We start from the raw sequence: 72,089 nt of genomic DNA on the forward strand, positions 1-72,089 counted from the left end.
GTTATCTATAGGGGGTGAGGTGTTACCCCCCGTAGATAGGGCTCGCAACTTGGGTGTCCTCCTTGATTCACAGCTCAATTTTGAAGATCATATAGGAGCTGTGACTAGGGGGGGGGTTTCCCCAGGTTCGCCTGGTGCGCCAGCTGCGGCCCTATTTGGACCGGGACGCCCTACGCATGCGCTCGTGACCTCTCGGATAGACTACTGCAATGCTCTCTACATGGGGCTGCCCTTGAATGCCACTCGGAGGCTCCAGCTGGTGCAGAATGCAGCCGCACGAGTTGTGATGGGGGTCTCCCGATACTCCCATGTAACACCTCTGCTCTGCGAGCTGCATTGGCTTCCAGTTGTCTTCCGAGTGAGATTCAAGGTGCTGGTGATGACCTATAAAGCCCTAAATGGCATGGGTCCGGGTTATTTACGGGAGCACCTCTTGCCGGCGTTAACTTCCCATCGCCCTGTGCGCTCCCACAGAGAGGGCCTCCTCAGGGTGCCGTCGGTCAGGGAATGTCGACTGGCGGCTCCCAGGGGGAGAGCATTCTCTGTGGGCGCGCCTGCCCTGTGGAATCAGCTTCCAGTTGAGCTTCGGATGGCTCCCGACCTTCGCTCGTTTCACCGTGACCTGAAGACTTGGTTGTTTGAACAGGCCGGCCTGGACTGAGGGATTGGATTTTAGAGTTATATTTTAAAAATTTTAAATTTTAGAATGTATTTATTACTTAGGGCTATTGATTTAATCTTATTTTAATTTTTATATCTTGTGTGTTGTTAGTGTTTTTTGCCCTGTACACCACCCCGAGTCCTTGGAGAGGGGCAGTATATAAATCTAATAAAATAAAATAAATAAATAAATCATAAGATGGTTTTGAATTTTATTTCTGTTTTCTAGAAGATTGGTTATACTATTTGATGTTATGACATTTACATATTTGCCCTCTCTGCCTGAAAGCCATTATTATTTTTAATAAGAACCCAGGATTCAACCTTATGGCACCCTACAAGGTATCTCAGGCCAATTTGATAGGAACTATTGATGATCACCTTCAATTAAAAGTTAGTAAGACTCCTTATTGACAAATCCATACTGGCATCCAATAATTAACCTTTCTTTTCAAGATGCTCAAAATTAGGACTTGCTTAGTAACAAGAGTATATGCCTAACTCTTTCAAATCATCTATTTTTGAAGGCTTTTTATTCATTTAGGGAAGTATTGGTTCCACAGAATAAATAAATTTTATATAACATAATTTTTTCTAAACAGTTTATTTTTGCTATTTAATCCTTTCTTGTAACTGGATTTTATGCAACTAATAATATTTTGCAGTAGTTTTTAATTAGGTGTTTTGAATTGGCTGAAAAGTCTAGAAAAGGGGCTTCATTTGTAATATAAATAAAGATAAATAGATTCACAAAATGCCAGCAATGTTTTTCAAACTAATAAGATTAGCAATGAGCAGCTATCTGCATTTCTGGTTTTGCCATTTCATTTTATGCTCTGCAATTTGTATCATTTATTCCTAAAGGCAAATCTTCCAGATGCACATCACTGTAATGGAAGCACACAAAACAATAAACTTATTTTAAAACTATCAGGAAATTATGCCATTTTGATGACAAAGTAGGAAAACATGATATCTGTCTTAACAATTTTCTGGCTATGAAAACATGCATTTACAGAGATGACAAAACTGAAGTCACAGAGACGTAAATCATTATTTTATCTATTTTTAATTGCGGATATAATAGTATTTACAACTCAAATCCTTTGGTGCTGCTCCAGACTTTTGTTTTAATAGTTTTGTTTGCAACAATTCCAGGTCTGTTCATATTGAGCAATCCAGGCTGTAAAACTCAGGGTCCTAGATCTAAGCCAAGTTCCTTAGCCTTCACTGACAGAAAAAACGTCTACATCTCAGTTCAGAACTTTGATCTTGAGCGTGTATAGCTTTAAGAGGAATTGCTTAGCAATTCCATCTTGCTAACAGGCCTATATTAGGACAGAGTTCTCAAATGGGATCCTGTGACTCTAAAATAAATGAATTTGAGTGACCAACCCCATGGATACAGCTGGCAGGCTACAAACTGGCAGGGGTCCTGATGACTGCGAAGTGAGTCAGACCTGTCAAAGTGAGGACTGGCAATTTTATTGTGGGGAGGGGGGACATGAACAGGCAGCTTCCACTTCCTGTTCCTGAGGATAACATTTCGGCACTTATGCCCAGAACTCTCTTCTTCTCTAGTGTAGTAGCCATTCATTTAACAGAATAACAGTTAGAAGGGACTTTGGAAGTCTTCTAGTCCAACCCCTTATTCAAGCAAGAAAACCCTATACCACTTCAGACAAATGGTTCTCCAATCTCTTTTTCAAAACCTCCTGTATTGAAGCACCACAACTTCTGGAGGCAAGTCGTTCCACTGATTAATTATTCTGTTAGGAAATTTCTCAGTTCTAGGTTGGTTCTCTGCTTGATTAGTTTCCATCCATTGCTTCTTGTCCTACCTTCAGGTGCTTTGGCGAATATACTCTTTCTTCTTTCTGGCAGCCCCTTAGATATTGAAACACTGCTATCATGTCATCCCAGCCCTTCTTTTCATTAAACTAGACATATCCAATTTCTGTAACCATTTTTTGTATGCTTTAGTCTCCAGTCTCCTAATCATCTTTGTTGCTCTTCTCTTTACTCTTTCTAGAGTCTCAACATCTCTTTTACATTGTGGTGACCAAAACTGGATGCATTATTCCAAGTGTGGCCTTACCAAGGCATTATAATGTGCTATTAACACTTCATATGATCTTGATTCTATCCCTCAGTGGATGCAATAGTCCAAATATGGTCTTACCAAGAGATTATAAAGTGAGGTGATCTTAATTCTATTCCTCTATTAAAGCAGCCTAGAATTGCATTGACCAACTTTGCCTAGGCAAATCCAGAGCAGTTTCAGAACTGAGCCACCACATCCACCCATTTGTCCCATATCATGGAATCCGGTAGTGACCTGCAGTTGACAAGAGAATGAAAGACAGCAACAGATCCCCAACAGTTACACCAGACAACAGATTATTTATTACATTTATAGGCCACTCACTGTTGCAGAAACTCTTAGCCACTATTAGAATTAAATGTAGTTTGCTTCATTTTTCAAGAAACAACTAAGGCACAATCATTTAAGGTATATAAAAACTTGATTTCTTTTTCATGTCTTGAACAGGAACATACCCAGTTTATGCAAAGGTAACTGAAATCTCCCATTATAAAGTCTTCTTTGCATTCTGTCAAGCACCAGGGAAATCAGGAGATCCAGGCAGTTGAATGTGGTATGAAGATTTATTTTAAGCTTAAGCTCTCTACAAAAATCTGAACTACTAATAATCAAAGCAATTTGGTGGTAGATAAGGAATTCAAGGTGGGCTGGACTTAGATCTCTTATGGGCGCAAAGAGACTCACGACTTATGATGCATTTGACCCCCTCCCTCGGGTTCATCCTGGTCATCTCCTACACATGGCTTTTTTATTATCTGGAGATTGTCCTCAATGTTCTTATCAGCTGTGTGGCATCAAACCCCTAGCTCAAATTTCAACTGCAGGCCTTCTAATGTATACTCCTACGATCTTTTCACAAATGAGTACATTCTTCATATTGACTTGCCCATTGGAGGATTGCCTAATTTTAACTATGAACGTTCCCTTTTTCTTACTAATATTGAATTGTGGCCATTTTTGGCCATGGTTGCAGTGTGTTCGGGTCACACTTGCCACTTTCCCACCTTGTTGCTTCCAACAAGCAAAGTCCCCAAGGGAAGCCAGATTTGCTTAAAGACCCTGTAATTCACACAATCCTGGCAAAAAAGACCATAAAATTAGGCATCCCTCACTTAACATTTACAACGGAAGCTCTGGTCCCACTTGTAATTGTTAAGTCGTGGACTGCCTACTGTACATTCTAAGTAGATGGATTAAAAATGGTCGTTAGGATTCTGTTTATGCATGTGAAAAAGCTGATGCATGGAGCGAAATTCTTTATGCTTGTTTGTTCTTGGTATTTTTTCTTCATCTATAATTGCAATACATAATCTAAATTATTAAGAGTATTTGCAAACTTCTTTTTATAGAATCTAATTCTATGTTAGTTGTCTCTACAGACCAGTATTCCTTAATCTCGGCATGTTTAATGTAGGTAGACATCAAGTACAACAATTCCTCAGCTAGCTCTCTCCAGGGTTGCAAACAAACGTGTGTGTTTTTTTCAGTCCTATCTGGAGAAATCAAGAACTGAGCATAAAACCTTCTTGCGTGCTTTGCTATAGGACATGCTCTTATACAAACTTTCACCTTTAGTTTTAAGAAACTGGTACTTTAAGGACACAAGGTGTATAGTATCAAAACAATTTCTTGTACTTCGCCAGAAATCAAAATTCACATGTGCACCTTCTACAATAACAAGGCTGTTCTATGTTAATCAGTTAACTTGCAGCCCCCAAATATCAAAATGTCAAAAGATCAAAGCAGGTATTTTTGAAGCAGACAAATATCTTTTTTTTTTCTTTCCCTTCTCCAGAAGGGTAATCATTTGTGTTTAATTAGGAGCCAACCCACGGAGCTAAATGAGACCGAAGCTTAAAGAATAATCGTACCAACCAAAATGATTTTTAAAAAGCACTATATTGAACAGAAAAGATTAAAACAAAAGTTTGAAAGACAGTAATAGCGTTACAATCACCAGAAATATAGGAAACAAAATTAGCGATCCATATAATCAGACTGCCCTGTTGTATTTCCCATAATTTTTACATGATTAAGAAAAAAACTAGGCAAAAACAAAAATCACACATTCATCAAACAACATTTAATTTCCAATCCAAGGCTACTTTGGAGATTCGATAGAAGAACGTCAAAGTCCAGACCAAAAGGTACAAGTGTGGTACATTAAAATCTACTTTATGATGATCAAATTCAGCACCTCCTTCTAGCTCATGTAATCAGACTGAAATAGTTATTCCTTAAATTATAAAACACAGTGTTGGAATTCTATTACAGAAAGTGAAAGGAAAAAAGTTAAGTTTAGCATCCCAGGAAAGTGAGCTCAAATAAGAGGAGTAAATAGAATATTAAAACGAAAGATTTTTTTAAAAATCCTACTGTAATAAAAAAAACCGTAAATAAAAGAGGACATTAAAAAAACAGTTTGTTAGCAATATGTAACAAAACATGTAAGAAAAGCAGAGAATGGTTCCTAAGGAAGATATTTAGGAAAAGTTTTCTGACAGAAGCTGCAACAAAGCAGCATAACTGGGTGGTCCCCTGTCTTGTGTCAAAGGTTGATCTGCAATTAATAAGAGCAGCTTAAACTTTTTCCAAGGTTTGGTAATACTCTGTCAGCACAGTCCATGCTTTAGGAGCCATGAAACCTTCAGGAGGATTTTGACCTTCTCTAGCCAGTTTGCGCATGCGAGTTCCTGAAATGAATTCAAAATCTTCATGGCTAAAATTAGAAAAAAAGAAAGAAACCTTTTAGAAATAATATGCAATAAGCTTCAATTGAATTTTGCTTGCATTTAAAGTAATACAGGCAGTCCTCAACATAAGGCCACAAATGAAACCAGAATTTCTGTTGCTAAGAAAGATGTTTTTAAGCAAGTCGTGCCTTTTATTGCCACAGTTGCTAAAGAGAATCACTGAAGTTGTTAAACGAATCACATGGTCATTAAACAAATCCTGCTTCCCCCATTGACTTTGCTCTTTGGAAACTGCCTTGGTAGATTGCAAATGGCGATCACTGCAATACTGGAAGGGTCTTAAGTGTGAGATCTGGTTGTAAATGACTTTTCAGTGGTGTTGTATCTTTGAATGATCACTAAATGAATGGTTGTAAATTCAGAGCTACATGTATGGTGTTCCAAATGAGCAACTTACAATCATGAAGGATACACTAGCAGTGACAGTCACTAAGCTTTTTACTACCCGGCTGTGGGAAGGCCATGCTCTGCCACTCTGGAAATATGTCATTCGACAATATTGGGATGAATGGTATATCAGTGAAAAGGGGATATAGGATTTTACAATTATCTCTTAGTATGCCAAATGTGCTCATGACACAAAAAAACAATTTGGAACTGCTGCAGAAAGCATTTTTTTCTGCACATTCAAAAATACTATACACAAATAAAATCTGCCACAAAACTGAACAACAGAATACCAGGTTAACAGAGTTGGAAACCTTGAAGGTCTTCTAGTCCAAACCCCTACTCAAGCAAGAGACCCTATACATTTCAGATAAGCGACTGTCCAGTCTCTTAAGAGTACAGTGTGGTGTGATCTGATTCAGTTTCTAGCTGGTCTTGCCACGCCTTGCTGAAGACATACTTTTTTATGTTATTGTTTCTTCCTTCCATCCCCCACCCTGCCTCGTATTCTGTGCTTCCAAAAACATTCTACATCCTATGGTTTTTTTAAAAAACAAATTCTGTTGTGTTTCTGTGAATTTTGGACACTTTTCGTCTTCCTGAAGCCTGCCAATATTTACCTTCTTCTATGTGGATATTCTGGTTCCATAAATATTCTTCCTCAGAAAACAAAATGTATTATTTGTTCATAAGATACCACCTATTTATTTATGTTACACCTTAAACTTAATTAATAAAAGCTACTTTTCCTAGAAAATAAAGTATTTGCATCCAGTCAACATCATGACACTTTACAAATTGTCAAATGGGATACACAAGAGAAAAAAACAAAATAAAATATCCAGGTAGCCATGAGATACATTATTTACCTAGATTTTTATTAAGCAAATTAAAAACATGTAGCCTCAACAAGTACAAATGCAACACAGAATTTTAAGTCTCCAAAGCAAAAGTAATTAGTCAACAATAAAGAGAAATGTTTTAACTTGCTTTTTCGCTCAGCCTGTTCCGTCTATGTTTTAGTCATTTTCAGCTGATCCATCTTAAATATAAGCCAAATGCTGACTTCAGTTGGATATGGCTCAAGACAGAAGAAAATGGAACCAAATGTATTTGGGGCTAATTTGCTTGTCTGAATGTTAAAGTATACTTAGCAAATAAAGAACAAGTCTTCTCATGGTACGTGCAAAAGATTAACAGCATAATCTTTGAACTGGATGGGTACAAAGTTGTAAGGATCACTGCAATTCTCAGAAATTATCCCAGACTGTCTGTGCAAAAAACTGTGTAAAATACTATTAACAGTTTAGACCTGGTAAGCTCATGGTCTACCCATTTTGAAAAATCTGTGCTAACAATATCTTATTCCAACACCAGATAAAAGTTCTGATCTTAAAAGCCTTACAAGATGTATATGGAACTGATCTGTTCCCGAGTTCTGGACAATTTCTATGACTTGGGGCCCAAAACACCAGGAAAGCATTAGGTTGCCTACTTCTGCAGCTCCAATGGTGGAGGATTCCAGTAAGTGTCTTCTTCTATATGTCACATTCAAAAATCTAACAATTCATACAACCTATCTGATGCAATCCTGGAACTCTGAAATGTCTTTTTAAAAAGACAAATGGTTGTCCAATCTCTTCTCAAAAACTTCCAGTGTTCCAGCATCCACAACTTCTGAAGGCAAGTCATTCCACTGATTCTGTCAGGAAATTTCTCCTTAGTTCTAGGTTGGTTCTCTCCTTGATTAGTTTCCATCCGTTGCTTCTTGTCCTGCTTTCAGATGCTTTGGAGAATAGCTTGACTCCCTCTTGTTTGTGGCAGCCCCTGAGATATTGGAACACTGCTATCATGTCACCCCTCGCCCTTCTCTTCATTAGTTCTCCATCCAAGTTCTCCACCCAAGATGAAACTTTCTATTTCACTATGCTTTTGGAAAATTGATCTTTTTTTTAAATAACCACTTAATAAGTGGTTACTTTTTAATGGTTTTGTTTTTCTAATGAACTATCCTTGGTAATATTTAAAGCTTTGTAGAATCTCTTTTGACTTTGAGCCTGACCATTTTTGAAAAAAAGAACAAATCTCATTCTAATAGTACTTTCATATATTCAGATTATGACTTGTCTATTTACATTTATTGCTTATGAACATTTATTTATTATATTTCTATTCCATCACACCTAGCCAATCTTGGCAGACCTCAAAATGTCAAATTGGGTTATTTAGACCTCGGGTTAATACCTAGATGGGAGATCAAAATGGGAAAGCTGTGGATATAAACTAGGGAGGGAAGTGAGAGGTACATGCTTCAAAAAGACAATCAAACACTGTTTCATATTGTTGCTCTGAAAAAAAACATTGAAAGAGTGAAGTTCTGATTAAAGAAGAGCTTACTACTTGACCAGTAATTGGAGCCGTCTGATAATATATATATATTAATAATAGCAAATTTGTGTGCTTTAAAATTTAGAAAAAATATAAAGTATTTGGAGAAGATAAATGTCATCAGCCAGTGTGAAAGAAATTTCTTGAGCTTTTGTTGAAAGTTGATACATAGGTATCAACTATATTTCTCTTGTGAGACCATTCCCCAAGTAAGACCTCACCCAGTATTATTTTTTGGTTTTATATTCCTTGCTTGCCCTGCTCATTTGCCAGAAATATTTCAAACTACATTTAGGTCTAGCTGAATTTTATATTTCTGTTATTACCTATTCCTTTCCTTTATTTCCTATAGCTAAAGGTTTCCCCTCTCCATTGTTTCTAACTCTAGAAGGCAGTGCTCATCCCTGTTTCTTAGCCAAGGGAGCCCAAAGACATTTCCATGGTCACGTGGCCACCGTGACTGTATTCTGAGATACACAGAACATTATTACCTTCCCACGGAAGTGATACCTATTTATCTACTCGCATTGGCATGCTTTCAAACTGTTAGGTGGGTGGGAGCTGGGGCAAGTAACGGGAGCTCACTCTGTTGAGAGGAGCTCAGGTTTTCTAGCTGACGAGCTCAGCATCTTTAACTGCCGAGCTATTCTGTGCCCAAAATTATTGCAATAATACTTTTAAGGAGTTTTTCCATGAACACCTAGCGGCTATCGAAAGACCTCTCTCCTATACTGCATTTATGACAGAGAAACAAAAAATAAAGACATATTTCCTAGGAATCAAACAATGGATGCCATTTTAAAAAATAATACCATGACTATGATATGTCTATGCCAACTCAAAAGTAGGAAATTTTGAAATTTTGTGATATATTTGTGATATAATTGGACAATGCTACACCCAAAGGTTGTCACATAGGGGGCCTAGTTGATATATTTAGTGTTAACAACTCACTAGTGCTCCATGTTCTAACTGCATTGTTCTATATGCAATTTCAACAACTGTACTTTTGCATATATTCTAATATCTATATTCTGCAGCTCCTAATTCCTAAGATTCCTAAATGTCTTACTATTTTTAATAAGCAACAAAGTCAACAAATTGAGAAAGGAGTTTTTGCCTAAGTAATGAACTCACAATGGTAAGCTCATGGTCTACCCATGAGCAGAATTATATGTGGGTAGTTTTAAGCCATGCCATCTTACAATGATATTTGTACTGGATAGCAATTGTGCATAAATTCAGATCTCTGAAGAAGAAAGATTACAGAGGCCTTTCAAAAAAAAAAAAAGCCAACACATGCTTCATAATAAGTATTAATGAAAAACAGTTTATTTTCCATTTAATCTGGCATTCAAAATGTACGGTATTTCAGTTTGAGGAATAAACTATACTGAGTTACTCAAAAGACGTTTAATGGAAGATCTGAACTAGGAATAAACAGTGCAAATTAGAGACATTTCCTAATTGAATCAAGTGCCAAAAGATACTGCTAATGTGTTTTTTATCAAGCATTTCTGTATAACAGACGCAACAGCAGCTATGGACAATCTGTGTCATTAAAATAAGTGAACAAATGTCTGGATATTCTGCACAAATATAGAACTGTCTGACAACTTCTCAAATTGCAAATCAGTTTTATAAAACTTCAGGGTAAAGAAATAGGATGGCACAATATGATAGATAAAATCTTTGTTACCAGATGGGGAAAACTGTAGAACTTTGGTTGGTATCGTGAATATTAAATATATAAATAAAAGTGAGAGTGACTAGCGTATAGAGTAACAAAAAGAACATTTTAAAATACTTACATAAGTAATTCTAGCACTGGAGCCCAGGCAGTAGCAAATTGCAGCAAAGGCAAAAACTGGTACTGGGTCAGCTCTTGTTTGGCCATGTGACCAGGGACAAAAAAAAATCCCTTCCAGCTTCTCGGAGTACCAAAGGGCCCAGGGAAGTCACAGAGTTAAAATGGCGGCCATTTGCAACAGAGACTGAATGCACGTCACATGGCTACAGAGGCCTATTTTTGGTCGCAATTTTGAATTTCTAATGTAAGTTCCCTTTCTGAATTAATTCATTTTTGTGAAAACTCGCTAAATAAATGTTCATACCTAGGGGAATCCCTGTATTTGCTCCTTTTAAATGGAGACATCAAGGCTTAAAATGTCTAAAGTTTATACTCTACCACTGACCTAAGAGCAAATCCCATTAGGAAAGAATATATATTTTACTCATATTGACCCATAGACTGTTCTAGAATATACGCATTTACAAATACATGCTGGCTACTGCTGTATAAAACCTGTATAATAGATTAGGAAATCCCGAGTGCTCCGTCAAGAAACAGAATTCATTTTTCCAGAGTTTTCATTTTAAAAAATTTCATTGACTTACAAACCCGTATATTACAAAAGTCTAAGGGTAGTCTGCCACATTTTGTTTATAATAATATGTACCCCAAACAGCAAGATACTTCTAGTGTTACCACTATTACTTTTAAGAACAAGTCCCAAACGTAACCAATTATGGGAGTGTTATAGTGCCAAATTTTTTTTGTTTCAATTAACGTAACATTTAGGCTATTGTTCAGTATTGTCTGGGGGAGTTTCTTTGAGTCATTTTTTTATTCCTGGAAATTGCCTGGAATATTCCCTGCAATTTTGAAGCACAAGGCTTCAGAAGTGGTTCGCCATTGCCTCCTTCTTCCTAGGGCCAAACAAGAGTGAATGGCACAAGGTCACCTGCTACCTTTTTGTGTAAGGTGGGGCTAGAACTCACAGTCTCCCACTTTCTATCTTGATGCCTACTACACTACACCTAACCAGCTCTTTTTTCATTTGGAACAACTGACAAAAAATAATAACCAAAATTAGAGAATAGACTGCTAAGCTGATAGTACAATGCTCCAACTCTGGAAAAGGGAGACTGGTATGTTGTCACATAATTTATCTGCTCCCACTCCCAAACTGTGACAGAAAGGGAGATCCAAGAGCATTCTAATATTCTTGCCACTCCTACAGTTCTAACCATGGGAGGCCTAGCATGGCTTAACTGGACTAACATCACTCATCATTACAGGCAACAAATAGTCTTAACATTCTACTTCATTTGACTTCAAGTCACTATGCACATATTTATATAGAAAATCTGGCCTGCTATTTGGCAAGAGAAATGGAATAATAAAAGCCCATCAGTTTGTTCGGTGCTTTTTGATTAAAAGAAAAAAGGCAGACCTATTAAAACCTTACATTCTCCCACAGCGCCAAGTTGTGTGCATTGAATCCAGGCGGCTGGTATGCCTTCCCTTTGAAGGGGGATTTCAAGAGCGGCTCCCCAGGCACCTTCTCCTCAGAACATTTCGCCCTACATCTGGGCTGCATGCTACAGACACCATCCCAAATGGGAGTTCTGCTTTCACATGTTGCCAGCCATCCTTCCTCCAATCCAACTATAGTAAACACATCTTTTCACTCTAATTAATTAGAAAGATTGGAAGACTTTGCTCATCATAATGCTTTTCCACACTGTGTCTCGTAGATGGAGATGGCAGAAGACGTAGGGACTGAATTCTAGGGCAAGGAGACGCACAGGTTATCAAGTAAAGAGACATTTCCTTTAGGCTTGCAAAAATGTGCTACCCATGATCCAGAGCAAGCTCCTTTTGGTAATTCCTGGGAGGTTCATACACTACAAAGGGTAAACTCTCCTTGAAATAAAAATGAAAACAAATACTATATGATTGTTGTTGTTGTTGTTGTTAGTTATTTTTGCCATCAGCTTTTTCCAGATATTGTTGCTAGCAGTGCCTTATTCACACAACACACACAAGCAGCCACACACAAAAGCAACGAAGTAAGTATGATATACAGTCATGGCCAAAATTGTTGCCACCCCAGAAATTTTTCCAGAAAATCAAGTATTTTTCACAGAAAAGTATTGCAGGAACACATATTTTGCTATACACAGGTTTATACCCTTTGTGTGTATTGGAACACAACAAAAAAGGGAGGGAAAAAAGCAAATTGGACATAATGTCAAACAAAACTCCAAAAATGGGCTGGACAAAATTATTGGCACCCTTTCAAAATTGTGGGTAAACAAGATCGTGTCAAGCATGTGATGCTCCTTTAAACTCACCTGGGGCAAGTAACAGGTGTGGGCAATATAAAAATCACACCTGAAAGCAGATAAAAAGGAGAGAAGTTCACTTAGTCTTTGCATTGTGTGTCTGTGTGTGCCACACGAAGCATGGACAACAGAAAGAGGAGAAGAGAACTGTCTGAGGACTTGAGAACCAAAATTGTGGACCAATATCAACAATCTCAAGGTTACAAGTCCATCTCCAGAGATCTAGATTTGCCTTTGTCCACAGTGTGCAACATTATCAAGAAGTTTGCAACCCATGGCACTATAGCGAATCTCCCTGGTCGTGGACAGAAGAGGAAAAATTGATGAAAGGTTGCAACACAGGATAGTCCGGATGGTGGATAAGCAGCCCCAAACAAGTTCCAAAGGAATGCAAGCTGTCCTGCAGGCTCAGGGAGCATCAGTGTCAGCGTGAACTATCCGTCGACATTTAAATGACATGAAACGCTATGGCAGGAGACCCAGGAGGACCCCACTGCTGACACAGAGACATAAAAAAGCAAAATTACAGTTTGCCAAAATGTACTTGAGTAAGCCAAAATCCTTCTGGGAAAACATCTTGTGGACAGATGAGACCAAGATAGAGCTTTTTGGTAAAGCACATCATTCTACTGTTTACCGAAAATGAAATGAGGCCTACAAAGAAAAGAACACAGTACCTCCAGTGAAATATGGTGGAGGTTCAATGATGTTTTGGGGTTGTTTTGCTGCCTCTGGCACTGGGTCCCTTGAATGTGTGCAAGGCATCATGAAATCTGAGGATTACCAAAGGATTTTGGGTCGCACTGTAGAGCCCAGTGTCAGAAAGCTGGGTTTGCATCTGAGATCTTGGGTCTTCCAGGAGGACAATGACCCCAAACATACGTCAAAAAGCACCCAGAAATGGATGGCAAGAAAGCGCTGGAGAGTTCTGAAGTGGCCAGCAATGAGTCCAGATCTGAATCCCATTGAACACCTGTGGAGAGATCTTAAAATTGCTGTTGGGAAAAGGTGCCCTTCCAATAAGAGAGATCTGGAGCAGTTTGCAAAGGAAGAATGGTCCAAAATTTTGGGTGAGAGGTGTAAGAAGCTTATTGATGGTTATAGGAAGCGACTGATTTCAGTTATTTTTTCCAAAGGGTGTGCAACCAAATATTAAGTTAAGGGTGCCAATAATTTTGTCCGGCCCATTTTTGGAGTTTTGTTTGACATTATGTCCAATTTGCTTTTTTTCCTCCCTTTTTTGTTGTGTTCCAATATACACAAAGGGAATAAACCTGTGTATAGCAAAACATGTGTTCCTGCAATACTTTTCTGTGAGAAATACTTGATTTTCTGGAAAAATTTCTGGGGTGCCAACAATTTCGGCCATGACTGTAACTATACTCAAATTGTTTGTTGTCGTGAGCATGACTAAAGGGATCTTAGCTACTAGAGCCTGGACTGAGACATTTTTTGTCCTTCCTCTGGGCTATCCGCTTGGCTTCAATGTAAAGTACTGGGGTCTGAAGAAGCAGGGCAGGAAGAATACTGACACTTTTGAACTTTGGTGTTGGAGAAGGCCAACCAAGAGAAGAAATAAATGGAACAAACAATTCAATCCAGAGTTCTCACTAGAGGCACAAGTAACTCAAATTTTCATACCTCAGACACATTATGCAAAGACCTTCGTTTTCTGGAGAAGGTTCTAATTCTAGATTCCATTTCTCTTAAGGAAGTCATGGCATATGTGCATAAGGCTAAGCCGTTGCTCTTTACTTATAATTCTATAAAATTATTACACCATTTTCAAAAATTTACTACTTGAATACCTTTGCTATTTGCAATCCCATCTTTTTTTCCCTTTTAGATCAGTTGGATTATAAATCTATGGGCAGGCTTTATTTTGTTTTTAATTATCTGTAGCATATCACAAGTGTTAGGTGTTTTGTATGTTGCTAATGATCATTTGTAAATCAAGCAATAGTGTAGTGGCTTTGCAAATTTCTAATTCTCATGAAACAGCTATTTTTTTAAAAGAAAGAAGAAAATTTTACTTAAGGGTAATTTTTGCTCTACCTTTTTGGTTTTGCAAAAAGTTTTGGGTTTTTTTGCAAAATTCTTAGTTAATATATTGTTTCATGATAAGAAATATGTCTTTCCTACCACTATGAAACACAAATAGCAGCCAAAATTAATTTTTTTGGCTCTTATTAAATCTTAAGTAAATCAAAATCTATATTTTCTTTGGATTGCCTCAAGTAAAAATTAATATCTCATGTAAATCATAAAAATGGCACTGATGAGCTAACAATAGCTGGTGAGCTGCTTCTTTCATTTGATTGATTTTATTCGTGATTTCATCATAATCATAATAGTAAAGTTGGAAGGGACCTTGGAGGTCATCTAGTCCAACCCCCTGCTCAGGCAGGAAACCCTATACCATTTCAAACAAATGGCTGTCCAGTCTCCTCTTAAAATCTTCCAGTGTTGGAGCATTCACAGCTTCTGGAGGCAGGTTGTTCCACTGGTTAATTGTTCTAACTGTCAGGAAGTTTCTCCTTAGTTCTAGGTTGCTTCTCTCCTTGACTAGTTTCCATCCACTGCTTCTTGTCCTGCCTTCGGAAGCTTTGGAGAATAGCTTGACTCTTCTTTGTGGCAGCCCCTGAGATATTGGAACACTGCTATCATGTCACCCCTAGTCCTTCTCTTCATTAAACTAGACATACCCAATTCCAGCAGCCGTTCCTTATATGTTTTAGCCTCCAGTCCCCTGATAATCTTTGTTGCTCTTCTCTGTACTCTTTCTAAATTCTCAACATCTTTTTTTATATCATGGTAACCAAAACTGGATGCAGTATTCCAAGTGTGGCCTTACCAAGGCATTGTAAAGTGGCATTAATACTTCACGTGATCTTGATTCTATCCCTCTGTTAATACAGCCTAGCACTATGTTGGCTTTTTTGGCAGCTGCAGCACACTGCTGGCTCATATTTAAATGATTGTCCACTAGGACTCCGAGATCCCTCTCACAGTTACTACTATTGAGCAACCTACCCCCTATACTATACCTGTACATTTGGTTTTCCTTGCCTAAATGTAGAACCTTACTTTTTTTCACCATTGAATTTCATTTTGTTAGATAGCGCCATGTTCAAGTCTGTCCAGATCCTCCTGTATCTTAAGCCTGTCTTCTGGAGTGTTGGCTATTCCTGCCAGCTTGGTGTCATCTGCAAATATGATGAGTTCCCCATCTATCCCTTCATCCAAATCGTTGATGAAGATGTTGAAGAGCACTGGGCCCAGAACAGAACCCTGGGGCACCCCACTACAAACTTCCCTCCATGTAGATGCGGTTCCATTGAGGACTACACACTGAGTATGGCCGGTAAGCTAGCTACAAATCCATCTGGTGGTGGTGCTGTCTAACCCACATTTTTCTAAATTGAATTTAATTTGATTATCTGACTTTGATTATTTTTGTTGCTCCCTGGAAATAAGTAAGTAGTCAAAAGATCTTGAGGAGAGACAGTTTGGTGCAGTGGTTAAAATATCAGACCGGAAACCAGCCATGAGTGCTAGTCCCATCTTTGACACAGAACCAGTTGGGTGAACTTGGGTCAGTCATTTTTTCTCATCTGTAGGAAGGAGGCAATGGCAAATCTTGCCAAGAAAACTGCAGGGACTAGTCCAAGTAGCTGCCAGGAACAATGGCTTAAAGGCATGCACACAAAACAAAAACAAAAATACATCCTGAGTGTCTTAAAATTTAATCCAAACCGTTCAAGAAAGGAAAATGGAACAGAGATAATAAAAAATGGTAACAGAATGAGTCCAAGGTCTCAGAATCTATCTAAATCTTCTTCTCAGCACAACTTCAGTTATTTTCATATGCTTTTAATTAACAGCTGCCTTTATTTCATATGACATCCTGCTTCCTAACCACAAAACCCTAATTCTCTGTTTACTCTGTGCAATTTTGTTTTGTTTGGGATGCTGAACATAATATTTTTTTGAGAATTAAGCCCCCAAATACCTGTCACTTAGACAAGTGAGCTGTACTCACTAAAACCAAAGGGCAGCAAATGACAATATAGTGGTTTTTAAGACACTGGGATGAGTATTAAACAAATTTCTGCTGGATATTTTTTTTGATGAGCCTCTACAGATTTTCAAGAATCAATGGGGTACTGTTTGATGTCAATAGCATCAATACTATTTACCACTATGCCTAAAGGTCACAGGTCCTCCCCATCCCTTGCTCTAGAAGTACAGGGTTTCCAAAAATTAAACTTTTGAAACAATTAAGCAGGACTGGGGATTACTATGGTATCCCCATGGCTATGCTCACTTAATTTAAGATGTAGAGAGCTCTGGAATCTGACTGAGTTTTGCTTTAATTATAAAAGCAGAAAATGCACTAGACTGCCAGTCAAACATCCAAGTAAATTAGCATTGAAGTTAAGTGCTGGTTTTTATAATTGTTCTTTTTTATATTTACTGTGTTTTGTACATATGAAATTAACATACAAATATGAAATAGATCTCCTTAAAGCTAGTTTCTGTTACAAACATAAAACCTGCAATACAGGTAGTCCTCGACTTATGACCACAATGGAGCCCAAAATTTCTGCTGCTAAGTGAGACATTTGTTAAGTGAGTTTTGCCCCATTTTACAATCTTTTTTGCCACAGTTAAGTGAATCAGTGCAGCTGATAAGTTAGTAACCCGGTTGAATCTGGCTTCCCCACTGACTTTGTTTTGTCAGAAGGTTGCAAAAGGGGATCACATGATCCTGGGACACTGAAAAGGTCAGAAATATGAGCCAGTTACCAAGCATCTGAATTATGATCACATGATCATAGGGAAGCTGCAAGGTCATAGCTGTGAAAAACGGTCCTGTGTCACATTTTTCAGTGCCACTGTAACTTTGAACGGTCATTAAATGAACTGTTGTAAATCAAGGACTACCTGTAGTGAGAATGTGCATTAGATTGCTCATCAATGCCTATCCCAGGGGTCAGCAACCTGAAACAGTGAAAGAGCCACTCGGAAACGGTTCCCTCACAAAAGGAAAAACTGGGAGCTGCAAAAAAATGTGTGCACATGCGCGCATGCGCAGAACAGGATTTGACTGAAGAGTGGAGCCAAGGCAAGATATGCACCTACCCTGCATATTTGAATTGATTGGTTGAACTTTTTTAGTCCCACTTTTTTTTTGGACTGCACATAGCAGAGGACTAGGAGCCGCAGGAGACGGCTGAAAGCCGCGGGTTGCAGACCTGTGGCCTATCCTATACTGAGGGGGGGGAATCACAAGACAAAATGCTTCATTTTTAAAAGAAAATACTTATTGCTGTTTTTAGTAGCAAATACTTTTTTTCTGATGATACTTTCAGACACTCAGATGTGATAGTGATCAAAGTTTCCATTTGGATCTAAATTGGAAAGTGAGATTATGAGGCAAAAAGGAATTAGCGAGTGGCTTACATAAGCCATTCCGACTTTTCTCATGGTTTTATGATATGACCAAAGTTAGGGGGGTTATTGTGAAATAGTACTTATTATATTAAAAACACAAACCAGGCAAGCTCTGGAATGGCCAGAATTAAAAAAAAATATCCTGATGTAACAGCAAGAAATTATGGATAATGTAACAGACCTCAACTCACAGAATGCTATATAGAACAGACTATAATTATTTTAAAAGGTTGCACATTTAAGCCCTGAGGAAACTTAGAGCATTGTTTCATCTCCCCTTCTGTATAATGCCTTTAACTGATTTAAACTTATGGTCCTTCAGAAGAATTAATTACTTAAACCACTTTGTTACACACACACAATGGGGCAAAATTATGATGAGTACAATCCACGTTCAGGATTATGTTAATATAATGTAAAGTGTTAAAGTAACAATCTAATGCAGAGATGGGAGGTTTTTTGCAGCTACATTTTGCAACTGGTTTTTTTAACAACAGTAAACTGACTTCTGTTTTCTGCACTGGTGATGGTTTTCAGTCGTTTTTCTCCAGTGTTGAATTTATCAGCCAGATTTTTAGTCTTTTCTTAAAGAAACAAAATGGAGGTTGTTACATAATTGAGAGAAGAGAGGCAACAATTTAATTCCTCAACTGGCTGTAGAAAATAAAAAACTGAAAATCCTGCCCCCAAATTAATTCAATCAATCATGTAATAACTGTTCCTTTCTTCAGCTATGAAAAATGTGTTGCATTACATTAAATGACAGGAAGTATGTTAAAATGATATATTTCAAATTACCAGACTCTATTCTCTCATCAAGAATAACTATGTGAAAATCCATGCAATAGATTACCAAACCCTTATATAAAATCAGCAGCACTGCAATGAGTATATATTCCAAGATAGGATTATTTATACAGAAAAAAAATATAGACAAACTTGTAGTTTTCATAGATGAGAAAATGTCAGTAATAACAAACATACTAAAACTTTAAGCATGTAGTTCAAAGCTTGTCAAATGGTTCTATAGTATCAAAAAGAACTTTATTCCCAAATGGAGAGATTAAAATAAAAAAAAATTGCAGTATGCTCTACAGTATCATGACAACCAACATTTTCCATTATAAATGTGAGAACAATCTTTGGGCCAATTCCAGGCCACCCAGAATAGTAAAACAACTATAGATCATTGGAGCTTCAAGCTTTTAATTAATTTAGACATAAGTCACAGGATATAAGAAGTTAAAATGTATGGTATGGTTTCAAATTAAAGGTTTATAAATTATACAGAAAATGAACTGAATAAAAGGCCTCAGAAATAAGAATTTCTTTTGAAATTAAACAATTTATGGTGAGATATAATGGCATGTAAAACCAAATCCCAAATCCATACCCAAAATATTATGTGGGACATTCATTTTTAAGCCCACCTCCCTTAAAACTTACTATTGTGAGTCGTAGTAATCCATGCACTTCTTTTTCTTATTATACGCTGCCACTCTGAAAGGTACAATTTCCAATGTTATCAAGCCTGGTGCCATAGTCAGGACTTTGGCACCATGGGTTGGATCATAGAGGTCTTTTCCAGTCTCAGGATGTGGCATTCCAGCAGGATCTCGGCCTACTATATAGAAGTTTGCTCCAGCTACCATTCTCGCTCTGCAATGCCATTGAACCTAGAAAAAGATTCAAGATATTAGCAAAAAGCAGAACTTGAAAAGAAGGTGCAAGAGACATAAACATGATCTCTAATAGATAAGAGAAAAACAGGTGTCTTCTGATCAAGGGCACATCTACTATGGTTGTCATCAACTTATTTACTGTGTGTTACAGACACCATCAAAAAGTCTAATGCATAAAACACTGCATGGCAGTTTGTACAGCAGCTTTACAAAGAAACAGAAGGATGCCACTTATGATTCCAGAGAATCATACTGAATGAATGCCTCAAAAATTTCCGTGTGAACACATGTACCCATAAAAGGAAAAACAGAGAATCAAACAAGAGGTAGTTAAGCTATTCTCCAAAGCACCTGAAGGCAGGACAAGAAGCAATGGATGGAAACTAATCAAGGAGAGAAGCAACCTAGAACTAAGGAGAAACTTCCTGACTGTTAGAACAATTAACCAGTGGAACAACCTGCCTCCAGAAGCGGTGAATGCTCCAGTACTGGGAGTTTTTAAGAAGAGCCATTTGTCTGAAATGGTATAGGGTTTCCTGCCTGAGCAGGGGGTTGGACTAGATGACCTCCAAGGTCCCTTCCAACTTTATTATTATTATTATAACTACTAGGTAGCCATGCTGCATTGGAAGCAGAATTCCAGAGAATAGCTTTCTATGTAAGTGTCCTATTTTTAAACTAGTTAAAATGCCTTTTAAAGTTAAAAGAACAATAAGAAAAAAAACATTACATTCTCAAAGGTGTCTTTCTCAAACGGCAACTAGACTATGTTTTTTTCATTGAACAAAAAAATTATTTTTCCTTCAGGAAAAAGATGTTTCACTTCTCATCCATCAAGTTTCATCCAGTCAAAACTGATGAAACTTCTTGGATAAGAAGCAAAACTTCTTTTTTCTCAAGGGGGAAAAAAACATTTCTTCCTCAAGGAAAAAACATAGTCCAGTTGCCTTTTTTTAAAAAGCACCTTTGAGACAATCATGACCTGGATGACTGTGAATTTCCATAGACATTTATTAATTATTTCTTTGTTAATCAAGAAAAAGTAGCATCTGGGAAACTATGTATTTTCTAGGCTGAGTCGTTGCATGTTTCTTTCAAACTGAGAATGTATTTCACATGGATGTATTTACATGTACACTAACAAATATGTTTGTCATTTTTTGGCAATGCAGTTTCTCTGCATAAAGAATAGCCAAAACTTGCAAGAGAAACCATACATATGTTTTTTTAAGAAAGGGGGAAATACAGAATTCTTAATGAAAAAAGGTGGTAGAAAGGAACAAGAGATGCACAGTAATAACAGTGGCTTAAACCTCTTGACAAGGGCTGTCATCAAATTAAACATCAGTTACAGTAAGTGATAAGCATAAATTCACATGAAAGTCAAGACAATTCTGGATGCACACATTGCCATACTTTTTTCCATTTTAGATTATGTGTTGTTGTTTTCCATGTGTGAAATGGAAGTGCTCTTAGTATATACAGTACTTGTATTTTAAAAAAACACATTATATATTTATTAAATATTTTTTAAAGATAGGCAACACATCTTTAAGATGCATCAACATATTGAATATTATAAATTTTGTTATGCAAATTTGTTCACATTAATATATTGAACATTGCAAGTTTACTTGTGAGATTTACAGATTTACATTCTGAAACAGTACTTTGATTATTATTTTGTTCCTCCTATCTGAGTATTTTTTACCACCTAGAAAAGAAAAAAGGAAGGAAATTGAAATCCTAAATGTTTCTAGAATTCTATTCCTAAATAGTACTTATTGTATGCTAATCAAGAGATTTTAAATCCATGTGCTTTTATTATAGGAATAATTTATTATTTTTAAAAAAATAATCTTAAAACAAGAATGCTTTATTCTGGAAGCTATAGCAATCACTTCTGATAAAAGTATGCAAAGGACATGTAAATACTATGAAGTGGAAAAGAAACACATTCACCAGGTTTATTTTTTTGCTTTTTATCTTGCAACCAACTCAGTATTATTCACAAACTACACAAAATATGTTTCCAGGATTGCCATAAAAAAATTTACCCAACAGACATGGGTTGTTTTTAAATCTAAGTCATCAATAGTACGATTTTATATTTAGTAGACAGCATTAGATGAGCAGTACTAAAAAATTCTTTTTCTGGAGATCGCTTGATATTGGTATATTTTCTATGCTTTCATGACAGCAAGATTCTTTTCAGTTGTCTCTGTACATCCAGATGCCTACTTTTTGCAAATAATGCTAAATAAGAAAATTGGTTTCTGGGAACACAATCTGAATTATATAACTACTGATCTGCTTACACAGGATGATTGCACTTTACAAGAGCTGCAAAGTTGATTTGGCTAAAGTATGGTGAGCTTGATCAAGATGGCTTTGAACTTATCTCGGTATATATACATACTCATGGTGTATTGGGATAAGCAATGCCATCCAAAGGAATAAGAAATAAAGAGCCAAAAAAGTAAGTGATGATATAGAAAAAGGGAAAGAACATAGCTAAATCAGAAGAAACGTATGGGGCTACAGCAGAATTACTCAAATTTTTAGCTAAATTTTCTCCAAGAAAGAACACATTCCACCAAGTAAATGTGAGAAGTAGATAAAGGGGTAGGATTAAAAGTCTGAAATTTACAGGCATGGGGCTCAAGAATACTGTATCTACTTGCATTTACATCCCAAACAAAGAAAACTCTAAATTTAAGAACAGCACCAAGGGAAAAATAAAGAGTAAAAAAATATATGAACACAAGTCAAAAATTCTCTGCAAATGTCCCTATATTGTTAATCTAATGTTGTCAATTCAGAACAAACTACACCTGGAAATTGCCCTTTTGCAAAAAAAAATGTATGCACGTGACAGAGTTGTATGTGTGCACATGTGCATATGTGTACCCTATGTGCAAGGATATTGCCAGGAGTCCTCAAAAAGGCACAAAGAATAAAAGATTAACTGAATAACTAGTTAGCATTAACAGCCTATAAAAAGTAATACCATCTATTATTTTACCATCGTATGCATTTACTTTTTCATACACAATTAAGCATACATATATAAATAGATACATATACACTCCTTTCCTGCCTTCTGGTACAAAGAACCATCATCACTACCTTAATACAGAACAGAGATGGGTTAGAAGTAACAGACTGTTGCACTGGAAAAGGAAGTAAAGAAAAAAGGAGGAAGAAAGCTAGATAGAAATAAGGCAAGAAAAAAAAGTAGGATAAGACAAGACAAAGAGTGAAAAGCTATATTTAGGCATTATGTAGCAAGAAGGATGAAGGATACCTCACTTGGTAATAATATTTGGGGAAAAACCTCTTTCATCAAGAGGTGATTAAAAACTGCGTAGGAATTAGTAATAAAATGTGGCTACAAAACAAAAAAAAATGAAAATGCAAGACTGACCACATCATCCAAATATAATTTCAAAATCACAAAGAGTAATTATTCTACTTTATTCTGCTTTGGTCTAACTCCATCTTTAGCACTGTCACCAATTCTGTTCACCATCTGTTAAGATGAGTTTAGACACAAACAGTTTCAGAGAAGGACAATGAGGTGATTAAGGGAGCAGAAAGTCAGTCCTATGGAAAAATATGCAAGTTACCAGGAACATTTAGTTTTCAAAAGGGAACTGTATAATAGCACTCTTTATATACCTAAAAAGGATGCCATACTGAACACTATGTATGACCTTACTTAGTATTTTCTACCATTCTAGAATGCAGGATATGGAAATGGATTTTAAGATGTGAAAGGACAGATTATAACTGATTGTTAAGGGGGAAAAAAATCTTAATTGTAAGAGCAATTCAACAATGAAAACATTCACTGGAAGAAAGTAGATGCTAGTTAGGTGCCTGGGATCCCTGCACTAAGAACAGGTTTGGACTCAGCAGCCTAAATTATTTTCTACAATTCTAGGACTCGGTGATTCAAAGACAGGTTTGGGGTTTAATGCAACATGCTGTCCTGACAAACCCAAAACTGAATTTGAATTGGAACAATTTGGAGAACTATGAAAGATATTTAAACAGAAATCCCTTGTACAACAACATGCTAACATTACCACCAAGAGGTACATTATCCACTGCCAGAGATTTGTTTCCGGACACAGAAAAGAGTTCTGCTGATGGGAGAGAGGCATGTTGCAAAAGCTGTTTTTCCCTATCACCCTAAAGTTTTGATTGATGGAATATTCACCGGTAACAAAGACTCACAACTGTACCTGTTCAGCTCAGGGCATTTAAGGATATTGTACAGTTGAGGAGCTACATTCAGTTTTGATTGATGGAATATTCACCGGTAACAAAGACTCACAACTGTACCTGTTCAGCTCAGGGCATTTAAGGATATTGTACAGTTGAGGAGCTACATTCAGACTGTTATAAGGGAAATGCAATACAGTTGACAATTCATTTTACAATAAGCATTCAGACCAAGTGTGAGAAAGTATAGTTTTGAAATGTATGCAAACTTAGTTGTAATTGTATATACATTCATCTTTCTCATGGAATCTAACAAAAAAAATTTTTAATTTCCATTTATATCCCGCCCTTCTCCGAAGACTCAGGGCGGCTTACAAGCTTAGCAGTAGCCTTCATTCTATGTATATGCCTGCTTATTAGGGCTTTCATATGCCCCCCAAGCGGCATTATTACAAAGTCAGCTTAATTGCCCCCAACAATCTGGGTCCTCATTTTACCTACCTCGGAAGGATGGAAGGCTGAGTCAACCTTGAGCCTGGTGGGATGCGAACCTGCACTAATTGCAGGCAGCTGGTGTTACTTAAGGAGGCATTAGCCCACTGCTCCACCAAGGCTTTTCTAAAGAAATCACTGGTTTTCGGTATCTTTTGTTACCATATGAAAACAGCCTATCTGCTGCAAATATACTTGCCTAATTTATTTGATGGCATGTCATACTTTATAAAAATGTTATTTAAAAAAGAAGACAGAAAGAAAAAAGTGATATGTTTAGATTTAGTCCTACAAAACATAACCATTAAATCTTTACTGACAGGAAAGCTATGTTCCAACACTCGATAACTATATTGGTGTAGCAGCTCTCTGTTCTGCATGCAAGTCATTTGTATTAGAGAAACAAATCTGGTACCAATGTCTTCTAAATGACCTAAGGAAAATGATTAAAGGAAAAGTTGTCTTTTATTAGTTGGCTAAAACACAGTATTAGCAAATGGTTTTCTGAGGTCATTGGAAAACAGTATAAATTGAATAATGTTTCTTACTTTATTTGCAATCATGACTTAGGACTACAAGTGCAGTTCTTCTTCCTCTCCTTGCTTCCATACCCTCCAAACATAGGAAAGAATACCCACATACATGGCATGGATTATTTTCAGTAGCCACAATAAAAAAGACAATACACAAAGAATGTGAATGAATGGAAAGGTTCCACTGAAGTTATAATTGGTTTACATCCAGTTTAGAGTCCAAAGGGTGAATTATTAACAAAAAAAAATTATTTTGGAATAAGCCATTATTTTAGACATGTAAAATCCTTTCCACTCATACTCCTCTCAAATATTATCTCAAATCTCCTACAGATACTGTACTTTATTCCAATACACATAGGCTCCTCAAAACTTGCAGCCTTGTGAGTTGAGATTCCAAGATGCACAGAGGGCCGTAATATACATTTTGCAGTTATAATCTACCTTTCTTCAAGATGTTCAAGGCAGGGTACATTATATTCCCCCTCCAATGGACTTTGTCATACAATAAGTTTTATGGCTGAATGGAAAGCTTAGTCATTATATCATACCGATCTTTTCACTGATTGCATGAAGGAACCAAAAATGTATGGAGCAACAATAAGAACAAACACAGCTCTGATCTTACTCTACTATAATAATATGATACATTATAATAGAATAAGTCCTAGAATTATTTCAGCTTAGTATTCACCCTCAGGATGAACATTTTTAATATCATGTTTTGTTAGTTCTGCCAGCAATTGTTGGATCAATAAGTGTTATTTTTCCTGTCAGAATTATGGAGGAGTATCAGATTTTTATCAGATAGCTTATTACACCACTGTACTTCCACTGTATCACACTGTTAAACTAAGATTGTGATAAGTAAGTTGTGCACAACTGAAATTCATGTGTATATTTTGCAGTAGCCTATTAAGGGAAAAACACTTCTGCCAACTAGAAAGAAAGATGGATTTCTCAAATTTGATGTTCTCCCAAAGTACTGAATTCCGAGACTACGAGACCAATCTGAGTTGTCTTTCCAGACTCCCAGTAACAAAGCTAGAGCAAGAAACGTAGGGAAAGGATGGAAGTATATCAAAAAGAGGTTTGAGCTATTTTCAGTGTACAGAAATCTGGAACCTACTTGGCAAATTGAAGGTTAACATGATGTATACAGTACAAACCCAGGATTGTAGTAGTTCACATAAGCTGTCCATGAGGTATCCCTCTAAATGTTTTCAATTAATTTTACTTTATGATGTAATGGAAGTAGAACTTTTATTAATTACTGAGGAATAACCATCTTAGTTATTCTGAATGTACAGTATTTCATTCCAATTTTAATTCAATTACTATGTACATTGAATCAAATTTAGCTCTGTCCTGACTTCACCCACATTGGAGTACAATACATGGCACACTCCTGAAGGCTCTTTCTGGCCCCTAGTTTGAGAAAGAGCAGCACCGTGTGGCGATGCCATGGTTTCCCTGCCCAGCAAACAGTATTGCATTACTTCAACCTCGGGCATCAGCAGGAGGAAGCAACAGGATAGGATTAACATCTGAGCAAATAAAGTAAATAATTCATGGTGCCTGACTGATTTGAAAGTGACCCTGTCTCAAGCCTCTGGCTGTTCCAAATGTCAGCAAAAGGTAACAATCGCAATTTTAAAAAAAGCTAAAGAACAGCAATATTTCATGTTTGGAACACAATTATATTTCTATTCCAACCAATGACAAAGTTTTTCTGTGGCAAGTTTTTCCTTCTTATACATCTATTAACAGGTCAAGTTAACAAAGCCATGCAGTGAACTGCTTTCTTAGCATAGTTACGTAGTTACAGATTGGAACAATTCTGAAAACAATTCATTTTCATTTCTGGACTAAGGCAGAAGAAAGATGATTTGTTTTCTTAGCAAATCATCTTACTTACTTCAACAAGATACAGTGTTCAATAAGATGCAGTGAATGGTTTGAAGATAATAAAAATTTAAACACAGAAAGAGAGGAATAAAAGTGACCTCGGTGGATAGGAAGTCAAGTGTCACACACATGTATAGAATAGTAATGACAGAGAAGTTCAATATCACAAGTACCACCAAAAAGAGTAAAATAATTTAAGGTTTTATGCCATTTCTTCAGTCAGTGTGCTTTCAATTGTTTACTCACACTTGTCTCAACTCCACAGACAGATCTGAAAGAAAACACTAGAATGAAGAGGAATTGGGAACCAGCTGTTCAATTCTGGCTATGGTTCAGTATGTTAAGAACACTAACTTTGTTGAAATGAAAAGATGAAGAAATAGAGTAAGGAGCTTGTCTGTAAACAAGAAACTTCTGAAGATCAACACAACAGGACCTTTACATTAGGGCCTCTAAACCAAATTTTATAAACAACTCATGGCAGAAGAGTTCTGGAGAACCATGAATCAAACAAAGGTCTTGTGGTGAAGCACTGCTGCCTGGAGGAGACCGTATTGATAAATGAACTCAGGAAGTCAGCTGAAATGAACAAAACAAATGGATGAAGGACTTAGCAAGCTGTGGTATATGACGTCGTACCTCAGTTGGTCCAGCATACATCATCGGAGAGGGAAATATGGCCACAACAGTTGTTTCTGGATTCAATATTCCTTCCTCTAGCACTGCTGCATGTTGCTTCATTCGCCACATCAGAGGAACATCATCATCCTTTGTCCAGCCACCCAGAGGATGCAAAAGCAGAACTGGGCGCCTGTAACCTCGATCCAGAAGCTGCTTATGAGTATCTTGCATCAACAGGGCGTGTCCATTGTGCACAGGGTTACGCAACTGGAAAGCAAAGACAGCATCTGAAGAAAGAAGGGAGAGATGTCAACAATTCTAGAAGTAGCAAATCAACAATTCTAGTAGTCAATGACAAGTGAGCACCAATGTTTTATTCAACTCTGTTTGGCTTATAATATACATATAAAAAGAGGGGGGAAGGATGGTCAGAGATAGCCAGTTGCAGAGAGATGTCTCAATGGATTGTCCCCCTAATTATGGCTAATGTTTTAAAGATCAGAATACAATAGTATGAACACTGATATGATGAACTATAGTTCTACTGGTAATCATCAAAATCCTATAGTCAAGAGTATCTGGCTCTCATTTCCCTCAAAGAGGACATTCTGTTAATACTATGTCATCCCTATTTCATGCCAAAGATCTATCAAACCACTGCATATAAAATACCTTGACACTGCCTACTAATATAAGCTGGGGGGGGGGGGGGAATAGTACCAGCAGGAATGTTTAAATAGCTGCCAAGAAAAGTGCAAGCTAGCATTAAGGACATGAAAGATATCCAGCCACTTAATGTATTTGCTTTCATCGATGTGGTTTTTGTATGTCTTAAACTCAAACTGAACTGAATCCCACAGCTAAAGCAACAGGATTTCCCATCTGCCCTCCCCCCACCAAAAACAAACAAACAAAAACTCCAAAGGAGGGTTGTCACCTCTTTATCAAAGTGAAGAAAAGAAGCATACGTGTAAATAAGTGAAATATGGTGATGGCAACATATTCAAAAGCTATTTCTCTATCCCCTGCGGCTGGCCATGGTAGGCCAACTCTACTATAATCAGAGATAAAAAAATAGCTGTACAGATGGATTGTTGATGCTGGAATAGAGCCATATTCTTCAACAAAATTATAAACTTGTTTATATTCTGCATGCATCCATAATTGTTTGCAAGTTATTTTTCATATTTATTATGGAGAACTTCAGCAGTTTTGTTCTGATTTCATGCTTGATTTTTTTCCCATAAGCATTCAAGATATGCAAAAGTCAAGTTGTTCAATTTTAGACAATGAACTACTTCTTTAAATCAATTTAACATCCAGTTTCTGGACAATAACTAGTTTATCAATTTTAAGTAAATACTGTCAAGACCTCAGTTCCAATACATCCCAGAGAAGAGATTTGAGTTTGTGAACCCAAATGCTAATTATTTGAAGGAAATATTTGGAGCCAAAATTCCAAGGTAAAAATGCACACTTTAAATAAAGTTTGAGATTGGCAGTCATTTTTCCCCAGCTTAGCGATGGAGTGCAAGAGGGAGAGGATATCATGGTAATATTCCTTGAGGCCAACAAAAGTCATAAAATATAGTATGCCATCTGTAAAGTTTTCAAAAGTCTTCATTAAGCAAGATACTTAAAAATTTAGGAGGAAAAAACATAGATGTGAAATGGATTATAGACGTTTTAAGCCATATCTACAGCAGATTAGCCATTAAAATGTTGCAATAGTTTGCAGTCATAAAACTAGGCTCTTGCAGATCCAGAACAAATATATTTATAATATGTTTTTATTTTAAAGTAGCAACTCTAAACTTCAAGCCCTCTTACCCACAATTTTTGAATACACACTGGTCCTGTTTTCCCAAGCTATAACAGCACAGAAAAAGCAATCTGTCAGACTACTATTGATCTGTTTCTTATTTTGCCAGCATAATACAAACTGGAAAATGCTAGAGTGAAAACAAACTAACTATACCATGGTCTTCTTCATCGCTAGGTTATAAGCCTAGAAAAGTCTTTCCAAAAGATTTTTTTCTTAAACACTTTAATACCATTTATCACCACTGAGCATAATATTCCTATGTTTGTTTCCATATAATACAAAACATAATACAAAATAAACCAAAATTTATCCAGATTACTGGAGACCATAGTCCCAGACAGCCATTATGGAAGAAGAAAGTATTGTGCAGGCAGTCAAAAAGATTTGGAAGTTTGGGTTAGTGTACTCTTTTGGAATACCAAATTTTGCCACTTCAGAGTGCAGTCAGAAACAGTAAAAAAAATGGCAAAACCTATTATGGCTTTGTGTGCGCGCGCTTCTCCCCCTTTACAGTTATTGGTTTTCACGATTGCAGCCACAGAAACAGTGTTCTGTTGAAAATAAAGATCGGACTCTACAGCAAGGGTGGGCAATTAATTTTCCCAGGAAGCCACATGAGAAACTGGGACTGTTGTGGAGAGCCGATGCCCACCTGGCCAATCCTGCCCCACCCCCGCCAAGATTCCTCCCCCATCACTGCCTTGCCCCATCTATGCCGCTGCTCTGACCCTGCCGACGTCACCTGCCCTGCCAACATTGCTATGCCCCCCAACACCCCCTGGCAATACTCCACCTCTGCTGATGCCACCTCCCCACCAACATCACGGACCAGACAGGAACAGCTGAATGGCCATAAAATGCCCAGGTCTGCTCCACAGCATTGTCCAGGGCAGGTTTCTAGAAAGTGGCAGCCAGATTTTCTTCTTTATTACCCATTGCCATTTAAGAACTCACCAGCATTCATGTCTTTGAACTTCTGCTTTAACTCAGCAGGTGTGAGACGGTACTGGTCAAGACCATCATTCCAATAAATTCGATCCAGGACTTGAAGATCACCACCCACTAGCCAATCCCCTTGTTCCATAACCATCTACGAAATGTAAAAAAGCAGACTGTATCAATAGCAATGTGAATGGGGACAAGATAACCTATATGAACAGTTGCTCTGAGCATCCTAAAATAGTCTTGGTTAATCCTAATCTCTGGTATTGTGACTTTTGAGTTGCTTTTTGCCATGAATTACTCATATGCACAAACATACAGCTAGTCCTCAACTTATAACCAGTCGCTTAGTGAATGTTCAAGTTATAATCTACCTGAAAAGGGGGATCTACGACCCGGAAATAAAGTTCTGACAGCCCCCGCCAACAGTCACATGACCACATTTCGAGCACTCACCAACACGTTTATGGTCGTTTGCAATGTCCTACAATTATGTCGCCACATTGTATGATGGTTTTACCACTTACTTCTGGGTTTTGGCAGAACTGCACCATAGCAAATAATGGATTTAAGTTAATGACCATAGCATTTGCATTTACGATTACTGTGCTAAACTGCTGCAAAAAATGTCATAAGATCAGGTCAATCACGTAACCAATCCATTTTATGACTGTTACAACTTATGACTGTATTGTGCAGGCTCCATTATAGTTGAAACTCAAAGACTACCTATATCAGAACTTCTTATTAACTTTCCCCAACAATTTCATATTTCCTCAAACTTTAGATTAGCATGTCATGCTATTGTTTTGCTACAAACTCTATGTTTTGCATTACCATACATTGATTTATCCTAATGAAACCTGAAAAATAATCTGGAAAATATGTTTTTATACTTCAAAAACTATAGTGCCATTATGTGCTGTCTTTGAGAAGACAGGATGGGATTGATTTGGGGGTGATCAGTAAATCCTTGGCATTGAAAAGACTAATACGGACAAGCAGGTAGCTTTATAGCATTAAATTAAATTGAAACATTGATCAAGGTTTTAAAGAATTATTAAATTTCAGGGTTCATAGTTAACAGAGCTTTTTAAAATTAACAGCAGTTAAAAGATTTAAAACAAAACTTCCCAAAGTTGACAAATTAGTTCGCCAAACATATATATGCTGAAACCTAAAAATAGTAACTTTTGATTCAAGACTCCATTTAACCACAGAGCTCACTTTGAACCATTCATTGTCTTATAGCCTGACTGATCTCATGGATAATTACTGTAGATAAGCCTACTGAGTACTGGGTATGATCAAGAAAAAAACAGGAATCATATCTCTGATCCTGCTTTAAATTATCTTGAATCTAAATTTAGCTTCATCATTACAATTAAGAGATCAGTTTAACAGATAATTTAAACTGCTTGTCAAAATAAAAGATGAACGGAATGCTGCAGTCTGTTATTTTAATCTGGTCAAGGCCTGAGGCAGAAAGAAAGGGCAGATGTTTTTCTGTCATTACTGCTGAATAATTCATTTCAGAGTGTTTCCTCTAGGATCACACATCTATATTTATAAGCCAGATGAGAGAAATTGCTGCCCAGTTCAATGACAGTATATGGGATTTACACGAATTTGTTTGTACCAAAAGATATGCAATCACTCTAGACTTACTTGAACAGGCTAGGCACAAAAAGACTGTAGAGAAATGACTGATGTAACAAGAGTGTTATCTGAAAAGGTTTGTGCCATAGGGTAGAGGTCCCCAATCTTTCTGGTTCCACGGACCAGCAACAGCGGCAGTGGGGAGGTGATGGTTTTGTGTATGCAACCGAATCCTGCATATGTGCAAATGAAGCATCGTATGCTCATCCAGTACCGGTGTATGGTTCCGGGGGTTGGGGACCCCTGTCATAGGAAACATACTGCAACCACTCCAATAATGTTATTCAACAACGTTATTTATAACCATATTTACACTATAGAAGGACTGCAGATTAACAATAACATTAGATTAATGATAAAATTAGCTGAAAAAGCTACCTTGATATATGGGTGCTCTTTGCATGTTGTTCCCCACTGTCTGGCACAACGTTCTTCTTTTCGCTGCTCGTAGAACTCTGGGTTGCGAACAATAGCCACGCGCCGGTCATCATACAGCAAAGCAAAAGCTGTACATCCATCCAGTCTCTCCTTGTCCTCCTCTGTAACTGACAGCACTATAGGCACTGATAAATTAATGACTCCACCTAAAAAAAGCAGACATTTGAATAACAAGTATCTCCAAGTCTCCCCCAAAATATATTAAAATTAAGAATAAACAAATCAGAACAGCCAATTTCCAAAATTCAGAGCAAGGTACACCTCTTCATGTACAATTCACTTCTAGAATGGAGACAGCATTGCCCAAACATTCAGATCTATTGGTTCGGAAGGAGGAATGGAACATTTCAGGAGCAGACTATACGTTCTGCACACAATTATTCTAATCTACAATGTTCTGGCTGTATTCATCCTTTGATGATGAATAGATGAAATCCGTTGCCTGCTCTGTTCTTGAGGCATAGATAGACCTGCTTAGCACTTCTGGATTTTCATTCCTCACCAATATGATCAGAGTAACAAATGATAAACTACAGCTCTTACTGCTCTAGGATAGCAAATGAGTGACTCCTTTCTCTGCCCTGCAGAGTGTCTTTTATTCCAACATTTCATTTTCTCTAAAAAGCAAACAGCAGCTCTTGATCAAACTCTTTTTTCCAGCATTGGTTTGCTGCTGCAATCTTTTTAGGGTTCTGGAGCAGTTCAATATCACTGAACACCCCCAAAGAAAAAAAGCTCACATGAAAGGACCCATATTCCTAACTTTGAGGATAAAAGCATTCAAAATTGGGTATTCAAGGGTCATTTTAGCATACAAAAATGAAAAATGTGATATTTAAATTCAAATTTCACCAACATTTTCCAATCATATATTATTATAAAACTGATACAAAGGCAGGTTTGGCTTCATGAAATCTTTTATTTGAAAGTAAACGTAAGAGAAATATTACAAAGACACTGATTTATTAGTATAGTAAAGCTACTATTCAAGAAATCCATCAATGCTAATATTACATCAATTATAATACACAGTTTTTATCTTAAACTGATCAATGCTATTAACAGTTCTTCATTATTCTAAAATATGAGTTTACCATAATGATGAAAAAATATGTTTCAGCCCAATAGTTTAAACATACATTAATAAACTTTTTTTTCAAAGTTCTTCTCAAACCCAGTTAGCATGGCCAATGGTAGTGGCCAAACCATCTGGAAGCTACCAATTTGCCTACTTTTGGACTGAATCCTTACTACTCCGTTTACTACTTCAAGTTTCAACAATTGCCAAATTTCCCTTTTTTCGTGCTTCCAGGATGTTTTTACCTGAAATTCTAAAAACGGCATTACTTTCCTATTCCAGCATGTATTGTTAAAATACTGAATATTGTATCCAGTATTGTGATCTATGCTTTTAAGACACCATCTCTTTTCTTACATCTTTAATCGTTGTTTTGTGAAGCTCATAAAGAATCCTGGCAAGCCTCTTCTCTATAATAGCCCTTTCTTCCAATGAACCTTCCATATAAGCCAAAACAATGAAAAGATATAGCCAGAACACAGGGTCATTGAGTAAGAACAGGAATATCAATTTATACTTGGAGGGAAAGGACAAGATGAGAAAAACAGAAAACTAAGACCAGGATCAGTAAGACAAAGCTAAACAAACCACATTAGACCATAGCCTGATCAATAAGCCTACCTATTATGGTTTGCAAATCATGGATGACTGGGTTTAGCCATAGAATTTTCCTGAAACTTTTTCTGAACCTAAACCCATATTGTTCTATCAGAAGCATGTCAAAGACTCATTCTCTAAAATTTGTGGATTTGGCTAGAACAAAAAATTAAAAGTGTTTTACATATTTAATTGAAACTGAATATAACTAACATGATTACTCTCCAGATGTGTACTTAATAATGTCCGGCTTCTGTCACATTCAACTTGTAATTTTGTTTTGAAGTCTCCCAGGGCCAAATATAGCCCAGGACCTTGAGTTTGAAATAAACAATGGTTGATGAAATATAATGGCCCAGCTCCGAAAGAATAAAGATATTTTCAAATTTCCAAGTTGGAATATAGCCAATTTTTTTCACACACACAGCTGATTATTATTAAGTGCAAATGGGAGAATTATATATAGTCTCTCTGCAAGATTAATGGACCGTGTGGTCAACTTGAAATGTCTTACCATCCAGTAGACAGTCAAAATGAAGGCACTGAAGATATTCTCTTTCTCTCATAAAGCCATTAAGTGGGGTTGCCCAGCCCTCCGCAAGAACTTGAACCCACTGCATATCAACCTGTAAATATATGTTTCATAAGTACTAGATTCTGGGCATCCATTTAGAAAGACAACATGAGAAAAATTTGGTAAGTTATGATTCTTAGTTCATCCATACAGTGACCTACCATACCAATACAATATATGGCCAGGGTCTCACAACCTTGACAGCTTAAAAATGTGTAGACTTCATAGGTTGGGGAATTCTGAGGGTTGAAGTCCACATATCTTCAAGGTTGAGAAACAATGCATAAGAGGGTTATGATATGTTTCAATAATTCACCATTACTGAGAATAAGAAAGCAGAACAACTTTCTATGTGTAACCTGCTTATAGAAACCATCTACTTCAAGATTTGTTCATATTTGATTGTGTTCATTAAAAATGTTCATTTGATGTTTTGTGTGTCTACTCAAGTATGTATGTAGGAAATGCAAGACATTAATTAAACTATAGGGGTACTTTAGTGAGTTATAAAGGCTATGGAAAGGAAACATCAATCAGATGGATTTGTAAATCTAATTCACGAAAATTAGATGAATTTGACGGTGGAAAACAATTATCTCTTTCTTGTGTTTGTGTTTATCTTTCAAAACTGAGCCAGGCTCGTAAATAACTATCCAATTCGCTCAGATGAACAAAGTATTTCTGGCAGTAAAACACATATTTTCACAATCTGGATGGCTGGGAGAGTTTTTCTTTATAGCATAAAATATGACAAAGGTTTATAGGTAAGAAAAGATGTATGGCACAAATAACTAACTCGAGTTATATGTGAACAAGTGAGATACTATAGCTACTTGTGTAAACTTTTTTGCAAGTTTCCCACTACCTTATTTATTTCCAGAGTTGGCAATGTCTCTGCATCTGTTTTGGCCAGCTTAAGTTTATTTTCAGGCACATATAGTTCTTTCACCTCATAAGAGGCATCCACTGGTACAATATCCTATGGAAAAAAATGGATAAACAAAAGTTATTTAAGCAATTATGATGCTAAAAAGCAATTTTCACAATGTCACTTGGATTTGTGCTATTAGTTTAGTACTTGAGGTTTCTGAAAAAAGCAGTGCTATTTGTGGAAAAAAGCAATAGTAATAGCATTTACACTTATATACTGCTTCACAATGCTTTACAGCATTCTCTAAGTGGTTTAGGGAGTCAGCATATTGCCCACAACAATCCTCATTTTACCAACTTTGGAAAGATGGAAGGTTGAGTCAATCTTGAGCCAGTGAGAATCAAACTCCTGAACTGCTGGCAGCTGACAGTCATCAGAAGCAGCCTGCAGTACTGCATTCTGACCACTGAGCCACCAGGGCTCAAATGTAGCACACCAGAGAATTCTAAGAGGTGTTAATAAACTTATTCGGTAAAGGTAGTCCTCGACTTACAACAGTTCGTTTAGTGATGGTTCAAAGTTACAACACCACTGAAAAAAGTGACTTAAGACCATTTTTCACATTTATGACAATTGAAGCATCCCCATGGTCATGTGATCAAAATACATGGCAACTGACTCATATTTATGACAGTTGCAGTGTTCCAGGGCCATGTGATCCCCTTTTGCAACCTTCTGACAAGCAAAGTCAATGAGGAAGACAGATTCACTTAATAACCACATTACTAATTTAATAACTGCAGTGATTCACTTAACAACTGTGGCAAGAATGGTCACAACGTGGGACAAACTCATTTAATAAATGTCTCGTTTAGCAACTGCAATTTTGGGTTCACTTGTGGTCATAAGTCGAGGACTATATATTCCTTTACAGCCCTAATATATTCGTAGGCAGATAACTCTTTATCAGCCAGAACTAGAGATCTCAATGGAGGAAGAAGGGAAAAGAGGAGAGAACTTCAATTCTGAAATGTTCAGGTACATAGACCCCAGCAATGCCATCTCCTCCAAGTTCTCCCAGGAGAATACATACAAGCAAGAAAGACAGTTTTCTCCTCCTTCACTTTTTAGGGAACTGGACCAATTCCCTGCCTTCACAAAAAGCGCAAAAACCATTTGCTCCCTCTCAACCCATTAAATCATATTGCATAAAGTGCTGCTCAGAGAAATTGCAGCTGTACAGTCTTTTATTCCTCATCTCCTTTCTCTGGGCATTGAGAATGGGCAATCCCCAAACTACTAACCTATGGACAATGCCATTCCCTTTTGCAAGAACGTATTTTGGATTAAACCAGTACCGTACAACATAACATTTGCTGAACAGCATGTAGAAGTATGCAGACAACCAGAACAACACTCAAGTGGGAAAGGAACATGATGGAGTCACCACAAAGTTAATTTCTCGCCGATGACACATCCCCCAAATTATTTATAACTAAAAACAGTTTTAAATTTTGGTGCCTAAGCAGCCTCTTCTCTCATCCCAAATAAGAGCTATATAATCTTTACAAAGCTGTCGGGTTTGCTTTGATTTTGAAACTGGAAAAATACCCTGCAGTTTCCTAAAACAATGCTGTTGTTCACAAGTCATAACAAACACTGTCTGGTCTTCAGTTCTTCCATTTACTGCAAGTAATATGAAGCTGGAATATCTTCAGCAGAATATTCTCAAGATACAGGACCTGGGAATCCTCTATCTAAGCCTAATTGGCATAGTTTGAGTAAACAGCTTAATAGGATACAGTGGGAACATCAATGAGAAATTAATAAGGGAAAGGATTCTCAAAGGGAACAGCAACTGTTGTCCTATGAAGCCAGATTGTTTATAAGCAAAAACTGATTATTTGAAAAACATCCATCAAAGCACTTAGAAATCTGCCACAAAGGTTAGTGCTTATAGCATCTGGGCAGCTGCCATTTAGTTCTCTGAAAATGCATAGGGTTACCTACTGACAGATGCAAAGAAAAGAATTACTGGTTCCAAAAAGAACTGGACCCTCCTTTATGCATTATTATTGCATAAAAACTGTTAGGCAACATTCAATATTCAAGCCTGGTTTCAATCTTTAAACAGATAAAAACATAGAGCATGTTCTATCACATTTGTGCAAAAACTAGAGCTACATTTGCATCAAACAAACAAGTCTAAAATATACTGATCTCAGCATCCATTTAGGCAGTCATGAAACTCATCCAAGAGCCTTGGTGGAGCAGTGGGCTAATGCCTCCTTAAGTAACACCAGCTGCCTGCAATTATTGCAGGTTCGCATCCCACCAGGCTCAAGGTTGACTCAGCCTTCCATCCTTCCGAGGTAGGTAAAATGAGGACCCAGATTGTTGGGGGCAATAAGCTGACTTTGTAATAATGCCGCTGGGGGGGGGCGAAAGCCCTAATAAGCAGGCATATACATAGAATGAAGGCTATTGCTAAGCACATTTGATTTGTGCTTAGATTGTAAGCTGCCCTGAGTCTTCGGAGAAGGGCGGGATATAAATGGGATTAAAAAATAAATAAATAAAAATAAATAAATTTAATTTTCAGTATATGAAAAGAGGTGAAATAAATATGGCTTCTACTTGCCTTAAAAACAAGGCAATCAGTTTGACAGAAGGTACTCAATGAATGCACAAATTCCATTTTCCAATAATAGAAAATGCAATTGTTTCATTGCAAGATTTTGTAATTATTTAATAGTAAATATTATTTCTTTAACTGACAATTGTAAAAGGCCTTTCTGTATCATTATAGTCTCATACGATTAAAGCGATACTTGAAAGTTATATATAGTTACAATTAACAGTTTCAGAAACCTGGAAATTTTAATATATTTATATCATTAAACTAATGAAATGATTTATTTACAGAACTTCAATTTTATACTGGATAGAAATTAATTATAAACATATACCAAAATTTACTATTATTTATTAAAAACAAAATATCATATTAATGTTTTTATGAAACACAGAGATTAGATTTTTATAAAAAGAAACATTTAAATGTATATTGTTTTATTTAAAAAAAAAACAATGTGTCCTAAAGAATCTCTTATCAAACTAATAAGACTGGGAGATTTTTAATGTAAAATACTATTTTCTCACATTAACACAAATGGAAACTATTTTATGAGGTAAAACATTTGTTTTTACATACAGTAACATGCTGTATTTTTTCTACTTTGTTTCTTCAATGTTATTTGCTCTAAGCAAAGAATTAATCATATCGTAAGATTCTCATCAATTCTGTTAGTTTAAACATGTGATCCAATGCATATATTACAGCATTTGCATTTCAACAATGCACCATATAAAGACAAACATTGGTATATAAACAAAATTTTAAAATTAGGCTGAGAAATGAAACTCAGCTCCTGAAATGAGCAAGTATTCTAAAGTTTTGAAATATTTAAAGATTTAAAACATACAAACAAATGCACACACGTATAATATATATTTATTAAATGTAATGTTCGTTTTATATATATATATATATATATATATATATATATATATATATATATATATGTATATGTATATGTATATGTATATATATGTATATGTGTATGTATATGTGTATATGTATATATATATATATATATATATATATATATATATATATATATATATATATATATATATATAAATATTAGTTTATAGTAGAAATATATCCTCAACTCCTATTAATTCGGAACTGCTCAGTGGAAACACTATCTTAGAAGGACCTCTAGTGACAACTTGAAAATTGTGCTGATTTGAGAATTAATGTTACTTTAAAAAGTATTCCAAGATATTAACTAAAATACCATTGCTCCTAATTTCAATACCCTCATCATAAGAAACTGAATTTGACATATTTACAAATGCACTAAACTTACATTACCTTAATTTACCCAGCCAACAATACGTTGTATAGTACAGGTAGTCCTCAACTTAGAATAGTTCATTTAATGACCATTCAAAATTACAACAGCACTGAAAAAGTGACTTATGACCATTTTTCACACTTACAGCCATTGCAGCATCCCCATGGTCACATAATCAAAATTCAGACACTTGGCAACTGACTCATATTTGACAGTTGCAGTGTCCCAGGGTCATGTGATCAGCTTTTACAACCTTATGACAAGAAAGTCAGTAGGGAAGCTAATTTAACAACTTCAGGAATTCACTTAACATTGTGGTGAAAAAGGTCATAAAATGGGGCAAAATTCATTTAACAACTGCCTCCCTTGGCAACAGAAATTTTGGGTTTAACTGTTGTAAGTTGAGGACTATTTACAGTAATTGAGAATTGGATAAAAACTGTATACTTACTATGGAATTGTATCAGTTATGAAATCAGTGCCAGCCTAACAACAATCTTACAGCAAATTATGAAGATCGCTGCCCAAACTAATAAGCCTCTGATTAATAAAAACACAAACAAGAAGTGGTGCACTGGATAGTTCATGAGGATGCAGCAGGACTAGATATTACATGTATAAAGTCTGAAGGGGGTTAAAAAATAATTTTAACTGTGTATATTTTCAGTATAAAGATTAATTTCAAGACGTACAAAACAAATTATGAATCTCTATCAGTCCTCAGGGTGGAAACACTTTTAATCTTAGCTTTGTATTTTTTCCAATGAAGTACTTGTAACTTGCTATTCTTTGACATTCTCCTCCAACAATGCTGATTTTGAAAATATTGCAGGAATGTTGTTTCCAGCTATTTTATCTGCATAGTTCAGCAGGTAAACTGAAGTTGGAAGATGACTAGGTATGTGAAGATATACAGTGGCCTTTTTCTGTGGAGTCCTGTAGAATATGGTAAAACTTACTTGAATAAAAGACAATTATCACTAATATGCATCACTTATATTAGAAAACATATTTCCCCAAAATCTGGTAGTCTGAATAAATCAGTAAATGACAAACTCTCCCTAATCACAGAATAAAGGTAAAGGTAAAGGTTCCCCCGCACATGCGTGCTAGTCGTTTCTGACTCTAGGGGCCGGTGCTCATCTCCGTTTCAAAGCCGAAGAGCCAGCGCTTGTCCGAGGATGTCTCCGTGGTCATGTGGCCGGCATGACTGGATGCCAAAGGCGCACGGAACGCTGTTACCTTCCCACCGTAGTGGTCCCTATTTTTCTACTTGCATTTTTACGTGCTTTCGAACTGCTAGGTTGGCAGAAGCTGGGACGAGTAGCAGGCGCTCACTCTGCTACGCGGCACTCGGGATTCGACCCGCCAAACTGCCGACCTTCTGATCGACAAGCTCAGCGTCTTAACCCACTGAGCCACCGCGTCCCTAATCACAGAATAGTAAATAGTAAATAGTAAAACAAAAGCCAACCATATTTATAACTCTGGTTTGAATATTTCATCTGGGTCTGTTTTCTCTCCTTTGATTCTAAATTGTAGTTTCTCCACTGAAAACAATTTTTCCCATGGTTATATAGATGAAAGAATGGAAGATATATTATCATAGATCAGGTCAGTGCTGCAAATAACTTAAAGAGAACCAATAAAATCAGGATATTCTTTCATACTGATACATAAATTGTTAGGATGATCACATGTCAACTTCAGAGAATCACTATATCAGCAGATACTTCTAGGTTTTAAGGAATAAAACACAAAATTTGAAAAATTCAAATGCACAAAAGTTGTCCCTATGGTCTAGAATACTGGTTTTCAGCTCACAGAAATATCTTAAATGTTTGGCAGGCTTTCTCCCTGCAGACATACCCCAACACATAGACAGGGGTGAGGACTGAAGGGGAAACCATTTTGAGCACAGGAGAAATTTAGAATTCAATATTTAGAGCCTTCGTACCCGTTCTTGTAGAAGTTCCACAACTTGTTGAACACAATCATTGACATCACAGGAATCTGTTTTGAGCACCAACTCGGGAGCTTCAGGTTTTTCATACTCTGAGTCGATGCCAGTAAACCCTGCATGAAAAACAAAACTTAATACACTTCAGCACTTCAGGTGAGATTTTTATTACTCTGTTGGTCATGCACTAAGGGCCTCACACACATATTTTAGCTTAAAGTAATAAGGAAGTGAACAATATGCTATAGAATTAACATACACCTTGTTTGCTTTAGCAACTGATTTTTTTAACCCATGGTATGCAAAGCTGGATCAAGATGTTTGCAACAGTACAAATTTAGGTATTTACTCCTTATTCATCCTAGCAAATAACCTACCTGAATATTTACTAATGTACATGAGTTTGAAAGTCAAAATAATTCAGGCAAATTCAAATATTAAGTGATATCAGCAAAGATTTTAAAGAAAAAAAACCTAAACAAGCAAATGTTAATCATTAACAGACAAGAAAATAAGCAATTAAAACTTTTATATCTGTTTGTTATGCAATGGCAAAACCACAATACCTTTTTCAATTAGGGAAGCCTAGAAGGGGCACAGTATTCTGGCTAAGCAAAGGTGTTTGATTTGCAATGTCAGATAATTATAAAGAATCACAATTCATATATACATTTAATGAACATTACTATCACCTACAAAGACATTCTATTATAATCCAGCTTGATTCATAACTCCAATGACTAGAATGAGATAATATCCATCTAGTGATCTATATTAACAAAAAGTCAATTAAAGAGCATTTCTATCTGCAGAGTATTTTCATCTGCAGATAGATCAAAATAAATCTTTACAAAAAAGAAAACAAATGATTCTAAGCTATCAGAGCAAATGATATAAGATTTCTTCTGTAGCCTTTAGATCTGTGACTTAACACAGCATCTAAATACAACTAGCAGTGGCTAATATATTAGATTGTGGTTTGCCTTAGGCTTACTTTGTTGAACAAGGCATAACTGGTTGATTAAGCTGGAAACTTTGGTCTACAAATCACAATGACTAGATTTAACCATCATTTTAAGCGAAAAGTAAACAAACTATGTTACAGCATGAAACAGGAACTGAACAACAGTCTCTCAGTTCTGCATCATAAAAATATAAAATGTATGGGGGAAAAATATGTATCAACCTAAGTATTCTAAGAAAAATGGTAAAATGTTAACACTCAGGCTCACCCTCACCTTTAATTTCACCAGCACGAGCTTTTTTATAAAGGCCTTTCACATCCCTCTGTTCACAAACATACAGTGGAGCATCCACAAATACTTCAAAGAAAGGAAGACTTACTACTTCATGAATTTGTCTTGCATTGTTGCGGTCCTAAGCAGCAAAGAAAAAATTTCTGTAACAAAATCTTTTATTACAACGTATGTAGCCACAGCTCCATTAAAAAGGTAAAGGTAAAGGTTCCCCCGCACATGCGTGCTAATATAAGGAAAGTTTAATACAACCACCTTTCCTTGTAAGCCCAGTTCAGTAACTAAACTTGACTGCAATTAAATTAATTCAGCCCACTAATCTTGATTTGCAAAAATTCTGGCAAGGTTCCCATTTTTAAAATTTATAGTTATTTGAGCAAACCTAGCTGCTGGGGTCACATAGAACTGTAAGGTATAAACTATGGTTTATAAATTGCAATGTGGGATTCATATATCATTTTAAACTGAAACCAATGAATCAGAACTTATAAAGTCCAAACCCTTATTCAGTGCAGTTTAACAAGATGTTTAAGCCCAGCCTTTGCCTGCAAGAGTCAAGTTCATAAATTGCTCATTCTAGCTTAATATGTATGAACCACCATATCGTGTAACAGTTATTTAAAATCAAACTTAGCAGCCCTTCTACCGAATAAAAGACTAAAGGGTAACATAATATTTTATTGTACTTGAAATTGTATTTTCCAAATTATATTCCAAATACAAATCACTAGTAAAAGAAACAATTTGCAATTCCTTCAATCAAAATCTGTCACTAATATCTAAGTTTATTGTCATTAAGTTTTTATTCACTGCCACCACTTGGAAAGGAAGAAGTGCTTCCCTAACTGTAAGGTTGCAATACTAATTACTCTTGTATTTTTCAACCAATATCTATAGTTTGCCAGAGTTAAACTGCTTTTATTCATGCCTGAAACTGAGCGGTCAAAGGTTTTAGAGAATCTAATTGCTCAAAACACTGACCTAGCCTATAAATAAAAATAACAATTATTATATTAATCCAACAGAAGATAAATATCTGTAGCCCAGAGTTAAACGTTATTGTTGTTTGTTCTTTGAGCCTGGTTGGTTGCTTGCAGGCATCTCATTACCCAATTTGATAAAATCAAAGTATGAGTGAGTGTAGTGTTTGCTGCCCAATTAGATGCAGTAGCTTGCCCTGACACTTTTGTTGAGTGTGAAGTTTCCTTCTTGAAGGTCCTTGATTTACATATTGTTTTCTGCTTTGTTGCTTGTCTGGTGCTGACTCGTTTATGAAAGTAGACTACTTGAGGACTTGTAATCTTTTTGTTTCCTTCCTAGAAGGATAATGATGATGATGATTTCACATCCCACAAAATATCCCTTTTCTCTGTTAGGGGTCTGACAAGTTTGTATAGTTTAAATATGGCTTTTGTGCTGTTTTAACTTTTGATTGGTAGAATGAGATGGACGTCTATATAAATGTTTTAAATTAAAATAAAATAAAATAAAGTAATACTGTAGTGGAAATCTATCCATCTGAAGTGTGCAAGAGATTCCACACAAAATTTAATTTGATTCTATTGTCCATTTTCAGTAATGAATTACATGATCATGCCCTAGAAATGGTAAAATGGAAAGCATGCAATAAAATTAGGAAAACATGCTCACCTGGGTATAAGGAGAAATAAAACTTGTAATGCACACCAAGCCAGCATCTGCAAATAATTTAGCAACTTCAGCAATCCGACGGACATTTTCTTCTCTGTCTTCTGGTGAAAAACCTAGATTCTTATTGAGGCCTTGTCTGATGTTGTCACCATCTAAGGTATAGCATGGAATGCCATGGCATACTAGATATTCTTCAAGTGCCATACTAACAGTGGTCTTTCCAGCTCCAGACAGTCCTACATAATTTTCAAACAAGCAAAGTATTAATTTGTTTCATCTATGCAGACAACTATTTTTACAAGTCAAGAATAAGTTCCAGTGTTCAAAAAAGTAGAAAGACTGGCATTTATTTATTTATTTATTTATTTATTTATTTATTTATTTATTTATTTATTTATTTATTTATTTTATTTATTTTTTATTAATTAATAAAATTAATTCGCATCCCACCAGGCTCAAGTTTGACTCATCCTTCCATCCTTCCGAGGTAGGTAAAATGAGGACCCAGATTGTTGGGGGCAATTAAGCTGACTTTGTAATAATGCCGCTTGGGGTGTGTGTGAAAGCCCTAACAAGCAGGCATATACATAGAATGAAGGCTACTGCTAAGCTTGTAAGCCGCCCTGAGTCTTCGGAGAAGGGCGGGATATAAATGTAATAAAAATAAATAAATAAAATAAAATTATTGGGACTTATATGCCGCCCTATCTCCCGAAGGACTCAGGGCGGCTAACAACAATAACATACAATAAATACAGAAGTTAAGATAAAATGAAAATTAAAGGCCTCTGTACAATAAATTAAAATTAAAATTAAAATAAATTAAAAATTAGAGTTAAAAAATTAAAAACATAATTAAAATCCCTGTCAGTCCAGGTCAGCCAGGTGGAAAAGGAGTGTTTTGAGGCCGCAGCGAAAGGACTGGAGATCTTGGGCCATCCGAAGCTCATGGGGGAGCTGGTTCCACAGGGCTGGCGCTCCCACAGAGAAGGCCCTCCCCCTGGGGGTCGCCAGCCGACATTGTCTAGCCGATGGTACCCTGAGGAGTACCTGAAAATTTGTTCAGCCTACCATATTAGTATAATAAATCACGATCTTTATTATAATTATGCCAAAATCAGCCACAATGTCAATGAAATAAAGGAACATAAAATCTGCATAGTGTATAAAAGACATTATGCAAAATATATATTGTGTATATACAGTATCTTGTATCATCCATTATAAGCCACAAATTAAAAGGGCTCAAAGAACAACAATCTTGGCCTAACTTTCCACAGTTTTCTTTACCTAAAATCATGTACATTCTGATCCATTCTTAGCCAAAAGCCTTTTAAAATGTAACTTTCAATCTAGATAAAGAAGGTAAGTTATTTATACTGACTCACCATGGATTAATAGTTAGCAGCGCAATTCTATTTATTTCAGATAAGGTTGAGAACATTAAGTTCTCAAGTTTCATATCCAGTATTTTCATTTCCCAGTGTAAATGAGCAAATTTAATTTTCCCATGTTCATGCAGAGAAGTAAAATGAAAGAAATATGATCATCGTACAATATTTTTTTCCTAAGACAAGGACACTTCATATGGGGATCCTAAATTTCCCTTTTATATTTCTCAGTGTTTCCTCTTAATTTATATAAAAGTGAAGGATATGCTCTACCTTACTGTTTCTAATTCTGAAATTTCATAATCACTTGGAAATAATGCAGAGGAAAGATATGATTTTTTTAAAAAAAACTTGGATATAACACATTATGTCCAAAATTGCAATAATATGTTTTTTCCCTCTTTCCAATGAAATGGTACTATTTGGCCAGCAGGCAATAAAGTATCACACATAAAGATTTCTGAAATATTGGTATTATATAAACAGCAAGATAGAACAGCAAGGTAGAAAAGGCACATCAGACCGAAGAAGGTGACTTGACATTTTATGCTCCTAACACTTGTTAAATTATTAACTTGTATGAACTGCTAATGATGTTGAGAGAAAAATGGAAAAGGCTAAAGTAAACATTTCTTAGGCTGCAGTTTTGTACCTGTTAGCCACACGGTGCATCCCCGAAATCCACTTCTGGTCCCTACCACCTGACCCCTCTTATTTCTGCTAACATGGTGGGCTTGATAGGTGACGTTGGTAGCTCTCTGCATCCCCTGAAATAAAATAAGTTTAAAAGATAAAATGATGCTGCTTCTTAAACATCCATTAATGCTCATAAAATAGGAGCGCAAAGTGGAAAAATCATTATATGAACCCTAGCATAGAACACAAACGTTTCCGTTTATACAGTGTACGACCTCAAAAATCCTAGTGGTGAATACAGCCCAGTTCATGAAATCCACTATGCCACGAGCCACTGTTTACAAGCCACAAGAACCAAGGTGCATGCATCAGGTTATCATCAGAATTTTAATTGTGGTTTGATGACCAAATTATCACAGTCAGATTCATACATTGAGCTAAAATGTGTGAAGGAAGTGAGTGGAATGAAGTCAGAACTATGAAAACAGATCTTCCTGATATTTTTATAAACGTGAGTATAAGAGTAAACTGACTGTGATAATCATTCAACCTTTTGCTTTGTTTTTCCTTAGATGCATTATATAGCATTATTATTATATAGCTGCCCATCTCCAACTCATGGCTCTAGGCAACTAATAGTAAAAACAAGAACACTCATGGAATCCACAGCCAAAGTAAGAAATAAAACCAACAGGTCAAATCAGCACAACTACTGCATAAACTCTGCCACACATCTGAATCCCTACTGACAGAAGCATCCTTTTAAGGCCTTGGGAAAGGCTGACAGGATTCAGACTTATCTAAGCTGGGAGGAATGTTCTAAATGGCAGGTGTTGTTGTTGTTATTAGTTGCGAAGTCATGTCCGACCCATCGCGACCCCATGGACAACGTTCCTCCAGGCCTTCCTGTCCTCTACCATCTTCTGGAGTCCATTTAAGCTCATGCCTACTGCTTCAGTGACTCCATCCAGCCACCTCATTCTCTGTCGTCCCATTCTTCTATTGCCCTCAATCTTTCCCAGCATTAGGCTCTTCTCCAGTGAGTCCTTCCTTCTCATTAGGTGGCCAAAGTATTTGAGTTTCAACTTCAGGATCTGGCCTTCTAAAGAGCAGTCAGGGTTGATCTCCTCTAGGACTGACCGGTTTGATCGCCTTGCAGTCCAAGGGACTTGCAGGAGTCTTCTCCAGCACCATAGCTCAAAGGCCTCAATTCTTTGGCACTCGGCCTTTCTTATGGTCCAACTTTCACTGCCATACATTGAACTGGGAGGACCATAGCCTTGATTATACGCACTTTTGTTGACAGGGTGATGTCTCTGCTTTTTAGTGTGCTGTCTAAATTTGCCATGGCTTTCCTCCCAAGGAGCAAGCGTCTTTTAATTTCTTGGCTGCAGTCCCCATTTGCAGTGATCTTGGAGCCCAGGAAAATAAAATCTGTCACTACCTCCATTTCTTCCCCATCTATTTGCCAAAAATTGAGAGGGCCGGATGCCATGATCTTGGTTTTCTTAATGTTAAGTTTCAAAAAGGGCAGGTACCATTACATAAAAAGTCTCTTCTTAGGTCCTGCTAGACAGCACTCCTTAATAGAAGGGACCCAGAAAATGGCTGTTCTGCCAGATCTAATCAGATAGCCATAATCAGAAAGAGATGGCCCCTGAAATAACTGAGTTAAAGTTTGTGATGTCATGGTTACGATAGATAAGACCATTTAAAAGAACTTCAAGGCAGGAATTTCTTCCTTAAAGAGTATTTTTATTTAGCTACAACGGCACATACAAGAGTGAACCCAAGACTAAATTCCCCTCCCCTTGGTTACAAAGTTGCAAGTTTCATTTCCCACCCCAAATTGCTGTCATAAATCACATTCATCAATTGTTACAAAACACAGGCACTCCTCCCAGCTGCTCCAGCCTGCCAAAATGTTATCAACAATGACCTTGGTTCCCATACATGTGAATTGTTTTGGCTAACTGAAAACTACACACACACCCTCCTTCTTCTAACTGAATATGAGGCAACGAAGGCAAAATAAAAATGGCTTCAATTCGATTTGTCACAGCGTTGACATGTGACTGTTGTTGTTCAATCGCTAAGTCATGTCCAGCTCTTCAGGAACCCATGGATCATAGCATTCCTATGTCCTCCACTGTCTCCCACAGTTTGCCCTAATTCCTGACTGGTTTAAGACAAGCCAAAGACCAAACACACCACAGATAACCTCAAGGAGCAATCACAATAGCTAACCTTAAGGAGTAACTGGAACAAACCATGATCCTAGAACTCAAAAAAAATGCTGACAACCACCATCAAGACTACATCTCTAAAACATGTTAGAGTACAGGAAAACAAAACTCCAAAACTGCTCAAACTAAACCCCAGAACCAAAGAGGTTACTGAACTTAAATGGGTTGTCGACATCCAGCTGCCCACTATACTCCTCAGAACACAGGATCCTACAGGAAAGCCTCAACTATAACATAGATGATGCTAATTTATTTTATTATTTATTTATTATTTGGATTTATATACCGCCCCTCTCCCGAAGGACTCGGGGCGGTATACAGGGCAATTAAAACACTATATACAACACATAATATACAAAAATTAAAATAAATTAAACCAAGTAGCCCTAAACAATAAAACACGTTCTAAAATGTAAAATTTAAAATCTAAAATCCCAGTCCCTCAGTCTAGGCCGGCAAGTTCAAATAGCCAAGTCTTCAGGTCGCGGAGGAAAGAACGAAGGTCGGGAGCCATCCAGAGCTCAACAGGGAGCTGATTCCAGAGGGCAGGCGCGCCCACAGTTAGAGTACTTTGCAGCTTTAGACACAGCATTTTAAACCACAGGACTTGCCATAGAGGCAACACAAAACGTTTTCTGGCTGAATTAAAAACTAAACCTTTGCTTTCCCAGACACAGTTTGTGACTCAAAACATTAAACCAAAAGTTATCTGTAAAATATAAATATCTAGAAAACCAAGCATCTGCACTCCTGAATGTGTTCATAAAAAGCAGGGTACAATACTAGTAAGACAAGGTCAATTAATATTATTTTATATAATATGCAAGAAGAAAAAGATAAAGATACACAAATTAAGGCAATAGATTTTGGCTTCAGCTGGCCAAAAGAGATTTTAATAAACAGATTCTTATAAACAGAAGCAATCAGAATTATTTAAAAAAATGATTCATTGGAATTACTAGAGAACATAAGAACTTATTAAGATGAAGTTTCTAAAGCATGTAGATCAGCAGTTCTACAGACCTGTTTTCTAGACCAAAACAAATCTCAATTCAAAATAAAACTCGAGACAAAGAATTTTATTCATACAGAAAATGGAGAGAATCCAGAACGCTGTTAGCAGTGCCCATTTTCACTTTCATAAAATATCTATATGGCATACCCAGCAGCAAGAACAAGCAATCAACTGCATACTAATCAGCTGTTCCAAAAATAGATTTTCTTTAAAAATTATTTAATTCTATAGACCTCTAGCTATTCATTCAGAATCAAGCCAAAAAGACACAAGCTGTCAAACAACTTGGCTTAGTCCAGCATTGTGTTCCATTACAAGCTAACTAGTGCTTCTATGAAGAAACATTAATACTGAAAAATAACATCCAAGATAGTTAAAACTCTTCAGCAACTGCTGAGAAAAGTAAAGCAACCTGCTAGCTTCAGTGACCTTTTTTACATTGTCTCACATTTATATGTAGCTTCTGTTAGAAAACCACATTATAGATTTATTAAGGATCTTTTTATTAAATATATGAATAAGTATGTTTTTTGACTCATTTATTTAATTGGACAAAAGGTTTCACAAACATTTAACCATTGTATTTAAATTGTTTATCAGCTATGCAGAGCAAATCAAATACTTTAACAGTGTAAGCTTGTAAAGGAAAGATCTTTATAATCAAAAGGTTAATTATATAATGAATAGTCTAGCAGCATCTCCTCATAATGGGTAAAAACATGTAAAGATTTGTTCTAGTCCAGCTCAATATCCATGCAGAAGATTTGTAGTAACAATGTTTAAGTAGGTTTTTTTTGCAGAACGTTTAATATTTTCTAGATTATGGGATGTTTATACCCTTAAAATTCCTCAGTGGTCTATCCAAATGCAAATCAGATCTATCTTTCTTGAATGCAAATAAATGTTGATTTTTCGACAAAAATGGTAACTTTTACAAGTTAGCACACCATTAACTTGGTCATATAGTCTGGTTATAGGTAAATTAAATGAATAGCTCTAAGAGCCATAGAATTATCCTGTACTAACTTAAAATATGCAGAAGCCATAATACAAATTTTAAACTACAAAATAAAAGCAAATTAGCGACCAATGTTGATGAACATCTTATATTCACTGGTTTCAGGTACAACTTGAAAGCCTTTAAAGTGAGGGAATGGCAGATATCACTTCTATATTATTTTCTGGCTCAGTTTGCAAATGGGGAACCATATCCAATAAATTATTCCTAGGTCAGAAAAATATAACATGCTTCTTCTTGTATTAATTAGACCTTCCTACACAGTTTCAACCTACAGAGTTGTTTTGTTCCATGTCTGTTATCTCTAGTAAATATGACATCTGGCTTTTCTATCAGCTAGCTACTCCATCCTCTATTCCCTCAGCTACTATGAAAATGCACACATTTATGTGTGCATTACATCGACTGCACTATGGCCACTAACCAACAGCAAAGCGTCCCACAACATTTTGATACCTTCTAGTGGTTATAAGGATTTCTGCAGCTCAGATGTCGCTCAGGTTATCTCTGATTCCAGGACACATTTATTTTTGGATAGCTGTGAGACAGTTTTCCCCAAGATAGTATTCTCACTGTAACATTGACCATCACAAGGCAGCATAGGACTTGTAGTCCATCCCACCCAAAGAACACCAAGTTGGAGAAAAACTGAATATATACTCCATCAGTGCCACTATTTTGTGTCAGGAAAGGCCTTACTTTTTCAATGACAGAGTCCGCCGATTTTCTAACCTTTGGCCAGTAGCATAAATTTAACCTATCAGAGCTCCATGGCTGAAATCCCACGTTTGTTCAAACCTGCCTGGAATGAGTGAGTGAGTGCTTACATTCAAAGAACCGCTCCACAAAGAGTCTCTCAGTTTCTGAGTCGCCCAAGATTTATGAATAGCCACATTGTATACCAGAGATTTCAGCCTCCACCCCCTTCAGCCTCAACTAAAATAAAGTGATACTGAAGAATGTCGATTCGGCATTTTCTTGGATTTCTCAGCACTGCAATTTTTTATTTATTTATTTATTTTTGCCACTCCGCACTTTGAAAGGAGCAAACGCGATCCTCCTTCAATCCTGAAAACGGGCCCTTCATCACAAAGCCATGCGAGACACGTAAGGGGAAGTGAGTTGATCCCTCCCTTCCTCTTTTGTTTATTCCCCTTCTGGAAAGCACAAATAAATGAACGAACTAACGAACAGGCAGAGATGCTCAATGGATGCAACTGTTCTTCCTAAGCGGTCGAGCCTTTGCAGGCCGAATGATTCCACCTCCAAGCCGACGCGGCTGTTCCCCTTCCAAGCCTGCCCGCTCGGCCCATCAGAAAACGCAGCTTACCGGGGATCTGATACATTCCCCCGTTCAACGGCTGGCTTTCGGGCAGCAGAGCGCTCCCATGCCCGCGGTTCCTCCGCCTCTCGCGGCACTGTCAGCCCGCTTCCTCTGCTGTGCCCCGGCACCACCACTACCTCCCAGCCCCGTCCAACCTACCCAGCTCTGCACTTTGTTGCTCAGCTTGACTTTTTTGCACTGGCTGGCAGGCAAATCCATTCGCGGCGGGCGCGGGATAAAACAGGAGGCAGAGGCGACGGGAGGTAGGCAAAGCAGGCGGGAGGGATGCAAGGGCTCCGAGAGGACAAAAAGGGAGGCGGGACTTTTAAAAGAGAAAAGCGGAGGGGGGAGTGATGCTAACGTTGCGAGATGCCGGTTTGGGACTTAAAGAGGACCAGGTTGCTCCCGATCAGGCTCGGAGAGATGCGGAGAGATGGAGGGGGAGTGGGTGGGGCACGCGCCGCACCGAGCAGCGACCGAGGCTGCGCGCGCACCCACCGTTTCCGTCCGCTTCTCTACCCCAGCCCTCCGCGCAGTCCAGGGGGCAGCCTAGCCGGCTGTAAGCCAACACCAGACGGGAAAACGACGTCTTTCAATTCAGGGAGAAAGAGCCGGGGCTTCCGGTTTGCCGCTCTAGCCCGCAGAGGTTCGTCTCGTTCGCGGGAAGATGGCTTTCGCATCTTCCCAAGAACGGGGTTCCCCGGCGGATCTTCGGGAGGGAGGGATTCTCGGCTGCCTCAGCATCGCTTCTTTTCGCCCTTCTAAAGTAGGATGATAGTTAAGTTACCCTGCAGGATTAGGTTTGTTTTAACTTCCAAGAGAATAGACCAGATGTAGGCAACCTTGGCTCTTTTATGACTCGTGGACTTCAACTCCCAGAATTCCTGAGCCAGCCATATCACTTTGTGATATGTGGACTTGCAACTCGCATGCTGGCTCAGGAATTCTGGGAGTTGAAGTCCACGAGTCATAAAAAAAGCCAAGGGTGCCTACTCCTTAACTAGAGTGAGACCCTGAGAATGTTGTAGTTCAGCACATCTAGCTCCATGCTTGTGACCTGGAATTGGTGTAAGTCATTCCTGAGTCATAGCATGCATGGCTGAGCTGTGGTTGTCTGCTTCACTGTTTCTCAACCTTGGCAACTTTATGATATGTGGACTTCAACTCGCATGCTGGCTGGGGAATTCTGGGAATTGAAGTCCATTCAATTCTACTGCAGCATCCAAAGACAATCTGTTTTTTTTACTTTGAAACCTAGAGCCTTTTGCTGTCTTAAACCAAAAAGAGAGTGTTATCTGAATTGCTTACACTTTTCTTCCAAATTAATTTACTTTTTAAACAGGCAAATAAAGCTATTTGTACATTATATGGGAGGCTGCGCTGCTTCTAGAATACATATGTGCTAGTTACTTGGAGGCTTGCACCTATTCTGAGCAACGGAAAATCAAACAAAAATATTCTTGTAGTTCTGTATTGTGGCCACCAGAGGTCTCAGAAAAGACAGCTTCTTGCTTTCACTTTAATCCTGAATGAATTAGGAAGTACTGTATGCCTGAATTTTCAAAGCATTTCTCTTCCTGCTTTCATCAAACAAGGATTTTATATGTATTAGATTATCATTCCTTTCTCCAACCCAGTGTAACCTCTAAGCTTCAGAGAATAGGAAGAATAATACATTCCTTCTAACATTGGATGCTTTCAAATGAGGTTTTAATTGTGTCTCATTTACAACCTTTTATTAGCTGGCCATCAAACTGGGGAAAAAGAGCTGTCTCATTCACGCATCAATGTATACAACTGAACAGATATAGCAGAAATGAGAAGAAAATACAAATCCAAACAGGCGTGATCAAGATTATTTAAACTTTAAATAATTGCGAAATTAAGCATTTCGTGAGACAACCATCAGATTAATATGAAAAACAGCATAACGAGTATAAACTCCAACTTGCTAGAAAATATTTTTCCCTCGCTATTAGTTGTAGAAAATGGCAGACTTACTTGACTACAGGACAGCACAGGTAGTCCTCAACTTAGGACAATCAGGACCAGAATTTCCACTGCTAAGCCAGGCAGTTGTTAAGTGAAACACGCCCAGTTTTACAACTTTTTGCCACAGTGGTTAAAGCAAATCAGTTGTTAAATGAATCACCAGTCAATTAAGCAAAACTGGTTTTCCTTGGCTGGGAGGATCATAAATGGTAATCAGATGAGCCCAGGTGCTGCAACCCTTGTATAAAAATACTGTACATGACAGTTGACAAGTGCCTGAATTTTAAACTCGACTGTGGGGATTTTGCAACAATCATAAGTACGAGGAGCAGTCATAAGTGACTTGGATGCGGTTGTCGCTAAAAAAACAGTTGTACATAGCTGGCTCAGGAATTCTGGGAGTTGAAGTCCACAAGTCATAAAAGAGCCAAGGTTGCCTACCCCTGATTTAAGTTGTAGGGCCAATTATTATTATCCCATCTGCTTGATAATGTGGTCATAGTGACTTTTACCTGGGAAATTTGGAACAGATAACATCTTTGCTGCAAAAGCACTCTGTGTTTTTATACCACTTGTTCATCAGAGTTGCAATTTATGCCTGTATATAGAAGTCAGTTATCATTTAATGAATATATTAAGATATATGTTGCATACAAACACAGAGATACATAATATAACTAGCAGAAGAAAAAGAGGGAAAAATAACTAATCATGCAATGCAAAATAAATTTATCTGGGGTTATTTAAGACTTTAAATTATATATATTGTGTTGTACAATATGCATAACTGCCCAGAGTTACTTTGGATAGTGAAGTGGGCAGCATATAAATTTAATAAATATAACAGAAATAAATAATAATTTAAAAGCCAAAAAACAAGGCAAGGTAAAATTGAAATCTTAGCAACCATAAAGTAGTTTTAATTGAATGATGGAGTCTGAGGTAATAAATGCAAGATACTGTACTGCACGATTGTTATTTAGCAACAATTTGAGATTTGTATTGCTAACTGCTCTCCATTAGTGATCATTCATAAATATTTTAAAATCTTCCATACTAATAATTCCAGGCAGCTTTCTTAATCATTATGATGATCTCTTGAGTTTTGTCTACACTTGTTCTTACCAAACATGTTGGTAACCTTTTCTGCACTTATCAATAAAAATAATTATAACAGAATATTTTCATATCCTAGTACCATGTAAAGTACATGGAACTGCATCTACATGGAGGGAAGTGTGTAGTGGGGTGCCCCAGGGCTCTGTTCTGGGCCCAGTGCTCTTCAAAATCTTCATCATTGATTTGGATGAGGAAATAGATGTGGAACTCATCAAATTTGCAGACGATACCAAGCTGGCAGGAATAGCCAACACTCCAGAAGATAGGCTTAAGATACAGAAGGATCTTGTCAGAATTGAACATTGGACGCTATCTAATAAAATGAAATTCAGTGGTGAAAAAAGTAAGGTTCTATATTTAGGCAAGAAAAACCAAATACATAGGTATAGTATAAGTGGTGCCTTGCTCAGTAGTAGTAACTGAGAGGGATCTAGGAGTCCTAGTTGACAATCACTTAAATATGAGCCAGCAGTGTGCTGCAGCTGCCAAAAAAAGCCAACACAGTGCTAGGCTGCATTAACAGAGGGATAGAATCAAGATCACGTGAAGTGTTAATACTACTTTACAATGCCTTGTAAGACCACACTTGGAATACTGTATCCAGTTTTGGTCACCATGATGTAAAAAATATGTTGAGACTCTAGAAAGAGTACAGAGAAGAACAACAAAGATGATTAGAGGACTGGAGGCTAAAAGATATAAGGAACGGTTGCTGGAATTGGGAATGTAGTTTAATGTAGAGAAGGACGAGGGGGGACATGATAGCAGTGTTCCAATATCTTGGGCTGCCACAAAGAGTCCAGCTATTCTCAAAGCATCTGAAAGCAGGACAAATAGCAACATAAGGAAACTAGTCAAGGAGAGAAGCAATCTAGAACTAAGGAGAAATTTCCTGACAGTTAGAACAATTAATCAGTGGAACAACCTGCCTCCAGAAACAGTGAATACTCCAACACTGGAAGTTTTTAAGAAGAGACTGAACAGCCATTTGTCTGAAATGGTAAAGGGTTTCCTGCCTGAGCAGGGGGTTGGACTAGATGACCTCCAAGGTCCCTTCCAACTCATTATTATTATTATTATTATTATTATTATTATTATTATTATTATTATTATTATTATTATTACTATTATTATATTTTTAATAGCATGGGAAATAAGTTAAAATTAGCCTGGATTGGTTTAAATTATATAAATAGAGGATTTAATTTGGTTTTAGATTAAAAGAAATAAGGAATAAATGTATTAAAGAGAAAAAGAAAAGAAACAAGTTACAGGATTCTTTTTTCATGTCATGATGCGGTCCACACGTAGAAATATGCATGGATCCTGGTTTATTTAACAGGGATGTACCCATTAAAATTATTTGTTTAGGTTGCAGATTAAACACTATCAATTATTTTTTATTTATTTAAACCGTTTATATAACTACCCATCTCTCAGCCATCTCTGGGCAGCTCCCAAGTGAAAATTAAAAGACATAAAATCATTTCAAAAACTATAAAACACAACCAGTTAAATCATAAAACATTAAAACAACGAAAAACCAGGCCCAATCCATGTTAATGTTCTATCATCTAATCTCCTAGCGCTTGGGGGGGGGGGGACCAAATCTTTAAAGTTTCTAAAAGGGTACAGCCTGCCAAACTTCAAAGGACATAAGGCAGCTTCCTAACTCCCATTAGATGACAATATTTTGGGCAAAGAACCAGGAGTTTGCCCACCCTATCTGACCTGGTAGGATGGGTAGATGTCCTTAGGGAAAGCCAGTCCCGCAGATAGACTGGCCTGGTGCCATATAGGGCTTTAAAGATGATGACCAGCACCTTGAATAACAGCCAGAAACAAACTGAAAGCCAATGCAGCTGATGCAACAAAGGTGTTGCATGGGAAAACCTGAGATACCCATTACTGCGACATTGCCATATTCTGGATAAGTTGAACTGAATCTTTAGTTCTGGATAGGGTTGCACAACATGTGGGTTCTCCTAGACTCATGATTCCTGGCAGTTGTGGCTAGGTGAGCCTTTGGGCAACTTTGTGTTATGCACCAGTTATACACTTTCCTGGATTGTGAAGCCCTGCACTCACTCATCTTGCATTTGCACTACTGCAGTGCACTCTATATGGAAGCTAGTCTTGAAAAGTATTCAGAAGTTACAACTGGCATAGAATGCAGCAGTGCAGACAGTTTTAGGGGGCCCTAGGATGGCCAACATTACAACATGAATTGCACTGGTAACTACTTTGCTTCCAGGTCCAATTCAAGCAGTTGGTTGTCATCTTAAAGCCCTTTACAGTATGGGTCAAGGCTACTCTCTCACCCCAATGGAATGGGCCCACCCCACTTCCTATGGCAGGAGAAACATGCTGCGGACCCTGTTGACCAAGGAATTTGGTTGATGGGTCCAGGAGAAGAATCCTTTTTTGCCATGGCTCTCTCCCTATGGAACATCATGCCCCTCAAGGTAAGATCCGCCCCCACCTTCTTGGCCTTCTGAAAAGACCTGAAAACCTGGCTCTGTCAACTGGCTTGCTGCCTCAGTGAGGGTGTCCCATTTTGGAGGTGGTTAGTAAATGAGACAATCTCACCTTCCTTCTGTTTTTGTATTGGTTCCTTTTAATCCAGTTTATTATTCTAATGTTCAATATTTTTAATGCTTTTCATGTTCTAATTATTTTATATTGATATTTTACACCATTGTAAGCCATCCAGAGTCTCTTGACAAGAGACATGGGCAGCGTATGAAAGGAAGGAAGGAAGGAAGGAAGGAAGGAAGGAAGGAAGGAAGGAAGGAAGAAAGAAAGAAAGAAAGAAAGAAAGAAAAAGAAAGAAAGAGAAAAGAAAGAAAGAAAGAAAAAAGAAAGAAAGAAAGAAAAGAAAGAAAGAGAAAGAAAGAAAGAAAGAAAGAAAGAGAAAGAAAGAGAGAGAAAGAAAGAAAGAAAGAAAGAAAGAAAGAAAGAAAGAAAGAAAGAAAGAAAGAAAGAAAGAAAGAAAGAGAAAGAAAGCTTTCACTCAAACTAACCACAGGCTTAGGTCACATAATATGCTGAGCTGATCTATGTTTAGCTAACTAATGGCTCAACATGTTAGGCAAACAGAGACTGTAACTTGCTTTCATGTTAGGTTTAAAATGTAAATCAAAAAGCTTAGAGAGTTCCATGACATTCAGTGTTGTAAAGAGCCATATTGAAGAGACATAAGGAGGAAGTATGAGCCTTCACATGGACCAGCTGAGATGCTATAATGCAGGGCTTTTCAACCAGTGGTATGGGTACCACCTGTGGTACATTGGCACCTAGCAGGTGGTACGTGACCATCCTAGAAAAGTGGTAGTGTGGGGAGGGGAAAGAGCTGAACTGGTAGTAGCACCGCACAAGCCTGAGCGAGAGAGGGTTGGAGCTGCAGGATTGTCAGGGCTCAGTGGAAGCACCAGGATCAGCGCCAGGCTCCAGTTGGAACTCGGCACTGATCCTGGTGCTTCTGCTGAGCCCTGAAGAAGCACCAATCAGCTGGAAAGCAGCACTGATCCTGGCACTTTTGCTGAGCCCAGAAAAGGCGCCGATCAGCTGGAATGTTGCAGCATCCCCAGGGTCTTGTGATTTACATTCAGATGCTTGGCAACTGATTCATATTTATGATGATCACAGTGTCCCAGGATCATGTGAAGTGACCAAAACATGCTGTAACCACCCAGAAGAGGGTGGGGAATAAAAACCAAAGACCCACCCCAGCTCATCCCCGCTGCAAATCCTCAACAGAAATGCTCATAACAGTGAAAAACTCGGACAGGAGGAAGAGTGCCGCCGGGTGGGCAGGCAGGTGTCTTGCTCGGCTGTGGCTTGGGGGGCACTTTTTTCAGTGCCATTGTGACTTCAAACAGTCATTAAGCGAATTGTTGTAAGTCGAGGACTACCTGTAATTTATCACTTTTTTCCTTCTTTTGTTTTTTGTCATCAGGTTTTTGATACCGCTAGGCGACTGGTGGTACTCGGATGTTGCCATATCCTAAAAGTGGTACAATGGGTGGAAAAGTTGAAAAGCCTTGCTATAATGTATTGTGCAGATATATAAATATCCTTTCCCAGTCTGATACTTTCCGAAAGAATTGGACTTTAACTCCATAATACACAGCCAGACTGCTTTATCAAAAGCCTCTCACAATTTAGTCCCGTTTGTCTCTGGGTGTGTGAGTGGCTGTGTGAGTATGAGGAACAAAAAGATTTTTCTTCAAAGATTTTTTTAAAGACTCATAACCTTTAATTATTTTGTTTTCAAATGTTTGTGTTAATTCCACTCCCAAGTTGGTTTTAATTTTATGGAACTTTTTAAAAGATCCCTAAGTGTTGAAAATGAGATACCTGATTTGAACAAAGCCACAGGAATTGTGTTTCCTTTTATTCACTCCCAGGGCAGCAGTTTTGACAGCATTTTCTATTTCAGGTAGACATACAGTAAATCAATGTGAGATGCTTTCCAAGATTATGTTATTTTACCAAGCAAGTACACACTGTCCTGTTAAATGAGATGTAGAAAACAGTCGTTTAAAATGTGTTTTACAAAATGACTCCAAATTCCTAAGAAAATTGCCTAACAAATGCTGATCACAACGCAGCAGTACACAAGTTAGACAAGATTATAAAGGACTGCTTTTTAAATTTAGTGTCTTCCTTCTTTCTTCAAAAAAAGTTAATTACTGCATGGAACAGCTAGCACATTCTATTGCTGTGAGTTAAAGCAGACATAAGCAATCTTTTTGCAGCTGGGCAACTCAACCTGTTTTAATAAAATAAACAATTCTTTTGGAGAGGCAGATCCAGCAGGCCCCCTGCCAGAGAGTGCAAGATGAATAATTTTCTATCCTTTTTGTGGGGGTTGAGGGTGGAATTTGGGTTGGATTGCATTATTTTACAGGAGTTTAACATTTATCTTTAACCTCAGTTTGAAGAAGCATACACAGATAACAACAACTCAAAAAGTTCAGTAAATTTGCAACCAGAGATTGGTTTATTTCTACTGAGTTTTACTGGCTTGATATCAAGGTCCATTATTATTTATTTATTTATTTATTAATTTAATTTGTATACCGCCCTTCTCCCGAGGGACTCAGGGCGGTGAACAGGGCAATACATAAAAACTAGATACAAAAATTAAAATTATTAAAACATGATTAAACAATGCCCATAAATTAATACAAATTTAAAATTAAAATCATTTATAAAAATCCCACCCCGTCCCATCAGGCCAGGCCAGCTTGTTTAAAGAGATGGGTTTTAAGATCGCGCCGGAAGGAGCGGAGATCGGGCGCCATCCGGAGCTCAACCGGAAGATGGTTCCATAAATCCGGTGCACCCACAGAGAACGCTCTCCCCCTGGGGGCCACCAGTCGGCATTCTTTGACCGGTGGCACCCTGAGGAGGCCCTCTCTGTGGGAGCGTACTGGGCGGAGGGAAGTTGACGCCGGCTGCAGGTGCTCCCCAAGGTATTCTGGACCCATGCCATGAAGGGCTTTGTAGGTCATTACCAACACCTTGAGGGATGGTGTGCATCGCATTGCCCACCTGAACTCTGAAAAGTAGATTCTTAAATTCTCAGAAGAAAAGACCACATCCTGCCATAGTATAAATGAAAAGTGGCAGTTGCCATTTGGGTCTGGGCAGGGGCGGGAGAGTGGGTGGGCAGAAACTGTCTTGCTCAGTGCAAAGTCCTCCAGCAGCTGCACTTGCAACTGGCTACTCCTCCTCCGGCTACTTCTTCTTCCTCTTCCTCTTCTTCCTCATTTTCCTCCTCTTCCCCTCCCCAGCACTCTAGCTGAGCTTGCACGCCCTTCGTGCAACTCTCCAAGTTTGCAAGACAAGCACGCGCCAGCCCAGTTTGAAATCGGGAGCTTCCCCAAAGCCTCATTGGAGGGGGACCCTCCCAAGGTGTGTGTGTGTGAGGGTGTCTTTTTGTCAGGGTGCAAATAGGGGCAGGGAGAAGCTGCCTTTCACCTTAAGCCCTACATCTCTCTCTCGTCTGCATCTTTTCTAAGATGGGTGGGCTCCATTACACTTCACCCGGAGTTTTTTACTTTTGTTTTGATGCTCATGTTTTAGCAACATCCTGCCTGCTTTTTGTGGTTTATTTTAATGTGTTGTTTGTGTGTGTTCCTCCTTTCTTCTGCAGCTCTCCAATTTTACAAGCCGAGCATGCTCCTACCCAGCTTGCAAAGGGAGGGGGGAAAGGAGAAGCTACATTTCCCCTTAAGCTGTGTCTCCAGGGGCAGGGCTTTTCAACCAGTGGTGTGGGTACCACCTGTGGTACATTGGCACCTGGCAGGTGGTACGCGACCATCCTAGAAAAGTGGTAGCGGGGGAGGGGAATGAGCTGAACTGGTGGCAGCACCGCACAAGCCTGAGCGAGAGACAGCTGGAGCTGCAGGGCTTTCAGGGCTCAGTGGAAGCGCCAGGATCAGTGCCAGGCTCCAGCTGGAGCTCGGCGCTGATCCTGGCACTTCTGCCGAGCCCTGAAGAAGCACCAATCAGCTGGAAAGCAGCACTAATCCTGGCGTTTCTGCTGAGCCCAGAAGAAGCGCCGATCAGCTGGAATGTTGCAGTATTGCGCAGTCTTGTGATTTACATTCAGATGCTTGGCAACTGATTCATATTTATGACGGTCACAGTGTCCCAGGGTCATGTGAAGTGACCAAACCCTGCTGCAACCACCCAGCAGACAGGGTGCAAATAAAAACCAAACACCCACCCCACCCCACCCCCGCTGCCAATCCTCAACAGAAATGCTCACAACAATGAAAACCTCGGACAGGAGGAAGAGCGCCGCCAGGCAGGCAGGCAGGTGTCTTGTTCGGCTGTGGCTTGGGGGGCACTTTTTTCAGTGCCATTGTAACTTCGAACAGTCACTAAGCGAACTATTGTAAGTCAAGGACTACCTGTATTTCATCACTTTTTTTCCCTTTTTTGGGGGGGGGGCGGTGATCAAGTTTTTGACAACTTGCTAGGCGACTGGTGGTACTTGGATATTGCCATATCCTAAAAGTGGTACAATGAGTGAAAAGTTTGAAAATCCCTGTCCAAGGGAATCCCTCTCTCATTTGCACCTTTTCCAAGACTGCTGGGCTACTGCAGTGCCAAGTTGGTTTGGTCTCTCTTTCTCTCTCCCTCTCCCCCCCTCCCCCTCATCTCTCTGTCTCTCTCTCAGAGCACATGATGGGTTTTGCTGGAAGGCTGAGTGTAGGATTATCTCTTCCTTCCCACTTCCTTAGAAGCAGAAAGTCACTGACCTAATCTAATACAGTGTAATAATAATAGCAATAAGTTCATTATTTATTTGTTCGTTTGTTTATTTAGAAAATTTACAATAAATCTAATGCACTTGAATCATCCTGAACCCCCCATCCCACCCCCTCCATCCCATCCCATCCCATCCCCAGTCCTTGGAAAAACTTTCTTCCATAAAGCTGGTCCCTGGTGCCAAAAAGGTTGGGGACCTCTGCTCTAAATATCTAGAGAAAAGAAAGTTTTGCTGAAATATTGGTAGCACAATTGTTATCTTATCCTTAACAAAATGAAGCAATTGGGGGAGGGTGTATTTTCCCAATCTGTTGGTGATGATCCTAATCTGAATATTTTATGTTCATCCTAATGTAAACAAAACAAAAGAAGTGTCAATGACTTTGTGCTAAATTATTGGTATAATGTACAATCTGAGCCTGGGATTCGTGATAACATGTATTATTTAATGCAGCTGAACTTGGCCTGGTTTGAGTGTTTCATTTAACATTGGTTGGATTTGTATAACAAGTTAAGGTAAAACCGCATGTCATACTTTACAGCAACGTGTGAATTCGTATTGTTTCAACAAGCTTTTTATGAAATTCCCCATATTTCAATGAGGATAGTCATGGGATATATTAAAAACAATCAGAACATCTTCTGCAAATAATTTATGAAGTTGGAAATGAATGACAGATTGAATTCACCAGCCATGATAATCAGCATAATTGATTTTACTTATTTATTTACCACGTTTCTACATTGCCCATCTCACCTAAGTGACTTTGAGCAGTTTACAAATAAAAACCATAAAAAGAGACATAGTTAAAAACAATATTAAAAATAGGGTTAAAAAATTGTAAGAGTGACCAAAATTAAAGAAAGGTGGAGGGAGTACCCTCAAATTGCCAACCACCCAGTTTTAGACTTCCATGCCAGTTGGCAGAACCAGGTTTTGGTGCTTTTCTAGAAAACCAGAAGGGTGGGAGCTTGCCTCATTCTGTCAATATGTTGATATGTTGATAATGCTTTCAATATACCATAAAATTAGAAAACAGTAATTCCCTAATAATGCATTCATGTGCTTCTGTCTTTGTCACTTTCATAACACAACCGTGAAAAGCTAGTAATACAACTTAATTCCCTTAAAATGACAGAGAATACTTAGGATATGATAATATCTCTCATATCTACATTTTCCAGTTATAAATATACAAACAGAACAAATTTAAAACAAATTGGCTCAAAAACTAGGAAAACAGAATTGTCATTAAAAAAAATCATGTCTTTATTAGGATGTAACAATACCAAAGCATAGAGCTTAATACAGCAGCTCCAATAGTCATCTTAACACAAATACGACTAGACAATTTTTTTCCCATTGGAATAGCTTCATAAACCAAGCAAGATAGTTTAACAGACGTACAAACATACTCTGTACCTAACTGTGTGCTAATATGATAGCTGGATTTCATTTGATGAGATTCACTAGATGAGTTCATCCGTTGTATTTTCAGCAAACCTTATTAATTGTGTTTGAATAACACCTTAAATTAGAAACCACAGCAGGCAGTTACACGGAGGGCCACATCAACTTTTGGGAGTACGCCCCCGCTGTTTCCAAGCGGTGGCGTGCTCCGACCCTCCTGTCAGGACCCGTTTATCTGGGAGTGAGGGGGATCAGGCCCCAGAGCTCAGGCTTGTGTATTTTAATGCTAGGTCTGTTGTGAATAAGGCTCCCCTCATTCGGGATCTGATCGAGGAGGAATGCGCGGACCTGGCATGCATTATGGAAACCTGGTTGGGCCCAGAGGGGGGTGTCCCTCTGACTGAACTTTGCCCTCCAGGTTTCCGTGTGCTCCACCGGCCTCGGGCTCAGGGCAGGGGCGGGGGTGGTGGTGGTGGTTATATGGGAGACCTTATTTCCGCGGGAGGCCACTGTCGTACAGATAGTCGGGTGTGAGTCACTCCTTCTGAGGTGCGGCCCTGGGGCTCAGTTGGGTCTGTTGCTGAAGTACCTGGCACCCAGCTGCATGGCAACAGCCCTACCCAAGCTTCTCAATGCCCTCTCGGGGTTGGCGGTTGAGTTCCCTAGACTTATAGTTATGGGGGACTTTAACCTGCCTTCCCTTGGGGGGTCGTCAGAGTTGGCTCGGGAGTTCATGGCTTCCATGACGGCCATGGACCTGACCCAAGTAATTCAGGGTCCGACTCATGGACCCCGACACACTCGACCTTGTCTTTTTATCTGGACAGTGGCTTGATGATCTGGGAGGGGGTTCACCAACTATTGCCCCCTGTCATGGACTGATCATTATCTCCTGTGGCTAGTCTTCCACTTTGCCACCCCTCGCCGCTGGGCTGTGGAGCCGACCAGGTGGTTCCGCCCCAGGGTCCTAATGGATCCAGAACGGTTCCAGACGGTGCTTGGGTCTATACCTATCTCCCTCACTCACAGCCTGGCCGACACCTTGGTGGATGCCTGGGAAAGGGCGGCATCTGACGGATAAAATCGCTCAGATTTGGGCCGGTCTGGACTCTGACTGGGCAGAGTCGGATGGGGGTGAGACGAGTGGTCTTGGAAATATTATCTGGGATGAATTCAATCCTGTGACTCCAGAAGAGGTGGACAGGATCATGTGGAGGCTAAGTTCCACCACGTGTTTGTTGGACCCGTGCCCATGGCTGGTGTATGCAGCTCGGGAGGGGACACGAGGCTGGATCCATGCAGTAATAACTGCTTCTTTAAGGGAGGGTAGCTTCCCTACCACCTTGAAGGAGGCGGTGGTGAGGCCCCTCTTCAAGCGGCCTGTCCTGGATCCAGCTGTTTTGAACAACTATCATCCTGTCTCCAACCTTCGCTTTGTAGCGAAGGTTGTTGAGAGCGTGGTGGCACATCAGCTCCCTCTGTTCCTGGAGGAAACTGATTATCTGGACCCGTACCAATCGGGCTTCAGACCCGGGTACAGCACAGAGACGGCATTGGTCGCGCTGGGGAATGATATCTGGAGGGCTCGGGACAGGGGTTGTTCCTCTGTCCTAGTCCTATTAGACCTCTCAGTGGCTTTCGATACCATCGACCATGGTATCTTGCTGCGGCGTCTCAGGGGATTGGGAGTGGGGGGCACTGTTCTACAGTGCTTCTCCTACCTCCTGGGCCGCTCACAGTTGGTGTTGGCAGGAGGGCAGAGGTCGGCCCCGAGGCCTCTCGTTTGTGGAGTTCCTCAGGGGTCAGTCCTCTCCCCCCTCCTGTTCAACATCTATATGAAGCCGCTGGGTGAGATCATTCGTGGTTTAGGGGTGGGGTATCATCAGTATGCTTATGATACCCAGCTTTTTCTCTCCACCCCGAACCAACCCAGTGATGCCCTCGATGTGATGTCCCGTTGCCTGGAGGTGGTCCGGGTCTGGATGGGGAGAAACAGGCTTCGACTTAACCCCACCAAGACTGAGTGGCTGTGCATACTGGCATCTCGGATTGACCATTCTATTCCATCGTTAATTATGGGGGGTGAGGTGTTACCCCCCGTAGATAGGGCCCGCAACTTGGGTGTCCTCCTGGACTCACGGCTCAGTTTGGAAGATCATATAGGAGCCGTGGCCAGGGGGGCTTTTGCCCAGGTTCGCCTGGTGCGCCAGTTGCGGCCCTACCTGGACTGAGATGCCCTACGTGCAGTCACTCATTCGCTTGTGACCTCCCGGATAGACTACTGCAACGCTCTCTACATGGGGCTGCCCTTGAAGACCACTCGGAGGCTTCAGCTGGTGCAGAATGCGGCCACGCGAGTTGTGATGGGGTTTTCTCGATACTCCCATGTAACACCTCTTCTCCGCGAGCTGCATTGGCTTCCGGTTGCCCTCCGGGTGAGATTCAAGGTGCTGGTGATGACCTATAAAGCCCTAAATGGCACGGGTCTGGACTATCTTTGGGAGCTCCTGCAGCCAGCATCAATTTCCCATCGTCCTGTATGCTCCCACAGGGAGGGTCTCCTCAGGGTGTCACCGGTCAGGGAGTGCCGGCTGGCGGCACCCAGGGGGGAAAGCATTCTCGGTGGGCGCGCCTTCCCTTTGGAATCAGCTGCCGGTGGAACTCCGGATGGCCCCCGACCTTCGCTCGTTTCGCCGGGACCTAAAGACTTGGCTATTCGAGCTTGCCGGCCGGGACTGAGGGTTTTAAAGGTTTTATTTTTTTGGGGGGGGGGCTATCTAATTTAATTTTTATTTTAACTTGTATATATTGTATTATTTTAATCTGCCCTGTAAACCGCCCTGCGTCCTTCGGGAAAAGGGCGGTATATAAATTGAATTAAATAAATAAATAAATAAATAATGTGGTTCACTAAACCACTTTAAATCCTAGCATGATGTGTGAAGGGATATAAATAGGCTTAGCATATCCACTACATGCTTCATTCACAACTGTTCAAAGCATATAAATTTGAGCAGGAAGCCATATTTGTGATAACAGGCAATATGTAGGCTAGAACATTTATAGAACAGAAGCAGGGATCTTTGAAACCTGAATGGTTAAAGCTACAGTATTATGCATGCTTACCTAGGAATAAATTCCATTGGACTCAATCTTCTTACAATTAGACATGCAGAGACTTACAGTGCAAGTCTCCCTTATTTAGGCAATCTAAGCACCAGCATATCATTTCATCAAGTACAAATTGTGCTCTGTTTGGTATCCAGAGCTTGACATATTAAACAGGATATAAACTACCTTCTAAACAATGCTAATTACTCTCCAAGTGCATGATTCTTATTTTTTTGTGTCTGTGTTTTCTTTTCTTTGCACAGCAACAAAAAACATTTGTTGTAATAAGCCAGAATGTGGTTGGTTTGATTTGGATGTTATATTCCTCCAAGATTTGGGCTGAGTGGGATATTCAGCCATTTCTTTTTATTTAATAAGTTATGGCTAAGTTACTCATGATTTGATATGATTGAACTGAGTCCATTATAACCATTATAGCCATAAAGTGGGGAAAAGGATTAGTTTTGTCTAGGTGTGATCTTATCAAATTATAATTATTTATAAAAGATCATTTTCACTTAGTGTGCCTGTAAACCAGGTTTCTAAGTAGTCACACAATAAACAAAGGTCGCAGTTTGGATGATTGATTGATTGATTGATTGATTGATTGATTGATTGACTGATTAAACTTCTATAGCTGCCCACCTCAGTCAATAACAATTCAGAAAATACATTACCATTAAAAACACTAAAAACATCCAGGTTAGTACATGGGAGCAAGATGCTTGGTCAGTTAGAAATGGACCCTTAACACATTCAGCACCCCAGGCCTGTGAACATAACCAGGTTTTTAGGGCCTTATGAAAGGCTAACAGGATTGGGTAATATCTTAAATGGTTTCTTTAAAAATATCAGTAGTTTTCTATTATCTAAACTCAAGAGTTGTCACAAGTTAGCATCAGCTGAAAGTTGAATCCAAGGTAAATTATTGGTTTCTAAAATAAGTATATACAGAAAATAAGACATTTCAGCTTTTCATGACATTTTATTATGGAAGAAAAATATATTTATTGTGTATTGGGTTCTGAAGTGTAGAGAAGACGCCAGGCAGATGAGTGCAAGTAAACTATTGCTTTATTGGCAATCATGTCTGTACTGGGGAATTAGGGCGTACATGCAAGCTTATATACTTTCATACAACCAATCAGACTGAACCTAACAATCCCACCACTAAGACTCCCACCAGAACTGTTAGAGTTCAAACATGCAAATAGTTGCTTTCCCAAAACCTAATACACAACACCCCTTCCCCCTTTCAAGGAACAGACAGTGTACCTTTATAACATTCCAGCTTTACATCTTCCACTTCCACTTCGACTTCTAATACAATAATTGAATGATTGACCCCATTCAAGGCTATATATACCTATAATCCTTATTCAAGGATTATAAACTCACTCCCAACCACCCACATTAATTCTGAGTGATTGACCCCACTCAAGGTAATATCTTTATCACCCATTTTCAGGGATTATGTGCTTCCTCCAATATTTAGTTAAGTGATTGACCTCACTCAAGGTAGTAGTTGTCCAACGCGACCTTCTCAGACGTGCACTTATGGGTTGCTGCCATTAAGATCACAGACAGACCCTTCTGCTGTTCTGCCAGTATCCCTGTACTAACAAGTAGTACACAATGACCCAGTATGTGTCTATGAATAGACTTCTCCTGTAAGTTCCCTTACAAAAAATGATATGCACAGATAAATTAACAAAATCCAAAAAACAAGAGGCATGCCTCCCCACTTGGTGATTCAATACATACTTCTTTCTCTTAATTTACCACATAATCAGCGAGATGTGCAGGTGGCCTATGAGGTCGTGAGGAATGTCTCTGCGGTTCCCTCACTTTGTAGTCTACCAACTTATTAGGCATGCCCTGTGCACCTGTGTCCATCTCAGCTGTAGACTCCGAAGAATTGCTCTGGCTGGCCCTGTCTGGTAGGCCCACCCCAGAGTCAGATCTTGAAACAGGATCCGCACTGTGGTCACTGACGATTGCCTGATCCGAATGTTCAAGGGTTTCCTGTTGCAACTCTGTGCCCTCTGGATCCTCCTCAGCTTGAGAGCTATGGGAGGAATTATCACCCTCACTTGCACTTAGTGACCATTCTGGAAACCTTTTCCTTAATTGATCTATGTGCCATCTCACTAGATGCCCTCCCTCCACCCCTACTGTGTAAGTTAGGGGCCCTGATTTGTCAACCACCTTCCTAGGCACCCACAAGTGTCCTGGTCCATAGTTCCTGGCCCAGACCATGTCACCAGGTTGTAGCCCCCTAGGGGGTTTGGGTTGAGCAGCATCAGATGCCACTCTGTCAGGGTGAAGTCTATCCAGTTTGGTGATGAGGCGTTTGCCCCAGCGCAGCTCCGCAGGGCTTTTCCCTGTGGAAGTACAAGGTGTGGAGTGCTGACAAAGTAAGAAGTCTGCAAGTCTGTGATGCCAGTCACCTGTGATGATGCGCTTGAGTGCGTCTTTGGTCGTTCTCACCATCCGTTCTGCTTGTCCATTCGATGATGGGTGGAAGGGCGCAGATGTGGCATGTCTGATCATGTTTGCTCTCAGGAAGGCCTGAAACTCAGCAGCGGTAAATTGAGCCCCATTATCAGAAACTATGACATTAGGAAGCCCATGAGTGGCAAAAAGTTTCCTCAGCACCTGGATTGTCTTGGCTGAAGTCATACTAGAGACTGGAACAACTTCCAGCCATTTTGAATGACTACTACAATTAGAAAGAGCTGTCCTTGAAATGGACCAGCGTAATCGACATGGACCCTGGACCAGGGCGTGTGAGTTGGCTCCCATCATGCCTTCTTAAAAAATAAGCTTGGAACTCAGGACCTGGACTTTTGTCTTGCCATCCTGTGAATACCCATGATAGAACTCTGCTCAGAATCTTATCTGAAGCAGTTTCAGTCGCTATGTCCCCTGTGTGGAGGGGGAATTCAGGTAACTCTTGAATGGACAGTATTTGTGTAGCAGGGGCTGGATCTGGATCGATAGATGGTAAGGGAAGTCTACTTAGGCCATCAGCATGGCCCATTTCTTTTCCAGGTTTGTGAATCATTTTGAAACTATAGGCAGATAAGAATATGGACCACCTAAGCATCCTTGGTGAAAGTATATGAGGGGTTTGCTTGTCAGTTGTGAATAAGCCTAAGAGAGGCTTATGGTCAGTAAACACAGTGAAATTCCTACCATAAAGATAATTGTGGAATTTTTAAACCCCAGCAACAATAGCCAAAGCTTCCTTGTCTATCTGTGCGTAATTCCTCTCAGCCTTCGATAGAGTTCTTGAGTAACAAGCGATGGGGACTTGCTCCCCATTCCTTCCCAAATGGCTTAAAACAGCTCCCACTCCATAGGGGGAAGCATCACAAGCGATGCAGACAGGCTTGGATTCGATATAGTGGGTGACAGTGGATTTGTCAGATAATAGGCTCTTAAGTTTTTTGAAACTTTTCTCATGCAAACTAGCCCACTTCCATACAACTTTTTTATCTAGCAGCCTGTGAAGTGGCTCAGCTATGGCAGCCTTGTTAGGCAAAAATGAGTGGTAGAAATTTAATAACCCTAAAAATGCCTGAAGCTCTGCCTTACTTTTAGGGCTGGGGGCCATTTTAATCGCCTTGACCTTGGACTCTGCAGGGTGGATTCCACTGGCATCAATTCGGAATCCTAGAAACTCTGTAGAAGTGACCCCAATGTTACATTTGTCTCTTTTCAGCTTGAGACCTGCAGAGCGAAACCTATTTAACACAGCTCTGAGTCTATTTGCTCTCCCTTGTGTGTTACTATGGTCTGGGCTGCTGCTGTAGCCTTGCTAACAGGCAGCTGCTGGTACGCCTGCGCTAGATCGAGTTTTGTGAAAATGGTGCTGCCTTGCAGGGAAGCAAGCAAATGGCTGACCATGGGGACCGGGTAAGCATGCTGATTAAGAGCTTTATTCAGGGTACACTTATAATCTGCACAGATGCAGATTTCCCCATTTGATTTGAGTGGGGTGACTATAGGGGTCTCCCATTCCCCCCCTTCGACGGGCTGCAGCACCCCCTGTTCTACTAATTTGTCCAACTCAGCCTCAATCTTATGTTTTAGCGTGAATGGGACTCTTCTGGGTTTGACTCTAATTGGCAAGACGTTCGGGTCCAACTTAAATGAGATGGGGGGCCCAGTGTACATTGCAAGCTTGGAAGCGAATATGTCTGTGAATTCTTCACAGACAGATTCGATGTTAACCCCATGAGTTTGGTTTATGCCGGTAATTGCAATTCCTAATGCTTCAAACCAGTCCAATCCTATTAAGCTAGTTCTTTGGCCTTCGACCACAACAACATCCAGGTGCCCATGAAACTTTTTGAATTTAACAGATAGGGTGGCCTCCCCCTTGGTTTTAACCTGGGCGTTCTCAATTTAGCCCACTGCTTACTGCAGCCGCAAACAAATTTAAAAGTCTCGTATGATATAATCGAAACCGCAGAACCAGAATCTAACTCCATCTTACAAGGAATACCTTGAAGATGAATTTCAAGTTTTAACTTAGGTTTTAAAGGGCGGCGGGCCCCGGTTTGCCAAATAGCCCTTCGGCTTTCACAAAACCCCACACTGGTCGGGCTCTGAGCCCCGGTACCTCTCCTTGGCAAATTTCCTGGTTGTTGTTTGTGTTGGCTGTCTCTGAAACGGCTTCGGCATACTGCCGCGATGTGCCCCCTTCTACCACAGGCCCGACACGTGGCTGACCGAAACTTGCAGTTCATTCTTGCATGGTTGCCACTGCAACCCCCGCATCTAGAGAAGAAAATGGCCTTCTGGTTGCCTTCTCTGTGCTCGAGTCCTAGTTCTTGTGGCTCTGTTCTCTTCCGAATCTTGTCCACTTCTGTTTCCTCTTCAACTGCGTTCTCATTGTAAGAAACGGCCTCGTGGTGTATTGTTTCTTCCAGCTTACTGGTTTTGGACGTCTGGACCACCTGGACCGTGCCTCCGGCTGCTTCGTTGGCCATAATTTCATCTTCCACATCCTGAAGGGTTAGATTGGGCCTAGCGAATAGTCTTTGTTGCAACGCCTTGTCTCTAAGGCCACATACGAGCCGGTCTCAAAGACGCTCATCTAGGTTGGAAAACCTACAGAGGCGAGCGGCCTGGCATAAGGCCGCGATAAATTCTGATGCAGTTTCCCCAGTGCGTTGCACTCGTTGATCAAATCTGAACCGCCAGGCCATCTCCGACATCCTGGGCTTGAAGTGTGCGTTCAGCTTTTGTTTGAGATCGGCGAACAAGATGGTGTCAATTGGTGTTGGGGCAAATAGGCTTTCGGCCAGGTCGAATGTTGCAGGCCCGCTTATGCAGAGTAGTGTCACCGCTTTCAGGCTGTCCTCCGTGATCTGGTTCGCCCGTAAGTAATTTTCTATTTGTCCGAGGTG

General features: G+C 38.8%; 1 protein-coding gene across 3 annotated transcripts; it reads right to left on the minus strand.

Moving 5' to 3' along the window:
* Positions 1–4,644: 4,644 nt before the first annotated feature.
* Positions 4,645–52,367, minus strand: PAPSS1 (3'-phosphoadenosine 5'-phosphosulfate synthase 1). Of its 3 annotated transcripts, none has more exons than XM_081333271.1 (12): positions 52,248–52,367; positions 46,163–46,277; positions 44,120–44,355; positions 42,452–42,590; positions 41,211–41,329; positions 35,325–35,438; positions 34,400–34,511; positions 32,151–32,356; positions 30,126–30,261; positions 27,365–27,633; positions 19,327–19,556; positions 4,645–5,483 (listed from the first exon to the last, which is right to left on the minus strand). In XM_081333271.1, the coding sequence occupies exons 2-12, from the start codon at positions 46,272–46,274 to the stop codon at positions 5,345–5,347; spliced, it is 1,812 nt and encodes a 603-aa protein (XP_081189397.1). In that variant the 5' UTR covers positions 46,275–46,277; positions 52,248–52,367; the 3' UTR covers positions 4,645–5,344. The 3 variants fall into 3 exon arrangements, with proteins under 3 accessions (XP_081189397.1, XP_081189396.1, XP_081189398.1); XM_081333270.1 differs by having other exon boundaries at positions 51,909–52,316; XM_081333272.1 differs by lacking the exon at positions 52,248–52,367 and adding an exon at positions 51,756–51,855.
* Between the last annotated feature and the right edge of the window lie 19,722 nt (positions 52,368–72,089).

Source organism: Vipera berus, assembly GCF_964194415.1.
Source record: "Vipera berus genome assembly, chromosome: 7".
Taxonomy (NCBI): Eukaryota; Metazoa; Chordata; class Lepidosauria; order Squamata; family Viperidae; genus Vipera; species Vipera berus.

Coding starts and splice junctions, on each gene's coding strand:
- PAPSS1 (XM_081333270.1), bottom strand. CDS start 51,968: ATGGATTTGCCTGCCAGCCAGTGCAAAAAAGTCAAGCTGAGCAACAAA. Junction 32,357..34,399: donor TTTTGACTGTCTACTGGATG/GTAAGACATTTC, acceptor TGCTTTTTTTAG/GTGGAGTCATTAATTTATCA. Junction 19,557..27,364: donor TGTATGCTGGACCAACTGAG/GTACGACGTCAT, acceptor ATCTTTTTCTAG/GTTCAATGGCATTGCAGAGC.